This window comes from Quercus suber, unplaced genomic scaffold, assembly GCF_002906115.3.
Source record: "Quercus suber isolate HL8 unplaced genomic scaffold, Cork oak 2.0 scaffold_668, whole genome shotgun sequence".
NCBI classification, from domain to species: Eukaryota; Viridiplantae; Streptophyta; class Magnoliopsida; order Fagales; family Fagaceae; genus Quercus; species Quercus suber.
In genome coordinates this window covers 227,068-299,156 of record NW_027070109.1, presented here as the reverse complement: position 1 = coordinate 299,156, position 72,089 = coordinate 227,068, and the positions used below count along the sequence as shown (strand labels likewise).

The 72,089-nt window shown below is 34.3% G+C and overlaps 1 protein-coding gene across 1 annotated transcript; it reads left to right on the top strand.

The window, feature by feature from the left end:
- Positions 1-19,750: 19,750 nt before the first annotated feature.
- LOC112012074 (probable cyclic nucleotide-gated ion channel 20, chloroplastic) lies at positions 19,751-69,025 on the top strand. Its single transcript, XM_024044436.2, has 13 exons — positions 19,751-19,938; positions 21,585-22,107; positions 26,694-26,885; positions 29,907-30,005; positions 37,219-37,356; positions 38,184-38,426; positions 39,311-39,577; positions 53,843-53,988; positions 58,392-58,469; positions 60,347-60,476; positions 67,792-68,038; positions 68,130-68,292; positions 68,587-69,025. Exons 2-13 carry the CDS (start codon positions 21,601-21,603, stop codon positions 68,705-68,707), a joined length of 2,331 nt encoding a protein of 776 aa, XP_023900204.2. The 5' UTR covers positions 19,751-19,938; positions 21,585-21,600; the 3' UTR covers positions 68,708-69,025.
- The last annotated feature ends 3,064 nt before the right edge of the window (positions 69,026-72,089 follow it).

The window sequence follows — 72,089 nt, the reverse complement described above, 5'->3', positions numbered from 1 at the left end:
TGGTCAACCACCTCTTTACACAACCCACCACCACCGCCACTATCAACAACCTACTCTTACCACCACCACAACTACCAAAATCAACCCACAATTACTCAAGAAAATTAACCCACAACCACAAAAATAAAACTCACGGCACAACAAGCCACCACAGCTTTGATTTAAAAAAAAAAAAAAAAAAAAAAAAACCAGCAACAACCACCACCACCAAGCTTAGGTCTTTGGAAAGAAATTTCAGGCTCTTTCAGGCTCTGGTCAGCAGCGGCTTGGCTCTTCGCTTCAGTGAAGTGGTGATGAGAGGAGGAAGAGAGGGAGAGAGCTTGAATTGGTGAAGAAGAAAGGAAAAAAAAATTGAGAAAGAGAGAAGTGATCTGTGATACGGTGAAGAAGAAAGAAAAAAGAAACAGCAGGAAGTGAGGGAGACGACTTGAATCAGTGAAAAAGAAGGAAAAAAAATGGGATAGTTACAGTAAACCCACCTGTGATATGATCCGTTTTCACTTTGCCTATCTGTGGTTTAATCATTTACACTTTGCCCACCTTAACTTCAATTCGTTTGCTCGCCATTATCCACCTCACTCTCAGACGTTAGAAAAACACATTTTTATACAAATTAGAACATAACACGGATCAAAAACACAAACTATTGAAACTTTTCCTCACGAGCCCTAGAAACATGAAAACCCCCCTTCTTCTTCTCCAAATCCTAAGAAATTGAAATTCACGCTCAGTCCCCTCATCTGCATCTTATTCTTATTCCTTAACTTCCCACCGCCACACTAGTTCAGCAGAAGACAACTTTGGACTATTAGCTAATGTACTACACTATTTGCTTGTGCACACGTCCATTGGAAATTAATCCTTTGAAACAGCTGAAACAAGCTTGTATTTCTTCTACTATGTGGACTGGGTTAGATAGATCATAGATGAGGCCCTCTAGATATCTCCCAGCACTGACTGCAATGACATCATTTTCGAGCCCCCTTTATCCTCTAGCAATGTCCCTATCTCCCACTCCAACGATTTTCTCAGCTTCCAAGTCGCATTTTTCTCTGGCGGTGTCGGACTCTTCAACCGAACCACTAAGTCCAAGATATCTCTCTCCTTCGACCCTCATATATCAAAAACACCACCTCCCACGGCGTTCACAAGGTCAAAGCCACCTTGTACATTTGAGACCCATGGAAGTACTCTATTTTCGGTCGGCGACGTTTGGGAAGTATTAGTTATTGGAAAGACGATTCGGTGTTTTCGGTTAATGGGTATTGGTCAGAATCTTCTGGGAAGCTCTGTATGGTCGTATCAAGGAAGAGTTATGTTGGTTCGTTTAGTTCAAAATACCCAGATGTTGTTCTTAAGCTTAATTATTCAAAAAATAATAGCAGTTATGGTAGTTTGATCGGTGGAACATTAGAATGTTTGCATATGAAAAATGATTATAATTACTTTGAACCAATTGTGATATTGGGGTTGTCTCAAAATTTCTAGGGCTCATGAGGAAAAGTTTCAATAGTTTGTGTTTTTGACCCGTGTTATGTTCTGATTTGTATTAAAAATGTGTTTTTCTAACGTCTGAGGGTGAGGTGGGTAATGGAGAGCAAACAGATTGAAGTTCAGGTGGGCAAAATATAAATGATTAAACCACAGATAGGTAAGGTGAAAACGGGTCATACCACAGGTAGGTTTACTGTAATTATCTCAAAAAAAAAAAAATAGAGAAAGAGAGAAGATTATGTGATATGGTGAAGAAAAGGTGAAGATAAAAAAAATAATAATAATAATAAAAAAAAAAAAGAGAGAGAGAAAAAAGAGGGAGAGAGAAAATATTACAGTGCTACCAACATCACAGTGCTACCAACATTTGTTTTGATGCACACATCACCAATTTCCACAATTTTTTAGTAACTAGAATTACCCATCTTCATTGTACCAAATTCTACTGCTTTGTATGTGGTAAACAACCCCTTCGTAGGGATAACGTGGTGGGAGGCTGCAGAATCAACAACCCACTCAACATCATTATTAGCAATATGCTCACACTTTTGCTCTTCAATAGAGAGCACCACAACATCCTCAACAATCATAGCAGTTGTAGTATTTTTCTCACTATTATTCTTTTCATGTTTTCCTTTATTTTGTTCCTTATTCCAATGCCAACAATCTCTTTTTAAGTGACCCTTTTTTCCATAATGGAAATATTCTCTAGTTTCCTTGAACTAAGATCTATCTCTTGATTGTAACCTACTATTGAATTTTCAATCATTAGGTCCGCTGCTTCTACTTATGCTCTTATTCTCTATGATAAAAGCTTGATCTTGTGTATTGTCTATATTTGCATCTCTCCTGCGAACCTTTTCACTTAAAATCAAATTTCGAATATAATCATATTTGAGTTTGTTTTTCCCTGTAGAATTACTCACTACCATTCTCATAGCTTCCCAACTGTTTGATAAAGAAGCCAAAAGAATCAATGGACGAACCTCATCATCAAATTCAATTTTCACCGTGGATAATTGATTTGTGATTGTATTAAACTCATTCAGATGTTGTGCTACAGGAGTGCCTTCTACCTTCTTCAGATTAAATAACTTCTTCATTAGATACACCTTGTTGTTAGCTGACGGCTTTTCATACATGCTAGACAAAGCCTTCATTAAATCTACTATGGTCTTTTCTCTCATATTTTTCTTTGTTTTGTTCCTTATTCCAATGCCAACAATCTCTTCTTAAAGTGACCAATTTTTTCCATAATGGAAACATTCTCTAGTTTCCTTGAACTTAGATCTATCTCTTGATTGTGACCTATCATTGAAATTTCAATCATTAGGTCCTCTGCTTCTACTTATGCTCTTGTTCTCCATGATAAAAGCTTGATCTTATGTATTGTCTATATTTGCATCTCTCCTGCGAACCTCTTCACTTAAAATCAAATCTCGAATATCATCATATTTGAGTTTGCTTTTCCTTGGAAAATTACTCACCGCCATTCTCATAGCTTCCCAACTGTAAAGAAGCCAAAAGAATCAATGGATGAACCTCATCATCAAATTCAATTTTCACTATGGATAATTGATTTGTGATTATATTGAACTCATTCAGATGCTGCACTACAGGAGGCCTTCTGCCTTCTTTAGATTAAATAACTTCTTCATTAGATACATCTTGTTGTTAGTCGATAGCTTTTCATACATGCTAGACAAAGCCTTCATCAAATCTACTATGGTCTTTTCTTTCACAACATTGTGTGCAACTGATCTTGATAGAGTCAATCAAATAACTCCCAATACCCGTCTATCAAGAAGGTTCCAATCTTCATCCTTTATAGTATCAGGTTTCTTCCCCAAAAGAGGTAGATGCAATTTCTTCCTATAGAGATAATCTTCCATCTGCATCCTCCAATACCTGAAGTTTGTTTCACCAAACTTCTTAATTCCTAAAGCCTTGCCTTCTTCTCCAGCCACCGCTTCTACTCTAACCTTAGCTTGGATAACACTTGTTGAGTCCTAAATAATATTATCAACAATATTAGCAATCCAAAACAACAATCACACACAAGAACACAAAATTTAAGTGGAAAACCCCTTCTCTTTGAAGGGAAAAACCACGGGACAAACTCCGAATAATTTCACTATTATCAAATCAATTATAATAATTCTTGTGTATGTTTCATGGCTAAAGAAAAATCTCTCTTATTTTTCTTTACTCTCTCACACACTAATTATCGCTTTCAAAGGCGGAAACACTTTGCTCTCTCCTTTCTATTTTCTTCTCCACCACAGCTCTCTCTTAGTTGTCTTCTTTTCTCTAAGCGGCACCCTTTTGGCTGCTTTCTATTTTTTCTTGCACGACTTCCTCTTTCTTTGTTTTCTTCAATATGTGGCACTCCTTTTTGGCACACCTCTATGCGGCACCCACTCCTTGCTTTATATAATAAGTTTGCTGCCCCACATGAATCCTAGGAACACAAGGATTCCTAACACTACTCTAATTATAGTTCTTAAAAAGCACTACTATTACTATTTCCTAATTTTAATTGACAGCTTCACGTGACTTGAAAGTCACATAAACATAAGCTCATTAAATGAGCACTACTTTGGTGTGGGCTGGACAATGGAGTCCACTTGCACCCAACAGTTGTGGGTTAATTTTCTTGGGTAGTTGTAGATTGATTTTGGTGGTTGTGGTAGAGGTATGAGTAGGTTATGGGTAGTGGTGGTGGTGGTGGGCGGTATGTTTTGTATTTATTTATATTGTTGTAATTTTTTATGTTATTTTAATGTATAATATATGTTATTTTATTGTAGTGGATATATTATTTTATTGCATTGTTTACATTATTTTATTATGTTTGTAAAGTTGTGATTTACAACTATGTTTTTATATTGGCTTTAATTCTGTGTCAAATTTGATTATAATTTAGTTCAATCATTTCCTTATATTATTGTGGGATTTAATGTAAGGGTTGTGTGTAAGAGTTTGGTGAAGATTTGTGAAGAAGGGGATTTTGCGATTAGCTCGCAAGTGACAACCCGCAAAAGGCCATGTGAGAAGCACATGTTGGAATTTGAACAGTCTCATGCCAGGCTGGATTTCACGAGTCACTTTATGACTCATGCCAAGATGCGAGTGACCCGCGAAACTCACTACCTAGAGCTTTTTAAAGTGTGATTTTCTCATTCCTTTACCAACACTATATAAGCCCACATTACCCACAAAATTGTAAGGAGTTTTTCCAAGGAACTTTTAAAAGAGAAAAACTTAGCTATACACTTGAGAGTTAGAGATTGTAAACCCACAATCATCTACATCATTTCTCTAAAGTTTTGCTCTACTCCTATCTTTCCATTTACACATCATTGAGAAGTTCTTAGCCTAAACACTTACCTCACCCATTTTGAGTTTTCAAAGAAATTTCAGTGCGTATGGGAAGCATTAAAAGAAGTCATTGATTGACGGATGCAAGTTAGAACTAATTGCAGGATCCAGATAATTTTTGAAGACATGGCTCTGTGAAGCTCGTTGGTAGCTGGAACTTGAAGAGTTTAAGTACATTTGGTAGATTAGGTTTAGAGGGTCTTTTTGATATTCATGTACTCTAACTTTATTCACTAGTGGATCGATTTCGACTTGGAGGGCCGCACAGAGAGGTTTTTTGCCAAGTACTTCGGTTTCCTCTTCGATAACATGTCTCAGTGTTATCTTATGTTTGCATCTCTCTTCCTTTACTCTTTAAACTTTATATTTGTTATTGCTTTCTTACGGTTATGGCTTAGAGAGTAGTTCCAGTTATTGCGTATCATTTAATTTTGTTCTGCACTTAAATAAGTTAAAGTAAAAGCTATTTAGCCGTAAGTTTAAAATTGAGGGTCTAACACAAGTTATAGTGTTTTACACTATTTGAGTTTTCAATGTTGAAACCTGAAATAAGACCAGTGATGTTGCTAAATTTATGACTCTATCAGTGTGGATGCTCTAATTGGGGAGATTCATTTTTGGTGGGCCTAAAGAAAAAACTCATAGGCCCCACCAAAATCCACCCTCATTTTCACCTCTTATCAAACAAACCAAAAACATATTTTCTCTTACTTTTTCTCTTATTAGTTTTCCATCCTCCCAATAATCACCCCAACCAAACATACTCTTAAGTAGTACATTACATTCTAAATTGTTTTTTCATTCATGGATTAACCAATGTAGTTACTTTTGTGAGGTATTAACTAGTTGTTACTTCATATTGATTTTTCATTCGTGGCTTCTTCGATTTTTCATTCGTTTTGCATTCTAAACCAGACATCAACATTACGTTCTAAATTGTTTTTTCATTCATGGATTAACCAGTGTAGTTACTTTTGTGAGGTATTAACTAGTTGTTACTTCATATTGATTTTTCATTCGTGGCTTCTTCAATTTTTCATTCGTTTTGCATTCTAAACCAGACATCAGCTAGTTAATACTTAAAGCAATTACCTTCAAGCTTTTCTCTCTATTCTCTATCCAAGGCCAGCCCAAGGCCTAGGCAACTTACGCCTAGGCCTAAGGCCCCACAACCCAAAAAAAAGATTCCCTACTAAAAAAAGGCCCATCCCCCTCCTTAGAGGCCCAAAATTTTATAAAAATATAACATTTTTTAAATAATTGGTACTTTTTTTTATTTTTAAAGAGTGATTTTAAAGATACCACAAATTTTACTATAGATTTAAGTTAAAGTTTAATTGACATATCACCAATTACATAAAAAAGTAATTCAAACACAAATAAATTAAGCTGTTGAAATTCATCAATCACAATTATTATCACATTATATTGTGAACATTTTGTAACATCTTTAGTATTTTTCTTTTTCATTTGTAACAAGACTTCCAAAATAGGAGACCAATAGAAATTTAAACCAATTGAAACCCTAAAATGTTAAAAAAAAAAAAAAAAGCTGCAAAAGTAATAGATCATCAATCTTGACTAATCTCCTCTAATAGTTTGAGATCTTAATTTTTGTAAACTAATCTCCTACAAAGTCACACACCAAATAATATCTATCTATCTCTTTCTCTTAAAAAGAATATATAAAATTAAAATTTAGATTACAACTGTACTTAACTATGCATAGTGTTATATCCAAGTTAAAGTAAGTTTTTTTTTTTTTTTTTAAATAATATTTTTTTGTTTAAATTTATAGTTCAACTATGATATTCAATCCTTTGTATGAAATTAAACTTAATTTAATTAGTATTATTCATCAATTTCTGTATTTACACCAAATTAATCTTAATTTAATTAGTATTATATAAATTTTTTTAATTAATGTTTACATATAAAAATGCCCTATATAAAATTTTCGCCTTAGGCCCTAAATTTTGTTGGGCCGGCTCTGTCTCTATCCTTTGTAGTGTAGTAACTATTTAGTAGGCATGCCTTATTGTTATCTATGAAGCATTATTGTGGTGGTGGTGGTCATTAAGAAACTTAAATTATACAAAATCTAATAAAAAAATTCATATAATGACAAAAAAACACACAAATATACTAGTTATTTTTTGTAACAGTTTTTGTTTTCTATTTTCTATTTTCAATTTTTTGAAGGGGAACAAAGATTCATTGCTTCAAGAAATAGAAATACAACAAGAAAGACAAAAGAAGAAAAGAGACCTCTAGCTACTAACCTGCCAGCGCAGGAATAGCAAACCAAGAAGGACCCACCCAAACCTAAAAAGCTTATACACACCAGCCAGCTAAAAACTTATAAACTATCCTGTTGAACTCCCATTTCAAGAAGACAAAACTAACAACAGCAAGATAAGCCCAAGATCCCAAAAAGCACCGAAAAGTGCAAACAAGTTAAACTGTCCTAAAGACTGCGCCAGCTAGACCCAAGTTGACTAGTTCATAAAGGCGCTTAGGAGCCCGGTTGTTCTCTTCCTTTGAAGCTTCATTCGCTCTCAAGCGCTTTGCTCTAAACTTCAACATCTGGGCAAGAATTTGATCATCACTAACTTTTCCTTTCGCACAGGCAACTTTTTTCAGATTGCCTTTACCCAAAATCTGTTTTCCTTTTCCATGAGCTTTGGCCTAAAAAATTACACAAACTTAGACAGCATTGGCCGGATTCTTCATCTCTGGGTTGTCTTTCTCGTTTTTATCTAAAGGGGCTTTAGTACTCGGGCTCCCTTGAGAAATAAAGCCTTTTGGGCTTTGTGAAGCAGGGCTTTTTGGCCCATGGAGAAAGAGCCTCTATGCTCAATTAAAGAATCCTGCCTTAGATGATCACGTAACTTCTCACAGGAACCCAAAACACTCAAGTCTTGTCCTGTCGCTGCACTCATCAACTGCTCTGTAGGTCTACTGAAGGCTTGTACGTCACCAGCAAGTTATCCATTTGCACATGTGGTGTTATCGCTTCCCCAGGCATCACCTTTCTCCAAGCTTTGCTTCCCACCCACAAGACTTGAAGCCTCAAGCCATGTCGAAGCATAACCAGTCACCGGCCGGGTCATTTGCTACACTTCTAACTCATCGGAGCTCACTCGGATCGTGTCCTTACTCGAGTTCCTTTCTTTGGCTGCCACTTTTGCGGTCCACCCCACCCTTAAACAGTCTCCATATTGATGGCAAGTAGTTTGCCAGACCCCTGATGTTGGGCAATGTTTTTTATCATGCCCAAGCCTTCCACAGACAAAGCAAACACTAGGTAGCCTTTCATATTTGAACGTAAGCCATAGTCGTTCACCTTCAGAGCTTGCAATATAAGCTCCTCTTCTTAGTGGCTTATCAATCTCCAACTCCACACGGACTCTCATGAATTTTGCCTAATCAGATTGCCACGAACGCCTATCGGCTTCAATGAATTTACCTAACTTGCTGCCAATTTTTCCCCAACATCCTGAGACATATGCTCAAGAGGAAGACCCCAAATTTGGACCTAAAAGGGAGAATGGGTGAAAGAAATATTTGTGGAAGTCAGCCCTTTTTTCCATCTACAGAGCAAGAGGAGGTTGTTATCAAAGCTCCAAGGCCCACACCTCTCAACCCACTCCATTTGATATTTTGAGCTAAACTTGAATTGGAGTATATTATTTCCAACTTCCACAATTCTCATGTCTGGACCCATTTTTCATGCTGATCTAAGGGTGTTCTTCAGAGCACGTTGGTTCTATTGCTGATCAGAGAGAAGCCGCCCAAAAAGACTTAGGGAACATTCTTCCAAGAGGCCGGAGTAGTTTGTGACTGTGATAGGAATAGCTTCTTCTTCTTCTTTTGTGAGTTGCAGGTTCTGTAAGTTAGAGAGAATACTTGGATCCATGACTAGAGTTTATTGGCTCTTGCCTAAAGAGAACAAAAGAAAACTATACAACCCCTAAAATGGAAGATTAGGGATGGAAAGTCCTTCTATTTTCAAAAATTTGTTTTGGGGAATATAAATAAAAAATAATTTTCTTGTGTTTTTAAAATCAAAAACATGTTTGGTTAGTTGAAATTAAAAAAAAAAAAAAAAAGTTTTTTGCAGAAAAAATAGAAAATACTAAAGTATGTTGTTACTAAGATTTGAACTCTAATGCTAACTCATTAAATGAGACAGATTCATTAAATTAAATCTATATTTCCACTGACTTTTGAAAATTAAAAATTGAAAAAAAAAACCTTTTGTATATTTTCAATTTCTTTCACAAATTGTGTTTACAGAACAGTTTTTATTTTCTGTCCATTTTAGATTGCCAAACAAGTTTTTTAGTCTCAAAAATAGAAAATTGTTTTTGAAAACAAAAAATAAGGGGAAAAACAATTACCAAACATACCAATAAAGTCTTACAATTTCCTTTTACAAGTTTTCTAATTTTGAAATCATTGCATGAGAGTCTAATTATCAATTTTGCAAGTTATATCTCTTTCAAAGTTTTAGTTAAATAAAATCTTTCTTGGGGTTTTTTTTTAAGGGCTTGTTAAGGACAGAATTTAGCTACAAACTTAGTTGTCTCACTAAACAAATTAACATTACTAAGAGAAATAATAAGAGAGAGAGGAAATGCACTAAGCAATGAGTTGGTTTATTCTTCAATGATAGAAATTTAATTACAAGTAGGTATTTACAGAACCATAAAATTATTCTATTGGCCCACATGACCATATCCTAATAGTCCTATTATTCTCCATGTGCATTAATAATTCCTACATGTGTTAAATGCGATTAACATGTTTGGAATTGTAACTAACTAACTAATTAACTAAATGCATTCTATACCCAAATGTGTGTTCCTAACATAGCATCACTCAAATATTTTTAATTGAATGATTTTGACAAATCCACTATTGGATTAAATTACCTTCATATACCCTCTTTGTTTGTAAATTTTCAATATAATATTTTTAAACTATGCATAAAAGATAAGTTTATAAATAAATAGTAAGCAGTATTCCATTGGCAAGAAATTTGGTATGTGCATTAAGAACATATAGAATATGTAATCCAGATATTCAAATATTAATCCAATAAAAAGCTATTAGGTGGTTAAATACTTAAAGTTTCACCAATTATATATTGGGTTGAAGTTATACTACCCTTTTTTTTATTGTCATTTTTAAAGAATTATATATAAATTTACATCATAAAAGAAAATTTAATCATTAATTTTTATTTTTTAATTTAAGTGCAACCCCTCTCCTCACCCTTCAAATTTCCCAATAATAGGGAATATAAAATGAGAGGTTTGAAGGAGTAAGAATAATAAGATATCCACACCAATTAAGGATGAGTTTTATGTGGACCAATTAGTTTTTTTTTTTTTTGGGGGGGGGGGGGGGGAGTGGGGTGTTATAGAAAGAACTACATCAGTTGGTTGGAGGGACATTTTGCACCCTTGCACCAAATTAATTTGGGTTGATTTGGTGTAGTTCAATCAAGATTCTGGTTTTTGGTCTTTGTTGGTGAGAGAGAGAGAGGAAGAGAGGTATTACCAACGAGGTTGCGAATTGGGTTGCTAGCAACGAGACAACGAGAGAATTTTTTGCCAAATAACATAATTTTAGGAATAATTTAGGAAAAAAACACTAGGTCAAAGTTATTTAGTTATGTAGCATCTTTTTGGAACTCGAGTTTGACAAACTCGAGTTCCAAGTGTGAGAGGCCACAAGAGGTGCTTTCAAAAAGAGATTCGGGTGCTTTAAGGCACCTCTCTTTTTAGGTAAGTGGTGTGGAGTCACCACTTATTTTTTATACAAAAAAAAAAGAAAAAATAAATATAATTACATGTTCAAAAATACTTCGAGTGTCATTAATAAAAAAAAAAGAGTACAATTTGGTAGATTAACCTTACAAGACTTTGGTCCTAGTTACAATCTATGCAAAAGTTACAAAGTTTTGATCCTAGTTACATTCTACAAAAATGAAAGACAAAACACTAATCTACATATCCAAAATTCTAAGTTTGAGGGCTAGGTTATGGAATGGGAAGGTGTTAGACACCCATTCTGCCCAGACAAAATCTGGTCTTCTAGACTCTAATGACTATTATATACCCTTTTTATATGATGTTGAATGATATGTTGTAACACACTTGACAAAGTTAATTTATATAAATTTGTCTTATGGATACGTCCTATTTTAAAAGAAAAATTAGATCAATTTTTGAAAATTAAAAAAAAAAGATTTGATTTGTAAAAATCAGATCTATTTTTGTAAGTTAAAAAAAAATGGGATTTGATTGGTACAAATCAGATCTGCTTTTGTAAAGGGTAAAAAGAAAGATTTGATTGGTAAAAATCAGATTTGTTTTAAAAAATAAAAATTAAGATTTGATTTGTAAAAGAATCAGATATGTTTTTAAAAGTTAAAAAAAAAAAAAAAAAAAAAGAAGAAGAAGAAGAAGATTTGGTTTGTAAAAATCAGATGTGTTTTTGTAAAGTAAATAAAAAAGACTTTTAAAAGAGGATTCCCATTCATGAAACAAACTTACTATGCATGCATCACATATTAAAAAGAAAGACTTTAACCTAACTCTTAATTTTTTCTTTGAAATTCCAAAATTTTGCAATTTTATAAAAAATAAAACTTTTTCAGAAAAAAATTCAGATTAGTTTTATGACCAAAAAAATACAGATCTATATCTAAGAAAAATTCAGATCAGTTTTGTGTTTGAAAATAATTCATATCTGCATTTAAGGAAGATACAAACCAGTTTTATGTTAAAAAAAAAAAAGATCTACATCTAAGGAAGATACAAATCAGTTTTATATTTGAAAAAAATTCAGATCTGCATCTAAGGAAGATACATATCAGTCTTATGTTTGAAAAAAAAAATCAAATTTGCATCTGAGGAAGACACATATTAGTTTTATGTTTGAAAAAAAATTCAGATCTGCATATAAGGAAGACACAGATCTATTTTATATTTGAAAAAAAATAACTTCAAAAAATTCAGATCTGCATCTAAAGAAGATACAGATCTGTTTTATGTTTATTAACAGATTTTGAAATCAAAGAAAAAAAAAATTAAAACAGACAATCAACTAAAGAACATGTTAAAGAAAATTTCAACTAAATATATAGGCCTAGCAAATATGAATCAAGAAGAAGGCACAATAAAACATATAAACCATATCCATGCAACAAACAACAATATGCTAATTAGGAAAAGAAGAGAAAAACGGAAGACATAATTAAATTCCTCTTGCATGAGCATGCTCTTTGTTAGAAGAATATTTTAAAAATCAAAGAAGTTTTCACCTCTTTGAAGTCTAAAATACTTACAAAAAAAAAGTTCTTAAAGCAAAAGCCTCCAGAACGTCTTTAACGTAAGGGAAGCAAAGAAGTTAGAAAAGAAGAGCCCTTAATTCTGATTTTTTTCCCTCTATTTATAGAGATTGGGATGCTTAAAAAATAAGCTGAATGAGGTCAGATACGAATTGGAACACTTCCTTATCTCTAAAAAGTCAAAAAATATAGGTTTTATCTTAATCAAGAAGCACCAGGGCTAGGCCGAGTGTTTGGGCCAATCGGCACTTGCCATGTGTTGATTGGCACTCCAAGAGTGTCGACAAGCCCTTTTGGGTGCCAGGCTCGCGTCAGAGTTTTGGTCTAATTTGGACTCATTTTTTGAGGATTTTTGAGCTAGAAATTGCATATAGACGCATTTTTAATCCGTATTCTAAAAATTAATCTTTTTTCTTGATATTCAGGTCTTTATAGTGATAGTTATTTTGTAGATAAATATTCTAAAAAGATTTGATTATCCATAACTTCTTTGTTATCTGATTATTCACTTTATTCCTATGCAAGCAGGCCTATTTTTGACACTAACCGACAATTAATCACAAAATTATTTAATTAATTTTAATTATTTAATCAATCAGAATTAATTTAAATTAATCATGTGTGGTTGGTTCCAATCAAACAAAATGCATGCGGACCGTGAAAACTTGATCATGTGATATCTTTCAATCTAACGGTTCGATTCAAGAATCGGACATACCGTTGCGATCGTCAAAATCTCAAGATCATTTTTATGATATGCAATGAATGAATAAATGCATGTAATGCAACTCTAAATTTTGGGTATATGAATGGTCACTTTAGCCATCTTCCAAGATTAAATTATGGGTGCAAAATCGAGTGTCTACACCAAGCATTATTGCAATTTGATCAAACATAATACTTGAGTTTCACTTGAAATTCGAGTTTGACAAACACGATTTCCAAAAAAAATATTACATAACTAAATAACTTTGGTCAGATGGTCATCAAAATCACGATCTAGATCGTAGGATAGTACGATTTTACGATCCCACCTCACTAAAATGCTTAGAATCGCACAAGGATCGTAAAAATTGTAGGATCGCATGTAGGATTGTGTAGGATAGTATAGGATCGTAGGATCATATGGGATCCAACTGATCCTACCAAAACGTAAAAATCATTTTTTTTTTGTTTTTTTAAATTCATCTTTATAAGTTGTAATTTGTAATCTCAAGACTAAGATATTGTACTTCATAAATGTATCAACTAGGTGGTGGAACTCATATGGAGATGACTTTCTTGAATTGAAATTTTTTACTATAAGAATATTGAGCTTAACATATAGCTCTTCAGGTTGTGAAAGTAATTGGAGTATATTTGGAATAGTAAGACCAAATGACTCTGTATATTATCCACCATTTGAGAATTCTCTATTAAAATTGGTACAACTTTAAGTACACTAAAAAAGGAGAAAATTGTTTAAATCAAAAAAAAAAAAAAAAAAAAAGAGAAAAAGAATGACTTCGTATTTGTTATGTAAAACTTGAAAATAAAAGGGAAAATACCTAAACCGTCAAGTGCAAAAGAAGAAATTGGTTTCAAGAACTTGTTTTCGGATTATGAGTGGTTAGCATAGGGTGTCGACTAGAAGATAATGGTACAGATTTTGATGAAGATAATGAAGTAACAATTCTAATGCCTTTCTTCATAGATTTTTAAAAAAAATAAAAATAAAAGTTACATGTGTATAGTGTGAATGTGTGATCACTGTTATATTATTTGGTTATCAATAATAGGTGATAATAAGGGTTCAAGAGCTGCTGCTGAAGGAAAAAGTGTGCTAGTATTTTGGTACTTGATTGGTTTCTAATTAAACATTCACTAAACTTTTTAAATACATTGCGTTAAAACTTAAATATATTTGTTTCGTTAGTATAGATGTAGCGATGTAGAATATGCAAATTACATCATATGCTCAAAATCTTTATTTTTGTTTATGGAAGATTCATTATTTACATGATTATTCAATATACAAAGTCACTATCAATGTGTTTTTTGCTTCAAATCTGAAAATAGGTAGGATCTTACGATCTATGATTCAATCTTACGATTCATGATCCTACCTACCTCCTATGATCCTACTTAAAATCCCGATTTTGACAACCTTAGATGCAATTTAACAAAATTTTCTAACGACGAGGGGCTAACGAGGAATAACATTGATTGTGTTCAATGTGGGAGACTTGAGAGGAGTGGCGGTGGTTGTGCTCAGTGTGAGCAACTTGACAAGGATTAGCAGCAGTGACTATTTGGTGTAGATTTCAAAATAAAAGCGCAAGCGCAACCACTGCTTCTACAAAACTGGACTAGATTAGATCAATAAAATAATTGGTCAAACTGGTCTAGTTTAGGCAGTTTCGATAAACTCATTTGATCCACCAGTTTTTTCTATAGCCATATTAAAAATTATTTGAAACCCCTCCACCTCTTTTTTTTAAAAACAAACTGATTGGGCCTAGGCCACTTGTTTAGGCCTCCTACAAGAGAAAGACTGCTAAATGTAAGGGCAATTGTTTTATTTAAAAAAAATAAAAATAATTGTTATTTCTACCTTTTTTTTTTTTTTCCTTCAACTTTTAAAAAAGCTTCCAAAATAGAGTAAATGTTAGAGATAAAACAAATTTTACTACGTAGATTTTATAAAAGGTGTATCACCAATTTCAAAAAATGATTCAAATAAGAAAATGCATGAGGTACTACAACTCAACTTACATGGTCTTTTCAAATTGATGTGGCATTAGATACTGTGGAGAGTGGGACAAATAGAAGCCCATGGGCCCAAAAACCATGAGAACGAGAATAAGGAAAGGGAAATAATAGATCCAGCCCAAGGTGGTAGTAGAAGGAATGAGTCAGACACCAAGGAAGGAGAAACAAAGAGACTTGGGTAATAAGGCCCAACCGAACAAGGGGCCCCAGTCTTACTAGATACATATGCGAGGACAATCTTGTCCTTGCGTTGTGACTAAGGAGACGGCCGAACTGTGGAAGAGTCGAGAAGTACTTGAAAAATAACAAAGAAATGCTACAGATGAACTAGAGAAGGTAGTGCCTAAATCCAACAATTTTCACCTCCGCATTATAAATGAATGTACCTACCAATCAGACCACACTTAATACCGACTGACTCATCACAACAATGCTTTTCACCCATCTATCCACTTACTCTCTCCAAAAAATGGAGGATAACTTTGATGGAATAAGTATCTTCCTCCTTACCGCACAAATTATTAAAGAGAGAAAGAAATCGTCTGTATAAACAAAACCCACCCCCATTTTGAGAAGGGGATGAAAAAATATAGAGTAAGAGGTAGAAAGGAGAGCTAAGTGTTGATCATTTCTTGTAATATGCTTCATCGGTTAAAGAAATAAAAGTAAAGATCATTATGGTAATCTTTATCCCTTATGACTTGTTTTCTTTTCTAGTTCTCCCATCGTGAATCTCCTTCCCATAACTTATAAATTAATTGTGACGTTCATTTTACTTTTCTTTTGTATTTTGACCCATATAAATGGATTTTATCAGTGCTACTTAATGCATGTTTGATATTTATTATTTATTATTATTATTATTTCTTTTTTTTTTTGTGATTGGTGATACATAAATATTATGCTGTAAAATTTATAGTATTCTTAACATCATTCATTCAAATACTTCGAAATGTTGTTGATCGCATTCAAGCAACATTAAGTTATAATTTTTTTTAAGTAAAATTTAATATATATGTTTAGCATTTATATATATATAACCAAAGTTGAGAGAAAATCCAATTAGATCTCAAATTGAAGTCTAATTTTATGATTTGTGTTCCATTCAATTTTCTTAATTTTGGTGCAACTATTTACTACACTAAAAAAAATAGTGGAGTCCAATTTATTTTTTTCATTAATTTTTTTGTCCTAAATGAGTTATTAAGTGAGAAATCATAGTCTTCTATGAAATAAATGAAAAAGGTGAGAAACCGTAGAATCAAAATTAGTAAACCTTTAAAAAATCACCAACATTGATTCATTTTTCTTATATTATTATACCAATAGTGGTTGGACAAATTAAATTTTAGAATTTCATGAATAACAATTTACATGATATTTTTCATTTGTTTGAAATAAACTTATATTTATTTTATTAGTAGATATTTTATATTTTCAAATATACAAACTTTATAAATATTATATACAATCTTGGTAAAATTTTAATCCACATTTAGTTATGTTTATTTATAAATGTATCTAGTATATATGCATGAGGTTAAAAGCTACTATATATATAGAAATTTAACTCAATTACCATCACTTGAATTCGTCATATTAAAAAGTAAGAATAATAGAATTTTAAATAAAAATAATAATACAAAATACTAACTAAATATTACTTTAGTGATATTTAAATATAAAATACTAATTTAATCATGGGTCTTTGAAGTTCCAAACTAGGTTTAGGTTTCTCATGTCCTGATTTGTGCTTTTGAGGAGTTTTGACTAGGGTTGTGCATGATCCGGGTTGGGTTCTCACCCAACCCACAACACAATCGACTAGAAATTACCTGAAAGCCCTCTCACTCAAAACTCGCACATTTTGGTTGGGTCGGGTCTTGGGCAAGTGATTCGGGTATTGGGCCAGATCAACACTTTGTCTTGTATTATTTTTACTTTAAATTTTAGAGTGTAATTCATTATGCTTTCTTTCCTTCTTGAATGTAGTTGACATTACATATTTCTTTCCTTAGACATCTGTTTTGGGAATTTGAATTATAAAAAACCAATATGGAAAATATAGGGTTTTAATGAGTTGTTTGAAAAATGATACTATTTAATTTGCATTAGGAAAATTTCTTATTTCCTTAATTTATTTTCCCCCAAATCAGCAACCAAATTTCAAATTTAAAGACCCTTTGTAGGAGAAATTATTAGGTTCACCAGGAGGATTGCTTATGTAGTCCTCCTAACTACTGAAATAGTGCCATTTATGCAAATGTGTGAGTGAATTTCTTAATCAACACAAGGAATAAAAAATAAAAATTACCAGATAATGTCACATTTGCATAAATAAAAGCATTTTATTGGTTGGGAGGTCAAGGAAGACTACGTCAGCAGTCCTCTCGGTGGACCTAATAATTTCTCCCTCTATAGGAAGTACACTGATTATATCATTTTGTTTTTTTTTTTTTTTTTTTGAGGAAATGATTATATCATTTTGTTAATTTCCCAATCTAGCACATTTCATTTAGACTTTGCCTTTTTGAATTTGCAAACCACACGAGGTGGAATCAGCCTTAAATGAAAAAGTACACTATGAAAGTTCAAAACATTTAAGTCTACGATAGGATTATGTATGAGATTTTAAAACAATTTATATTATCACCTATTCATTTTGCCAAAGTTCAATTTCAGTTAAAAAAAAAAAAAGAGGAAATAATCGTATACAATTTTGGCAAGCTCATAATTATGCCATCATTTTCATTTTACGAAATAATTTTTATTTTGTTAAAAATTATTTTAGGTGATATTTGAAATTTAAGAGATTTAATTTAAGAGTCCGAATTTGATAAGGATATGATGTAAAACTCATGTTTTACAACATCCAATAAGAGATTGCTACGTTAACATTTTACTTAAAATTCAATACATCCTACCACACTTAATAACATATTAATAAACTTTCAATTTGTTGAATTTATATATGGATATTATAATTGATTGGGTGTGCTTTTACTTATTATTAAATATGTGATAAGATGATGTGGCATGTTGAGATTAGAGGGATAAAACATGGGTTTTACATCACATTCTTATAGAATTTAATCTCTTAATTTAAACTTTACCTCTACTTTTTTTTGAGTGGGAGCATATAATTGATGGGGTCATCAAAATCCAAGAAATTAATTTTTCATTGTACATTACATGAAGGATACTTATTTGATCCATATTATATGTGATGGACCGACAATTACCTTTTTTCATTTACTTGAATTCGTATAATCTATGCTACAACATTCACATCAGTGTGGCTATTTTAATATTTTAGCAAATATATCGCTAAAGACTTAAAATCGTACTTATGCATTAGTCTCAATATTTTATCCTACATCAGTGGATCTCATTCTATGTTCAACAAGTTCTCCTGAAGCTGAAGCTGCTATCTTTGATGGGCAGTTTGTGGGTAAATTGGTAAATTCATTTTATGTTTTCAAAATAGAATTGAGCTGTCAATGTTTGGATTTTAAATTTGAATCCTAAAAATCAAATTGGAAAATGTAGAGGCTTTAATGAGGTGACTAATGATAAGATTCTTCCATTAAAATTAAGCTCTCAAGTTCAAATTCCAATTCCGATCAACTCTGTTTTACTTCCCCTTTCTCTTTTCTCAATCCAAACAAGCCATAAAAGATTTCCTTTTAAGGTTCAATTCAATTTTGAATGAGAAATAAAAACATGGAAAGTATAAAAAATTTTGGGTCTTAAATAAGGAGATTTGGTCAAAGTTTTAGATTAGTAAAGGAAATGAGAGAGAAATCTATAGTATGATTTTTATTATTATTTATAATTAGAAATAAAAGTATATACTTTTCAAAAGACAATTTCTTTATTTTTATTTTTTGGGTTTTGAGAAGTGAGAATGCTAATATTTGGGAATATAACATAAAACCCAGCAAATGTGTAAAATTCAAAAGAAAAGAAAAAGAAAAAATAGAAAAAAGAAATTTCAAGAAGAAGCGGGTCGGGTTAAACCCGAGACCAACCCAAAACCCAAAAAGGTATGAGCAAGAGACCGCCCAAAGGATTGTCCCAAGGAAACTTGATGAGGCAGAGTCAGAACTTGACGTTTTGATTTCCATGGGAAACAACATATAGAGAATTGCTTGAGACAGAAGTTGTTGGGAAGACTTTAGAATGAGCGAAAGGATTATGACACTCAAAGTTGGGCACAAGACTCGGTAACATTCTTGCTTTGAATACTACTGTAACTATATCCTCAAGAGTTTGCATTGCATTGCATTGCATTGAAGAGTCATTAGTTTTTGGAGAGAAGTGCAGAAACGGTGTTAACAAGCTGCAGGAGCAGAGGCAGCGGGTTGTTTGTTAGCGCATAATAATAATAATTAATAAATAAGCATAACTTAAAAAAAGAAAAAGAATAAGAGTATATTTTTGCATGCATCGAAGATAATTGAGACACAAACATATCCCGTGCTCTATCTCTAATTTGGATATTCTCCTCAGTTTCTTATTTTGGAGGTTCCAGCTTTGTTTATAAATTATCCTATTGTTAATAATAAAAGTTTTCTTCCCAGCAAACAAAAAGAAAAAAGAAAAAAAAAAAGAAAAAGAAAAAACCACCGTCTTAAATTGTACCGTAGTGGTCCCACCACCAACTACTTTATGGAAAATTATGTGGCAAATCAAATGAATTATGAAATGAAATGGGCCAATGATGTAAACCCTTTGCCTTTTTTGTCAATCTCATTCTCACTCTCAGTCTCGGTTTCAGACAACGACTGACTTTTCAAACTCTTTAAAGTCACCTCTGTCTCTCTGTCTCTCTCTCAACCAAACTCAATTTTATTAGATGTCTGAGACTGAGAGAGCTTAATTGCTGTCTTTTTTCTTTTTGAGTTTGAAACTCCCTCCTAGCAATAGGAATTTAGCTCTTCAAACAGGTATGTAAAATAATTTCATTTCTTTTTTCTTAAAGATCTTTTATTTATTTTTTTAAAAACAGGTATGTAAAATTGTCTTCAACTTGTTTATTTTTTCCGGAATCGGACTACAGACTTTGTTATTGTACAACCACATACAAATATGAACAATATGCCAAAAGCACGGTTATTGCTAATGGAATTTGGTGAGGTTTTATTAGAATGCATACCCCCCAAAAAAAAAAATTCTTATTAATTATTACTTTACAATGGTAATCTTGTATTTGGAAGAATACCACATCCACATGACATACTCTTGCTAATGGTTGTTTCTGGGTCCTTTGCTCACTATCAGCGTGTGTTGTTAATCTTTTAGTATTTACAATTGGCCTAATATGTTGGGTGATGTTAGAACAGGTTTATTCTCGCACTTGATTGTGGTATTAATAGCAAATGATTTGCTTAAGTCAAATTGATCTCGTGGGTTAAAATCTCTAATGGTTGAATAAGAGATATATAGTTCAATTACGGTAAAAAATCATTTTTTTTTTTAATTTATTTTATTATTATTTTTTTGTACTGGGTTTTGAGCCCCAACCTCATCCTCCCTTTTACAAGGAGAGCAGGTGCGTTTGTTGAATCATAATCATGTATGAATTGTAATATTGTTAATCCTTGCATTTTCTAGAGAGAGAAAGAGAGGAAAATTACTAACAATCAATCTATCAATTACAATAGGATGTGTATAAATATTTGAGTGATAACATCATTCATAACTAATTCACATTTATCAGTTTCTCAAAAAAAAAAAAAAAAAAAACTCACATTTATCACATGCTAGATTTAATAAAGCACACAAACAACTTCCTTAAATCTAGCAGGTGGATTTGCCTTTAACTATTTTTCCCTCTAGTTTTCAAATACTACAACAAACTTGGCACAAGTGGATTTAGTAACAATAACCATTTGACACCTGAAATTCAGCTGTGCCATATCATTCCACCTTTCCCACATGGCACACGCTGCCGTGTCACCCCCATGCCACATAATTAGTTTCCATATATGCATCAACCACCCCTTGTTTGTGACTATAAGTTTTGTTCTCCAATTTTTTTATCTATGTTTTTCATTTCTTTAGTGTTATTTATTTATTTATTTTAAAAATATAATTAATTTATTTTTAATTATGACAAATGAAAAGTTAGGTCGCCAAAAAGAAAAAATAAATATACAAATTTGAGCTTTAATATGTGTTATCAGAATATGGGGGTTTCTACCTGATGCTTTGAAATATTGTTACACTTAGTGGGCTGAAGGGCAAAATATTTTATCCTGAATATCTTGCATATACAGCATTTGAGTGATATATTGTTGAAGAAGAGAAACACAAAATTTGAAAATTGCATTGCATTACTTGAGAGTAAACAAAGAAGATAGAATTTTATAATATCTTAAGTAAGAACTTAGATTGTGAGGATTGAATAAATAGCCTTCGAATATGGTTTTGTTTTCTTCTAGTTGGAAACGCATTGGTGCCAAGTTACTGAATATCTATATGAAAAGGACAAATACTTCTTGTGGTGGCATGACAATATTTTTCTAGCTATGCAATACTTGCAGAACTAGCATGTGCATGTATGCATTCTGACTTTTACATTCTTTTGTAGGTCTAGTTGATGAGAAATGGCTGGTTTTGAAAATGATGATATACCTATGCTTTTAGACACACATGCACAGTTCTTGGATGAACATCCGGATTCTCGATTTCAGAGATTTGTATCTACAAGGAGTGCATCGATTTCCATTCCTACGAACTCAATGGATTCCTATGATGGTGAAACTAACCTTGTGGGCTATACTGGTCCCTTACGGAGTGAAAGAAGGACTCCATTCACACAGATGAGTGGTCCATTATATATTGGCCGTAAACCCGAAAGCCTTTTTCCGGTAAATCAAGGTGTAACAGGTCATAAAAAAGTGGAATCTGTGCCAGAAAAGTTTCCTTCTTCCAGAGGAAAGGATCAGAATGATTGGCCGAATGACAACTATGGAGCCAAAAATGAACATTTACTGAGGTCTGGGCAGTTGGGAGTGTGCAATGATCCTTATTGCACAGTTTGCCCAACATATGACAATTTCAGAGCCGCTCAACAAAAGAACTCAAAAGCTTCATTTGTATTTGATCCTAAGGTGTTTTTCTTTCTTAACCTTAAGGTTGTTCTTCCTGTGTTATTCTTTGAGTTTGCTGAAATTTTATGTTGCCTTGTATTATATGCTTTGGTAGTCCACACTCTTAACCACATGCCTACATCATAGCAAAAAAGTTCACTCTGTGCTAACTTCTTGCGCAGATCTCAAGTTTGGTGGTCTTTAAAAAAAGAAGAAGAAAAAAAGGATTTCAAGTTTGATGGCTAATTCTGTATCATAGTAGCATGTAGTCTTTCTGTGGATTCTATGTTGATGTTTGTACCTAATTTCATTAGTTATGCAACAACTATTATTAGCATCTAGAAATTTCAGTTGGAGTTTGAGATGTCCAATGCTATCTCTGCAACTGACATTCAGCTCTTATGTGTTTTAAAATTTCTATAGATGATTGTTCAACTTACATTCTCCTAGGCATAGCTACAGCTTTCTTTTATTCTATGCTTGCATAATAAAGAACTTGAGGGCCCAAAAGAGATAAACCTTCTAGTAAGTCATTTGCACACATTAAGCACCGTCCAGGTCAAAATTTTGTTTTAATATATTATGATGAATTCTGGAGCTTAGTAATGCCAAAAGATTTATTTAGTACATGTAAATCAGAAAGCGTGTTATACTGGCTTTCCAATTTGGCATATCATAAATAGCTTCCATGTAGTGGAAGATCAAGGATTTTGGTCTGCAGGGGATAATGTAAGACAGATATAAGAAAGGGAAATATGATGATGAAAATTCATCTTCATCTGCCATGAGGAAACCAATATATGATGTAGGGAATTTAGCTCTAAAATTTGCAAGTACAAATCTCCTAATTCCGTCTGTAGTTTTTAGTAATGAGATTATTAAGTTCAATGCAGAAGTATCATTACATGATCTTTAGTTTTCACAAAAGAAATAATCAATGATCATCAAAACATACTAAAAAATTCCCATCAATTAGATTAGATTATGCATGAAAGAGATAATTGTTGAAACCTCTAATGGAAGAAGAAAACTTTTTCTGGATTATTAACATAACAAAGAATATGTTCTATTCATCATAACTAGATATAGGCCAATGTGATAATATACTGAAAGCCCCAGTGAATTTCAAATTTGATGATGCATTGGGTTTGTATGTTATGCATATATACAGGCTGACCAAGATTTGCTAAATTTTGATGGAGGAACTTCTTGCCAGCCACCTTGGCTCCATTGTTGGTTTTATAGTTTATTTTATTTTTATTTTAAATTATTATTATTAGTCAAAAAAAAAATCTTGGCCCCTTGAAAGCATATGTTGCTTCTAAATATTGGGAATCAAAGCCCCAACTTAACCTCTTGTGGAAAGCCTACGTCATTTGTAGTTGAAGAACAAAATGCTTGATGTTTGTTCAGTTCTGTAACAGTCTGGTTGAACCCTCTTCTTTATATATTTTTTTGTTATGAGTAATGTATGTGGGTAAGATTTTTAGAATGTATTTAAAATTAATTTGAAATATGTGGTGTGTTATGGTAATTAATTTTAACCCTACATGCTTCCTGAAGATTAATATGCTATCAAAGTCGAACACCACCCATTGCCAATAACTCCGGCATTTCATATCATCAACAACCACAACCAACAAAGCTTATGACACCAGTGATCACATTTAACCAAATTCCTCATGCTGACGACCACAACTACACTGTTCAATCACCAATCATAACTCCAATGACCGCGATTCACTCGCTCAGTGAGTCAGCTGGCTCTAACAAGTGACTTTGTGGTCATCTCGACACCAAAACAACACCAATTGTTGAGGTTCACTTGCTGGGTTTAGTTGGCTTCATTGGGCAATGCAAGGAGGTAGTTTTCTTGGTCAGAAACCCCATTTTCTTGGATCAATAGACTCTGATACCAAGCTCAGTTGTAAAATATGAGGTAGTAGGTTTGAAGGAGAGAAAGAAGAGTCGAAAGTGATATTTGAGAAAAGGTTTGGGGCTTTGTTAATCAGTTCCTCACCTTAGCACATATTTATATTAGGGAGGTATGGAAAGATTATAAGAATACTTATATGCTAATATAAAATAATAACATGCTAATAAAAAAATAATAATAATGGTAATTCTAACAAATAATATGTATTGTGTTAGATTAATTAATTTTAACCCTACACACTTCTCGAAGATTAACAGTTTTATCTTGAATTTTATTGTAGATATCAAATCAATTTACTTTCTTGCTCTATGGATATAAAATTGTTCTTCCTTTTGGAAATCTGGTTATCCCATTAAATTGTTAATTTTAATTTTGCATGCCATGTTTTCCTTCAGAGTTTTGTCCAAGCTGAGAGTGCGAATAGATCCCCAATTGCAAATTTTACTGCTAAATCACTTTTAACAAAACTAACCAATTAAGTTGAGTATATGTGATTAACCAAATTCGCAATTCATGGTTTGCAATAAACAATCTAAAGGAATAGAGGAATATAAAGTGCAGAAAATAAAAAGCAAACCATACAAAAGCACCGGCAAGTGTTTTTGAAGAGGAAACCAGAGCCCCCCGGGTGAAAAACCTGTTGATCCTCCAAGTCGGAACTCCACTATAGAATAGATGCAGGACAAGATTGACTATAGACCCTCCAAGCCTATATCTTCCTAAGTACTTGAGCCCTTCAAGCTCCTGCTAGCATCTAACTTTGCTGAGTCCTTTCTTCTATTGAGTCTTGTCGGTTTAACGACCAACCGCTAGTCACCAAGTGGAACTTGGATTTAAACATGGGCTCTCCAATGATTCCCAATACTGATCAGCTCTCTAACACTCAAATACGGTGTAGATAGTGATGGTAAAACCCCTTTCAAGGTGTAGGCATGGTGAGAGGGAAAGAGAAGAGAAAAGCTATGGGTTCACTCTATGTGTGAAGGTATTTCTCTCTAAGATTGAGCACAAGAAGCTCTGTAAAATCTCACTCTATCTCTGTTAGGATTTTTCGATTTCTGGATCTGTAGAGATATGAGAGGATGGGTGTGCATGTTCTTTTCTTAAGCTGGTTGTTGATTGGATCAAGTTGCTGGAATCTGTCCACGATGCAAAGTTGCGAGCTGCTCATGGGATGTCTAGGTCGTGAGCTTTTTGTGGCTCACATTGAGAAAGCTTTCTCCTTTATGCGACGTGGCGTTTTTGCGGGCAGCCATGATGTGGACAGGTTGTGAGCAAGTTGTGACACCACTCTCTCGGCAGCTTTGGCCTGACTTTGACTAGGTCCCCCCCCACCCCAGAAAATGTCAGAATATAGAGAATTACATGCAAATTTGGCATGGAATAAAGCCAACACAAATATAAGGAAAGGCATAACTTAACCCAAACTTTGGATGATCCTAGAATGATAACTGTGGTTATATTGTGAAATATCTGAATGTGTTTGTAAGGAAGCGTAGGCAGGTTTTGCTCTTGGTCTTTTACTTCCCATAAATATTTGTGGTGGTCCATAATTTTGAGCAAGGTGGTTCCTTTGATTGTCATCCTCTCTGGTGATCTGCTCAATTTGAGTATTGATTGCCGATTTTGCCATATTTGTTGCTAGATCTACTTTAGTACCGCTACTTCATGCATCCCATAGTACTACAACAATGTGGCCACCAAAGCTCTTATTGAACTTCTGCAAAGAGCTGATGTTAGGCTTTGCTTTTTTGTAGAGGCACCACTTCCTTTTCCTTACTTTTTTTTGGACTGACAAGGTTTCAAAGCATGGTTTGAAACTGGACTGGTTCGACTAGTTCAACCAAGGACTGGGACCTATGTTGGTCTGGTCCAATTCAAAAAACCAGAAAAGTCAGCTTTTGCATTTTTTTTTTTTTGCTTTGTTTTGTTCTGAATGCAAAAAGAATGTTTGCTAGATTGCTATGCTGTCTGTAGAAAGAAAATTGTTTAGGCTTGGTACTGACTGTAATAGTAATAGTCACGGTGGCAGTGGCAATACTTTCTGTGATAGCATTGACAGCTCCAGTGATAACATTGTTGCTGTTGCAGTGGCAGTGGTCAAATGCAATTGGTAGAGCTGGTGGTGATTTTGTTATGGAGGCAGTGGTAGCAATGGTTACGAGAGCAGGAGGTTGAGATTATAGTCCTTTTTAGTGAAGGTAGGTTTCAGAAAGGGCGGGGCTTGTGCAGATTTGGTGGTAACTAGTGTTACTGTCTAGTGGTGGTGTTGTTAGATGTCATGCATGTTGATTGTAGTTATTATGTTTTGATATGGTAATGTACAAGGAAAAGCAATTCTAATGTTATGTTTTCCTCTTAGTAGCAATAATAAGGGTTTTTAATTTTATATTTTGTTTAAATTTTACTGTTTTTCATTCTAGCTGCATTGTAGTTTATGTGTTTTCTTTTTTCCTCGCTTCTAAAAGAAAGAAAGTCCTCTAAATTGTGATCCAAACACTTTGTTATTGTTCTGTGAAAAACTTTCTCTAGGCTGCAAAGTCATTTTGTTGTACTATTATTTTCCTATGACTTTTTCATGTTGTTTATTTTAATAGTTTTTTTTTGAAGCAGAATAATGTTGTACAAATACACCAATGATCTTATGCTTTTTTGTTGTTGATTTTTTTAGTTCCATAATGTTCTCTATGGGGATGCTAAAGGCTGGGCTAGGAGAACTTTTTCCTTTCTCCAACAATATATTCCTGGAGTCATGAACCCTCATACTAAAGTTGTGCAAAGATGGAACAAATTTTTTGTCATTTCTTGCTTGGTGGCAATTTTTGTGGACCCATTATTTTTCTTCTTGCTGTATGTTCTAAAGGTATGGATCTTGTCTTTGAAGTATAAAGTTAAATTCATTTTGAAGAGTTTTGCATGTGCATGAGATAAGGCTATAATCACGTCTCTAAATTTTTAACATGTGTCCAACATCTATTATCGTGAAGTCAATATTTTTCAGTATTTTGGGATTATTCTCAAATCTCATTAAGTCTGACATATGTTTTCAATGCCAAAGCATTGCACTCAACCTTTTGAATATTTATCCTGTCACAATGGAAAGATAAAGAAAAGGTAAAGACTGGGTTTTGGCAAATTTTTGGGAAGGTGTCCTAAGCAGGCTTCAAGGAGGAGGGTATCAGATTGTTCATGGTAATCGAGAATGGTTGGAGGGCTACAATGTCACCAAGCTCACAGCAGAAAAGTCAAGAGGTTGAGGATGAGGAATGCTCTTAGAATGTGGAAGGGGGATATTATTTGCTTACAGGAGATAAAAATGGAGGGTAATTAACCGTTGTGTGGTTTGGAGTCTACTGGGGAGTCAATTTGTGGATTGGGATTGTTTGGAGGTGGAAGGGGCTTCCGGGGGCATTTTACTTCTTTGGGAAAGGAAAGTGGTGTAGAAGAATGATGTTGCGAAGGGGTTATTTTCCTTATTGTGTAAATTCAGGTGTCTAGAGGGGAATTTTGAATGGATGTTTTATGGGATGTATGGTCCCAATTTGGACCAAAAACAGGCTATGTTATGGGGGAGTTGGCTGGCATTCACAATTGTTGGCAACTTCCATGGTGTATCGGGGGAGATTTTAATGTAGTAAGATTTCCTAGTGAAAGGCTTACAAGGGGCAGAACCACTCTGGCCATGTGGGATTTCTATGAATTTGTCTCTGATTAGGGGATTTACTAGATTTACCACTTGAGGGAGGATCTTAACATGGTCTAATAATCAAGAAGTGCCGTCAATGTCGAGATTGGATCGTTTTCCCATTTCAGCAGATTGGGCAGAATAATTCTCTCGTGAATCAGAAGTGGATACTTTTTTTGTATATCTATTGTTAAATTCTCTATTCTTATTAATATCGGTCTGAGTGGATTTTTTGAGAGCTCTCAGGGATTGAGGTAAGAGATCTGTTGTTGCCATTATCATTTGCCCTTGTTATAGAGGCTTTGAGTAGACTGTTATCTAAAGCGGTTAATATTATTTGTCCTAGTTTAGAGGCTCTCAGTAGACTGTTATCTAAAGCGGTTGATATTATCTCTCCTAGTTGTAGAGGCTTTCAGTATATTGTTATCTAAAGCGGTTGACTGGGGGGGGGGGGGGTTACTTAACGTGATTTTGGTTGGTGGTAGGCAGAATGTTCCTTTGCTGGTGTTTCATCTTTTGTACATACTTTAATTTTTTGTGGTGATGAGAATGAACAGATTGGTTATTTGAGATGTGTATTGCTTTGCTTTGAAGCTGTTTCGGGATTAAATTTAAATTTTGGCAATTCAGAGATGGTTCTGGTAGGGGATGTGCATGAGATTGAACGTCTAGCTAGTTTGATGGGATGTAAGATCTCTACTTTGCCTTTAAAGTATTTGGGTCTCCTACTGTGGGAAAATGTCCAAGGCTATATGGGATCTGATATTAGAAAAGATGGAAAAAAATTGGCGGGGTGGAAGAACTTCTATCTATCCAAGGAAGGACAGCTTACTTTGATTAAGAGTATTCTTTCTAGCCTAACTACTTACTACCTCTCTTTGTGGGATGGGTGATTGTGTAAAATTCCATTTGGTGAAGTGGCAGACAGTTTGCAAGCCTGTCCAACAGGGGGGGTGCCTGGGCTTTCATAGTTTGGTATGATTTAATCAAGCTCTATTAGGGAAATGCCTTTGGAGATTTGCTTATGAAAAAGAGGCCTTTTGGCATACAATTAAAAAGTATGGAGTTCTTGGGGGTGGGTGGACTTTGGGGTTGCCTATGGGTGGTCTCACATATGTATCTTGGGGAAACATATCAGGAGTGGGTGGAATAGTTTTGCACAATTTTCAAAGTGGGTAGTTGTTCAGGGATTTGTTTTTGGTGTGAATGCTGGTGTGGTGATGATTTAAGTATACTTTTCCAGACTTGTATTGTGTAGCTCGAGACGAAGAGATTATAATGGTAGATTATTTACATATACAGTATGGGGGTGTTTTTTGGGATGTAGTGCTTAATCGTGCTTGCCAAGATTGGGCATTGGAGATTTTGCAATCCTTCATTACTTGTTATACTCGGTTAAAATTGGGGATTTTCTGAGGATCATGTCCAGTGGACCTTGACAAAAGTGGTAACTTGAGGTAAAATCTTTTTACAAAGCTCTCTATTCTAGGGAATTTCAGTTTTTCCGTGGAAGAGTATTTGGAAGGTGTAGGTTCCATCTATGATGGCTTTTTTTTTTTTTTTGGTGTGTGTGTGGGGGGGGGGGGGGGGGGGACTGCAGCTAATGGGTGAATCCTAACAATGGATAATTTGTGTAAGCGGAGGCTGTGTGTGATAGATTGGTGCTTTATGTTAGAGGAGTGGTGAGACTATTGATCACCTGTTACTACATTGTGCCATTGCCTATGATTTGTAGTCTATGGTGTTTGGTTTGGTTGGAATAGCATGGTTATGCCTATAGAGTTTTTGGCTTTGTTGGAGTGTTGGAAAGGGGGCTTTGGTTGGAATATTATGGCAGATGTTTGGGGTACTATTCCATTATGTTTTATGTGGATTATTTGGAGAGTGTAATAATCACATGTTTGAAGGGGTTGCAGTCTTGCAGATATGAAGATTTTTTTTTTTTTTCTTTTTCTGCACTCTGTATGACTGGATAGCAGTCTTAAGTTGTCATTCTTTCCCTAATATGCTATAATTTTTGGATTTATATACTTTCATTTGATTTTTAACAGCCCCTGTACGCTGCCTGTGTACTGTGGTTGTGCTGTACTTATTCTTCTCTAAATAAAATTTGCATTTACTGATCCAAATATATATATATATATATATTGGTTAACTATAGCAAAACTTTACTTGCTTTCCCCCATCCTTTGAGTGCAGGATAACAAGTGTATAATTATTAACTGGCCCATGACCACTACAATTGTGGTTTTCAGAAGTATGACTGATCTGGTATACTTATTTCACATGCTTCTTCAGGTGAGAAGTCAAATCGATGCTTATTAGCTCTTTATTCCATAGATTACCAGTAGATTAGAATTTTTAGATTCTTTGTATATTTGATACTTCTCAGGGGATAGTTGAGTGTGTTCAAAACTGTTCCCAAAAACTGTTTACTATATATATATATATATGAATACTTATTACTTATAAAAGTGTTTAGGGTTTGTTAACTTAAACCTAACACATAAAATATTATTTGTGTATAAAGAGAGTACAGTGGTATTATTATTGTGCCCCTAGCTTTGAACTTTGGAGAGTATATATCATACAATTCTAGCTTTTTACATAATAAATCCAAATGAGTTTTATATAAAACTTTGGTAAACATATCCGCAATTTGGATTCTTGTAGAAACATATAGAGTAGTAATTACACCATTTTCTACTCCCTCTCGAATAATGTGACAATCTACTTCTATATGCTTAGTTCGCTCATGAAACACAAAATTGGAAGCAATGTGAATTGTTGCTTAATTATCACAATGCATACTCATAGGCACCTTCAAAATAGATTTTAATTCCTCAAGTAAGGTTGATCTACATTAGTTCGCATGGCGTGTTCCATGGCTTTATACTCAGCCTTTGTACTAGACATATCTGCAAAAATTTGTTTCTTACTCTTCCAAGTAATCAAGTTTCCTCCCAGAAAAGTGCAATATATAGTAGTGGATTTCCTAGCTAACAGTGATCCTATGCAATTGGCATCAGTAAAGGCTTATACTTGCAGGCTAGGTTGCATAGACATAGACACGGGTGCGAGTACAATACGAGTATGGGAGTACGACAATTAATTAATTAATATTTATTTTAGGTATGTTTTATATATTTTTAGACATATTTATCTTTTTTTAGGTTTTAAAATTAAGTAATTGCAATAAAATGTTTTAAAAAAAATATCTACAATTAATTTAAAGACAAATCTAAAAATATTTAATATAAAATAAAATAATATAAATGCTTAGGAAAAGGCAATTTCTTTACCATTATTTATAATGCCATAGACTAGAAAGGGCAAAAAAATAAAAAGTAATACGTGGGCCACCCCCCCAAATATCTTGTCATCTTGCCACACCTATGTCTCGGAGTCGACACCCACAAGAAGATATAAGGGTCTGTTTGGTTGGATGAGTGAAAAAGTAGGAGGATAGAAAATAGAGAGGGGATAGAAAAGTGGGAGGATAGAAGAGATTTAGTTTTCTCTCATTTGTGTTTAATTGGGAGGATGGAAAAGTAGAGAGATGGAAAATTTATTTGTTTGGTTGAGAAGCAAAATGAGAGATGGAAAAGCAAAGTTAGTATAAATTTACAATTATGTCCCCATTAAATAAAACAAAAAAGTAACATTTTTTTAGCAAAAAATTGTGTCTGTGCAGGTTGACAAAAAAAAAGCAACTGGCTGAAAAAGTAGAAGATGATGATTGCTACTTGTTCCAGCCTATGCGAGAAGAAAAATAAAAAGAGGGGTGATGGTGGTGATACTATTGTGGTTCTAGACTGAAGGAAGTTGTGGGTTTAGAAAGAGAGGGCGTGAGGGAGTGAGATCTTTTTTTTTTTCCTTCTCCCGTGTCCAGGAAGTAACTAGCATGTCTTGGCCGTGTCCACCTGTACCTAGAATAATAAAGTAATTTTTTTTTTCTTTGGTACGCGCTGGGTACTTTTGTAGCCGTGTCTTTTTGGTACCTATGTCGAATACGTGTCCAACTCGGGTACTTGGCCATTTTTGGCATGTCCGAGCAACATAGCTTGCAGGTGACTGTTAGCTTTATTCAAAAGACCACAACCTAGATGTGCTTTAAGATACCTCATAATTTGAATAACTATTTACCAAAATCCCAATGTGGAAGATGTGGAGTTTTCATGTATTGGCTTATAACACCAACTGCAAATGATATATCAGGGAGAGTAATTGTGAGCTAATTTAGCTTACGAACTAGACGACGATATCTCTTAGGATTAGACAACAGCTCCCCCTGATCTTTATACAATTTGGCATTAGGATTCATAGGAGTCTCTATTGCTTTAGATCCTAACAAAGCTAGTTTCTTTCAAAATATCCCATCACATACTTTCTTTGTGATAAACTAATACTTTTTTAGATCGTGCTACCTCAATACCCAAGAAATAATGAAGTTTGCCCAGTCCATAGTTTGAAATGAGTTTTGAAGGAATGTCTTCAAATCATCACTGTCCTTGTCATCACCTGTGATTATAATATCATTTACACACACTATCAACATGACCTTTCCTCTTTTAATGGTTATATTTGGTTGATTGTTTCCCATTGCTTATTGTGGTGTCTATGGAGAAAGAGAAATAGAAGGTGCTTTGAAGATAGGGAGAGATCCATATCAGACTTGAAGCTATTTTTGTTTAGAACTTTAATGGATTGGTTGGCTGCTTTGCGGAACCAATCATTTTTTTTCTTTTCTTGATTTCTTAGATTCTTGTAATTTTTGTTCTTGATTGTTTAACCCCTTGTACACTCCTTGTATACTAGGGTGTTCCCCTTTTTGATATCAATAAACTTGTTACTTATAAAAAAAAACCTTTCCTCTTTTAGAGTGATTAGAAACCATAGAGTGATTAGATTGGCAATGTCGCAATCCAAACTATAACATTGTTGCACTAAGTTTACTAGGGAGATTGCTTAAGAGCATAGATGGCTTTATGCATTTTGCAAACCTTCCCAGACTCCCCTTGAGCAACAAACCGAAGTGGTTTCTCCATACACAACTCTTCCTTCTAATCACCATTAAAAAATGCATCTTTAACGTCTAACTGAAACAATGGCCAACCCAGATTAGCAGATAAGTAGATTAAAATCTTGATAGAAAATTTTAGCAACAGGAGAGAATATCTTTGCATAATCGACACCAAAAGTCTTGGTATACCCTTTGGCAACCAAGCGAGCCTTCAAATGTTCAATAGAACCATCAGGCAAGTACTTCATAGTATACACCCAACGATAGCCAATAGTAGTTTTCCCTAGAGGAGGAACTAAAGACCAAGTAGAATTTTGAAACAAGGCAGACATTTCTTCTTCCATGATAACCTTCCAACCAAGAATGGACATAGTTTCCTGTAGAGACTTAGAAGCAACAACGGAGGACAAGGATGAGGTATGATATTAGAGCAATGACGCGCGTATGAAAATATTCAAAAGCATATAAAAAAAATAAGAAGTGAAGCAATAAATTGATTCTTTATTTCCATAAAAAATGATTTGAAAATAGGGTGAAATTCAGACATTTCTTTCATAAGATAGGTGACCCTAGAATAATCATCAACAAAACTAACAAAATATTTAAATTACAACTATGAGGGAGTTTTTTTGGAACCCAAATATCAGAATGAAATAAATGAAAAGGACTACTGACATGACTTCACCCCTAGAGACAAAAGGCAATGGTGCTTACTCAATTGACATGCTTCACATTGCAAAAGCTCGACGACACGATGGACTAACCACTTCAAATTTTAGAGAGTGGGTTGACCAAGGCGACAATGATGTTGGAGAGGTGAGATACACAAGTAAGAAGCCACTAAACTCGATGAACAATGCTGATCCAGGTAGTAGAGTCGACTGGCTTCGTGCCCTCTGCCAAGAATCTTCCTTGTCTTGAGATCTTGAAAGATACAATGAGTGGATAAAAAAAGGGCAGCGTAATTCAGAAATTTAGTAAGCTTACTAATTGGCAAAAGATTAAAAGGAAAGTCAAGAATATGTAAGATTGAAGAGAGAGAAAGATTAGGACCTAGATTGGCAGTGCCTAAACCATAAACTTTAGTGGTTGAGCCATCTGCCAAGTGACATTGAGGAGACTACAAGAGTGCTCAAGTGCCTAAACCATAAACTTTAGTGGTTGAGCCACCTGCCAAAGTGACATTGAGAAGACTACAAGAGTGCTCAAGGTCAGAGAGTAAACTTGAAGTACCTGTCATATGATTAATAGGACCTAAGTCAATGACCCAAGGTTCCTGAATGGCAAGACAAGCAGTGGAAGTACCTTATTAAGCCAAAGTAGCTGTAGAGCTAGACCTAACAGAATTAGAATGTATAGACACAAGGTGAATATAGTCTTCCTCCGGAATTGATACTACTCTTGATGTTGGTGTGTTGGTGGAAGTGATTGTGAAGTTAGTTCTTTAGCTTGAAAACTAGCTTAATGAGCTGAGAGTTTGCCATGCTACTCCCAACAAAAGTCTAGTTTATAATTCTCAGTATGAGCCCTTGCTCAAGACCTCCACTCTAGTTTATAATTCTTAGTATGACCCCTTGCTTAAGACCTCAATGGCCTTACCATAGTTTTTAGACTTGGACCGTTCAAAGAACCGGAGAAGGGAGAGAGGTTCAAGGTTTTTAAGGTCGGACCAAGGTTCAACTGAGGTCGAACCGTGATGACGTCATAATTAATTTAATAATTATTTAAAAGATAAATAAATATATTAAATTAGTAAAAATGAAAAAATTAACTAAAATAATCCAAATAAATGTAAAGAACTATATTTCAAATACATTTTTTATATCATAACTTTCATAATGCAAATAAAAAATATTAAATTCTAAGCAAACATAATTCTGCAAATAAAAAGTATTACATTCTGAGCATAATTGACAATCCAATATTTTCTTTTTTATGCCCATTTGAATAGTCAACCATTTGTGAATTAAAAAAAAAAAAAGAAAGAGTGGGCGGACATTGGTTTGTCCCCCCATTAAAAAATGGGTTAAAAAAAGAACAAGTTCCCATAAAATTTAAGAAGTGCTTGACAACAAGAATAATTGGGTAACAATGCAGATACTAAAGAAGAATACTCTAGAGGCAAAAATGCTGATACAACATCTGCAAAAACGCAGAGAGAGAGAGAGAGAGAGAGAGGAACAACGAAGAAGATGGCGGTGTGGTCTCAAGTCTAATAGTCTCATGGTGGGTGGTTGAAGTTGAAGGCTTGAAGCTTCAACAATGGCTGTAAGTAACAAAAAAAAAAAAAAAAAAAAATCTCAAATGGTCTAACCTGTGAGAACTGCTTAAGGTTTTCAAAAATGGGAGGTTCAACCACAGTTCTCATGGTTCACGGACTTTCTTGTAATGGCTGGTTATTATGGTTAAAAGAACCGGCTTTAATGAACGGTTTTCGGTTAATCCAGTCGGACCATATGGTCTGGTTCAAATTTCAAAACCATGGACCTTACCACTCCCCATAGAAGTGGCAAAAGCAGATTTATAACTGGAAGGTAATGTAGCAGTATTAAAGTAAGATAATGTGGCTTGTCTAAGTCTACCAAAAGCTTCACTTAATGAAGGGAGGTCTTTACAAGCCAAAAGTTGTTAGTTGTGATTAAACTGGGGAAATGATGTCGCGATGCGGAAGCGTCAAGAAGCAAAACATGTCTACTTTTAGAAAACAAGAAATAAAATACATTTACTTCTAAAAATAACCTTGAATTCACAAGGAGAAAGGGTTTTGGAATCCACCAGAGAAACAATAGACAAAAGTTTGAATTTTTATTATTATCAATAATACCGAAAAACGTTTATAAACTTGGAGGCCTATTTAAGGGCTCCATAAGACTTGACTAACAAGAAAATATATTCTAGAATAAATCCTAATTAATATTTATCCATAGTAGGAACCAAATTTGATCTAAAAAGTATTAAAAACACCTAAAAACAAGAAAATAAAACCCTAAACTTAAAATTCAAAAATTACATATTGAATACCAAAATTAATAAATAACAAAAGTTTTCTTGTAGATTTTTTCCTACATCAGGAAATATACCGTACCAGCCATTAAACAGGTATCGGTACTCTTCGAAAATGTATTGGAAAAAATATCGGGTTGTACTGGCCTATATAGGGGATATTTTAGGCATTTTGGCCAAAATTAGTGTTTCGGTCAGTACAATTAAAAAAAATGTTAAAACATTGAAAAACAATATTAAAAAACATGTTATTTAAGTTAATATATTGATTAGTGTACTTAGGCTAGTATTTAGTCTTATAAAATATGTGGATTTTAAATTTTATGTTGATAAATGTAAAAATTAATAAATTTATACTTACATAAGTAAATACAAACATATATTTATATAAAGAAATATATAAATAGTGGTAATCCCGAAACAGTGCACCGTTATCAACCGCTACTGAAATATTTCGTTCTCTTGGCCAAACCGTAACAGCCTCTGATATGAAATTGACTCCCTTGGGTTGTTTGCTTTCCCATCCTGTTTTTCTTTTCTTATCTTTTTTTATTGGGAAGCTACACATTCATTTGGTGGGTTTGGAAACCACGACCTCATCCTCCATCCAATTGTTACAAAAGCTCCTAGTAGGGAAGATTAAATTAAGGGAAGTAGGGTTTGGAAAGTTTGAACTGGTTTAGTATAGCCATGAACTTGCTGCTAATTGTTTGCCATGTACAATATATATTTGAATTAAAACCCAATAACAAACCAATTCAGTCAGTAGTGTCAATGCAGAATCGAACTGACTCATTGCCCTCATAAAAACTGAATGGCTTGGGCAGCCATTTCACAGCCCTAATTTATAATTTCCTTGAGCCATTTATGATTATTTATCATTTATTAGTTATTATTATGATTATTATTGGTATATCACTCAAGTTTCTCACATTCAATGAATATAATCAAAAGGTAGTGGATAAAATGATTTGAAAATAATTTTTATTGTTTTGTGGATCTATTTAGTCACTAAACAGTGTTATGCTTTTTCATTCATATTCACATGAAAGCAAGCAATGATTGTTACACTTTTCTCCATTATCTAAAATGCTATTTAAAATCTTGGCATTGTACATATGTATGAATAGATGATTTTATTAAAGGGAGTGACTTAGGTGTACAAGTTCTATACAAAAGCTCCTGCGCTTGGTAACAATTACAAATACTAGGAATCCGAGAAAATCCATGAATATTTTTGTACATATGCATCTTCATATATTTATTTAAGTATACTGTATGCTTTTGAAAAAGAATATAGATACAAGAAAGTTAAATATTGTGATAAGAGAATTTTACAGGTTTCATCTATAATAATTCACGTCTTAATTTGAGAACGTGATTCATAATATCCAATGCCTCCAATCATTATCCCATCGTAATTTTCTTAGTTTTGATTGAAGCCTTTCCTCTAACCTTGGAATTATATAATTTGCTTTTGTGCAGTTTAGGTTGGCTTATGTGGCCCCAGAGTCGCGAGTGGTTGGTGCTGGAGAGCTGGTTGACCATCCAAAGAAAATTGCTCTTAATTACATTTGTGGATACTTTTTTATTGACTTGTTTGTTGTATTACCTCTTCCTCAAGTAAGAACCATCTCTCAATCATTCTCTTCCCTTTATCAACTTTGTTTACAATCTACATATGACACGTCCATACACTTAATGTGTTACAATCTTCTTATTGATTATTCAAATTTCAAGCTTGTTGTTTTGGGATGTAATTAGGGTTAAAAACTTAATTTAACACTTAAAAATTCTAATTTATATACGTGGGTGATTATGATGATATTGTTTAATATTTTTCCCCTGACTTAATACAAACTTATAACACTTACCCTCAAGTTGGGACGTATATGTCATGCAATCCTAGCTTGTTACATAATAAATCCAAACAAGTCTTACATAAAACTTTGATTCAAACATATCAGCGAATTGGGCTCTGATAGAGATATATGGAGTAGCTATTACACCAGTTTCTACCCTTTCTTGAACAAGATGACAATCCAGCTCTATATGCTTGGTTTGCTCATGAAGCACAAGAATAGAGGCAGTATGAATTGCTGCTTGCTTCTTACAATCATATTCTTAGGCAACTTCATGTCAAACCTTAATTCCTCAATTAGATGCTTAATCCACGTAAGTTTGCATGATGTATGTGTCATGGCCTTGTAATCATCCTCTAATCTAGATCTGGATATTATAGCCAACTTCTTACTTTTCCAAATAATTGAGTTGCCTCCTAGAAAAGTGCAATACATGTGATCAAGTTGCCTTCTATAAGATTGTTGCATGTATCGATCAATCGGTTTAAATACCTTTATGATAGTATATGTTTTATTTAAATGATAAGTGTATTTCGAATTTCTGTCCTTTGTCATTAATTATTTTTATTATTACTTTTTAAAATGCAGATCATAATATTGTTAATTCTACCAAAATCTTTGGGAGGAGCAAATTATGCCAAAAATCTTTTACGGGCAGCTGTTCTTGTTCAGTACATTCCTAGATTGTATAGGTTTCTACCTCTACTTGCTGGTCAGTCTCCAAGTGGCTTCGTATTTGAGTCAGCCTGGGCTAATTTCATTATAAATCTTCTCACTTTCATGTTGTCCGGCCATGTTGTTGGGTCATGTTGGTATCTGTTTGGGTTGCAGGTAGGTGGAGGTTTTTATATCACTAAAGATGCTTGTTGACCTTGCCTTCTTTTTGACAAGTTTCTTCTTCTTTCTGTTTTTTGAAGTTTCTTTGAACTTTACACTTCCTCTTGTACATGCAATTATATTTAGTTGTTGAAATGTTCATAATAGTGAAGCATCTTCTTGTTCAAATTACCTTTTGTGAAACACAAATTGCAGACATAATGCAACCTTGGCCAACAATTTCCTGAAGCAATATTAAGTCAAACATTCCTTTGCCTGCCAAGAAAAGAAAAGAAAAAAAAAAAAAAAAAGAACCCAAACATTGCATCATTCATGTTGTCAGTTTAGTTTGTAATGTTTTGATTTATTGTTGACATGGTAAAAATATTTGTGACATGAAAAAAGAAACACCATGAAGAAAATAATTTGTTTCATCATTGAACTAGTCATTCAATAATTTTTATTTTTATTTTTTATTTTATATATATTTATATTTTAAAAGAAGAGAAGCTTTTGACATTATGGTCTTATCTTGGCCAGAACCCAAACATTGTATCATTCATGTACTCAGTTTAGTTTGTAATGTTAGTAAAATATTTGTGATAGGAAAAAAAAAATCCACTACCAAGAAAATAATTTGTTTCATTAATGAAGTAGGAATTTCAATATTCTTTATTTATTTATTTATTTGTTATTTGTTTTAAAATAAGAGAAGATTTTGACTTTATTGTCTTATTGGAAGTCATTATATTGGCTGTGATGCTTCAAACATGAGAAGGTTGATTATGCCAACTGCTTCTTATTTCTACTTTCCCAAGTATTTTGTTTACTACGTGCATGAAGTCTTTTGTTCAATGATTTACTAATTTTCTCATTTTACCTCCTCTTTATTTTCCCAGAGGGTTAATCAATGTCTTCGAGTTGCCTGTGGAAACTCTGGACTTCCGTCATGTACGAGTTTTATAGATTGTGGGGTAGGAAAAAATTCTAAACATTTTTCCAATGATCCCAATTCAACATGGAATAGCTGGAAAGATAATGTGAATGCCAGTGCTTGTTTAACTGAAGATGGCTTTTCGTATGGGATTTACAAGACAGCTGTCTCTCTTAGTATGGAACATAGCATCATAACCAGATATATATTTTCATTATTTTGGGGATTCCAGGTATTCCTTTTATGTATTTCTTCATTTTTGCCTTATCTTTTATATGAAGTGTCTTGAACTTTATCCTACAACTTGAATTTCAGTCAGAATTTTGTTTTACATATTTTTAAAATTAACTAGGGATGTGCTATAGGAAAATACATTACAAATTTTGTCAAGCCCTTTTGGTGGGAGGCAAACCTGAGGCACACACTTGCCATTGCTTTTGGTTTCTTCCACTTGATTTCTTATCTTGCATTTAAAAAAAAAATCTGATTTGGGTTTGTTTATTACTTCATATTCCTACTTTTAAAAAAGATAAAATTTATTTATTTTATGCCTGGCAAAGATATCTGGCAAATGGTACAAAACAGTCGTCAAAAACAATATATGGATATTGAGTTGCAGCCTGGATGGCCACTTTTCTAGCTTCAGGTAATATTACATTTGAAACACCTTTAATAACAAGTCTAATCTGAGCTTGGGTTCCGATATATTATATATCTTCAATGAGGTTGCGGCATTGCCTGTGCCAGTGATCTTTCTTCTTCCAAAACTGTGGTATGTCCTTCTTGCTGATCAGGACCACCATGTTGGAAAAACCAATGTCTTTCATAGTATTGCTTCTCTGTTTATATAAAGACTAGCTACTTGCAGCTCCTGTATGCCAATGCTGTGTCCCTTGGCCAGAATGATGTGCCCTTCTCTGTTCTTAGCTATTATAGCCTATCCTCTTCTGCCCTTGTGCATTTTCTTTGTGACCTCCACCTGAATTAATATCTTCCACTGCTCATGGAAGGGCCATGCAGGTTGATTGTGCTCCTTGTGCATTGAAAACCCCTTACTAGCAGCACCTGCATCCACATTGTGAAAAGCCTCTCCATACCTTCTGACCAGAGCTTGAGAAGTCAGTAGTGTATCTGCGGTATTGGGTTGCTTCCCCTCAAACTGAACTTGATTTTTATGGTACCAAATGCAGTAGAGGGTTCTGAGTACAGTGATTAAATAAGGTTGAGTGGGGGAAAAACTTGGCTGTTAAGAATGCAAGGGCTAATCTAATTTTTAAGGGACGGGAATTGGAGGTAAATCAATGTTTATAGTCAGGTTACTGCCCTGGAAATTCCTATTCAACAAATTTCTCCAAATCCAGGAATGATGTTTGTTTGTTTGTGAGTAAAGTGGCTCTCTTGGGCAGTATTTGGAACTATTGGTGTTGAATTTGTCTAGTTGTAGTTAGTTGACTCATTGTTGAGGTTTCTTTCCACCGGTCCACTAGTTTATTTGCTTATTGTGAGTGTGTTGATAAGATTGCTGCTGTGGACCAAAAATAGTGTTCAACCCACTAATTATTTATTGGCTCCAGACTTGTTATCTATTACCTCTTTTGTCTTAATGGAAGTAATTATGCTAAGTGGCCCAAGTAGTTGAAAGAAGTTCAATTACATGATTAATGAACCCTCAGCTTCTATGGACTATAAATATGCTGATTGGAGAGTTGAAGATGCACAAATTAGGAGTTTCCTATGGAATAGTATGGAGTCTAAGAATTGTTGTAGTTTGGTTTTCTTACTGACTGCAAAACTTGTTTGGGAACAGGCCAAGGAACTGTACTTTGGTGTTAGCAATTTGAAGCAAATTTATGATCTTCATCAAGCTTATTTTTCCTTGACTCTTAGTGATTTGTCTTTGGAAGACTATTATAACAAGTTTAAGAGTATATGTGAAGAATGCAATATTTACCAACTCATCTCCTTTGATATGAAAGCTATGAAGAAACAAAGAGATTATATGTATGTTGCTTGCTTCCTCACTGGCTTACCTACAACATTGTACCTAGTAAAATAACAATTGTTGGCTACTTAGGACATCCTTTCATTGAGTGAAGTTTTTGGTAAACTTAGACAGGCCACATTATCTAGCTCTAAAACAACTAAATTACCTTATCCTAGTACTGCTACATTACCTTCTGGTGATAAATCTACTTTTGCGACTTCCATGGGGAGTGGTAGAGGTGGTTGTGGAGGTTGAGGCCGTGGATATTGTGAGCAAGGGGGAAAAGTGGTAGAGGATGTGGCCTCCACAAATGCACTTATTGTCATGGTGAGAATCATTCATTAGACTTCTGTTGAGAGTTGTATGGTAAACCCTCAGCTCATCAAGCTAGTTTTCAGGCTGAACAACTGACTTTACAGTCACTTCCACCTTCATCCAGAGTAGTCTCCATCTTTGAGGAAGAGTACAATCGCATATTGTCTATGCATTCTAATTTTGTTGGGTTTGGCTCTATAGCTACTTTGACTTAACAAGGTACTTACATTGCTTATCTTGCCACTCAAGAACCTTAGGTCATTGACTTAGGCGCTACTAATCATATGACAAGTACCTCAAGTTTACTCTCTGACCTTGAGCACTCTAGCAGTCTTCTGAATGTTACTTTGTTAGATTGCTTAACCACTATAGTTTCTGGTTTGGGCACTGCCAATCTTAGTCCTAATCTCTCTCTCTTTTGTCTTATATATTCTTGACTTTCTTTTTAATCTTTTGTCAACCTAATCTCTCTCTCTTTTGTCTTATATATTCTTGACTTTCTTTTTAATCTTTTGTCAATTAGTAAGCTTACTAAACTTTTGAATTGCATTGCCTTTTTTTTATCCATTCATTGTATCTTTCAAGATCTCTAGACGGGGAATATTCTTGGTGGAGGGAATGCAGTTGGTGGACTCTTCTACCTGGATTAGCATGGTTCTTCTAGTTTAGTGGCTTCTCACTTGTCTACCTTACCTCACTAGTATCATTGTTATCTTGGTCATCCCTCTCCAGGATTTGATTAGTCCCGTCATGTTGTCGTGTCCTTACAATGTGGAGCATGTCAGTTGAGTAAGCACCATGGTTTTTAAACCCGTACTATTCAAAGAATTGGACAAGGCAGATGTTTTAGGTTTTTGAGATTGGACTGAGGTCAAACCAAGGTCAAACTGTGACGATGTCATAATTAATTTATTAATTATTTAAAATATAAATAAATATATTAAATTAGTAAAAATTGAAAATTTGACTATTATTAATTATTTAAAATTAATTATTTAACATATTTATTTTATTTTTATGCAAGCTTATATGATATCTAAATTATTTAAGCCATGCCAAAGCCCATTTGACTACCCAATAAACTTTTTGAATGAAACCCAATAAAAATGTTAAGAAAAATATTTCCCATTAAATTAATTAAAAAAAGCCTGAACAGTGGCAGACATTGATTTTTCTGCCATTTAATTTTTTTTGTGAGACTGAGACCCATTCCCCATGAAATTTAAAAAATAATTAAATAAACAAAAACAAAACAAAAGCTAGCTAGAAAGCCTAGAACAGTAGGACAGTGGATAGCGTAAAGCTAGCTAGAAAGCCAAGAAGAGAGTGACAGTGAGTAAAATTCAGTTGTCTTGTCCGCCCCATTTAAAAGCATAGTCCAAGAAAATAGGTTGAGTCTAAGCAAAGCAGTGGGCGAAACCACATAAAGAACAAAAGAGAGTGCGAGACATTTACAGTCAGGCATTGAACAAACCAGAGGGCAAAACCACAGAAAGAACAAGAGAGAGAGAAGAAGAATATGAAGAAAAACTGAAACAAAGAAGGAACGAGAAAGAGAGTGAGACAGAAGAAACTATGACGCAATCTTAACGTTTGACAACATCTCCTGGTGATTGAAACTTCAACAATGGCAATAAGGTGATGTAAGCTTGTAAATACCATTTTTTTAAAGCTTTGACCTAAACCATGAGAACCATCCACGATTTTCAAACTTGGGCAGTTTGACGGCGGTTAGAGTTAAAAGAACCGTATTAGTGAGAGGTTCCCTATTAATCGGGTCATACCATACTGTAATACCCGGAATTTAATTAAAAAAAAAAAAAAGAGATTTAAAAGGAGGAGGTATTTAAGTAAATCTTTTTGTGGGGTCAATTTTATAATTAATATTACTAAGGGGGTTTTTAGAAAATAAGGTTGAAACCCTAGCTATATATAAGCTAATTAAGTCAGCATATAATGACAGATATTTTGAGAGAGGAGACTACCTAAAATATCTACGCTTTATTTGGAATTAGAGTGTTTTTGGCCAGTAGTGAAACTATTTAAATATTCAAAGAGTTTTAATGATGCAAAGGAAGAAAGGTTTAGATTTATATTTTCGGCAAACTAGACGCTAGGTACCTGCAGATTTTTCTATGCTCAGTAATTCAATCTTTTTCTATACCTTTGTGTGCTAAGCTTAGATAGAAGCTGCAAATTTTTTTAGGCTTAATGGGTTAGGTTTCTGCACAGATTTTCTTTAAGGAGCAGTGCCCGAAGTATGGGACTTGATGAAAAAAAAAGCCTATTGCGCCTAGGCTTTGAGTTCTGACATGCTATCACCCAAAAAAAAAAAAAAAAAAAAAAAATAAATAAAAGAAGAAGAAGAAGAAGAAGAAAAAAAAAAAGAAAAAGGAAAGAATGGTTGTATTTCCATAAGGCCATGTGCCTAACTCGAACTTGGAGTTTTCATCATCTCAAAAGATGATAATGGTGGCAGGTGGCATGAGATTTTGAGATGATAATGGTGGCAGGTGGCAGAGATAAAAAAAGAAAAAGAAAAAAAAAGGGAAATAAAGGTGTTAACGCAATAGTGTCCAGGTGTCTTTGTTTTTCTTCTAGTATGATATAGTACTAAGAGTTTTAGCCTTATCTCTAGGGCATTAATGGTGGCAGAAAAATAAAGAAGATTGTTAAGAATATGAGGATTTTTGGGTATGATATTAGTGGAACATTATTGGATATTTTTAGTAGTTTCTCTTTTGGCCGGGTACTGTTATAAGTTTTTCTTGAATTATTTGATTATTGAGTAAATGGTGGCTGAAAATTGTTTAGGTGATATCTAAGGATTTTAGAGAAAGTGTTAGGGAGAAGTTCTTTTGTGGTGAGCTCGCTGAGTTAAATTACCTTATCCTAATTGGTTTTATTTTGCTTATACTATTGTATGTTAACTACTGAAATTTGTTTATAATTGTTACAATTTTATTTAATTATTTTAGCTACATTGATATAAAGTAAAGAATAGAAAATTATCACAAACATATTTGATTACTGAATATATAATTTTATATATATGTATTTGAATGAGATATATTTTTGTTTGAACTATGATTTGATATATATAATTTTGGACAATCTAACTATGTTTTGACTCTGATATCCAGCCAATGGAGGTTATTCATTGGTATTGAAACTAGTTTTATTTAGGGCATCACGAGTCTATCGTGTTTTTGGACCCAGCTAATGGGGAATATATATTAACAAGGAACTAGTTTCATTTGAATTTGATGCCCACTTACAGGGATATAATGTGACCATAGTCATAAAGATTGTTAAGAATATGAATTATGTTTGATTATTTGAACTGTTTTAAGTCCTTGAAATTACTTATGTGTTTTTGGAACCTATTGTAAATTATAGCTTTGATATATGGAAAACTGATTATGTTCTAATCCATCTATGATATATTTGTAAGATTAAGATATTCGATCTATGTACAACTTATTATTTTATGGATCTATTTGCTTGATAGAACTTATTAGGACTTTGGTTATTTATTGAGTAGCATATGTTTGGGCTTCCGTTGGGATGTGCGTATGAGTGAAGTTTAGGAAATCATTGGAATAAGATTTGGAATTTTGTGTTTAATAATGTCTTTTGTTTAGACTTTAGTCTTAAAAGATTTAGTTTATTTTTTCTTTGTAATGTTGGAAGATTATTATTTTGGAGATACTTTGAGAATTGCATTATTGAAGATATTTTTGGATTTATTGATGAAATTTTCTTTGAGGACAAATTCTTAGTGATTAAGAAGACCTTTCACACTTGTAGGGTGTAAACCTTATAAGTGTGTGGTTGTTGTCACGTGCCTAGCTCTTACTTGGGTTTGGGGCGTGACACATATAGTCTGGCCCAGGTCTAAAAACCATGGCAAGCACCATAGGGTGCCTTTTGTCTCTAGGTGTGAAATCATATTAGTATTTTCATTTAGTTCATTCTGATATTTAGGATCCAATAAACACTCCTTCATTGTTGGGATTTAGATATTTTGTTATTTTTGTTGATAATTTTTCTAGGATCACCTCTTTTTATCTTATGAAAGAAAGGTCTAAATTGTTCTTCATTTTCAAATCTTTTTATATGGAAATAAAGACTCAATTTAGTGTTTCACTTCATATTTTTGATATGATAATGCTCGTGAATATTTTCATACATCGTTGTCTTGTCTCATTTTTTTGATGATCATAGTATAATTCACCAATCTTCATGCCCTCGTACTCCACAACTAAATGGAGTTGCTAAATGCGAATAGCATCATTTGTTAGAGGTTACCCGTGCTCTTTATTCCATATGAGTGTCCTCAAATCCTATTGAAGTGATGATGTGCTTGTTTCCTGTCACCAAATCAATCGCATGCCTTCTACTATTTTGGGTGGTTAGATCCTTTATACTGTGCTATCTCCTATTGTACCTTAATTTTTCTTACCTCCTAAATTCTTTGGTTGTGTGCACTATGTTCATCTCTTAGGTCTAAGGGGTGATAAACTTGATCCTACATCAATTAAATGTGTTTTTCTTGGGTATTCTTGTAATCAGAAGAGATACTAGTGTTACTCACCTACTCTTTGTCTTTCATTAGTGCCCCATGTCCTACTATAACTCCTAAAAAACCACTCCAAGTGTATCATCGTCGGCAACAAGAAGAAATGCATGCCTTGTCTCAAAATGCCACTTGGTCTTTAGTTCCTCTTATAGGGAAACTATTGTTGGCTGTCGTTGGGTGTACACTGTGAAGTACTTGCCTGATGGTTCTATTGAGCATTTTGAGGCTTGCTTGGTTGCCAAAGAGCATATATAACATATAGTGTTGATTATGCAGAGACATTCTCTCCGGTTGCTAAAATTTCTTTAATTAGAATTTTAATTTCCTTAGCTGCTAATTTGAGTAGGCCACTGTTTCAGTTAGATGTTAAAAGTGCAATTTAAAGAGCGATCTGAAGGAAGAGGTGTAGATGGAGCAACCACCTTGTTTGTTGATTACGGGCAATTTGGGACGGTATGAGGGCTTCATAAAGCCATTTATGGTCTTAAGCAACCTCCTAAAGCTTGGTTTGGTTATTTTAGTGTAGTAGTGTTAAAGTTTGGATTGCAACGTTGTCAATCTGATCACTCTGTATTTTCTCATACCTCTAAAAGAGGAAAGATTATGTTGATAGTGTATGTTGATGATATCATAATCACTAGTGATGACAAGAAGGACGTTGATGATTTGAAGACACTCCTTTAATACTCCTTTCAAACTAAGGATTTGGGCAAACTTCATTGTTTCTTGGGTATTGAGGTAGCACGATCTAAATAAGGCATCTGATTATCACAAAGAAAGTGTGTGCTGGATATTTTGGAAGAAAATGGCTTGCTAGGATCTAAACAAGTGGAGACCCCTATGGATCTTAATGTCAAATTTTATGAAGATCAGATCTATTATCTAATCCTGAGAAATATCGTTGTCTAGTTGGTAAACTAAATTATCTCACAGTTGCTCGCCTAGATATAAATTGGGGGGAGAGGGAGGGTTCCCCTGTCTAATACCTCTAGGAGGTATAATGTCCATTTGAATACCGCTGAAAACTAAAAACTGAAAACACTGTAATAAAATAATTTTTAAAAGTGTGAATAGTATCGTGGGACTCATTTTTAATGAAAGTTGTGGTGGAAAAAGAGGTTTGTGGGTCCCATGAACAGTGCACAGGACCCATTGGAAACACCACAGCCACATAAAGTTACAGAAAGTCAAATGCACTTCAAAAAAAAAAAAAAAAAAAGGAGGCAGATGCAGACGTGGGAAGCGCAAAACGCGCTTCCCAAATGCACACAATGGTCTAGGAAGGTCCACCATTAATTAACACACGATAAGATACAGTGGTAACACACTGCAAGAGCCACTGGATCCATTTATCCCCGAATCCTTTGGTAGATAGGACAACTTTGAGAAAACCCCACTCCAGCCTACCATTGGCTTTGTGCATGTCAAGTTTAAGGGAACCAAACTCTCCTTTAATATTCTTCTTTCTTCTTAATAATGACATAAAATTCATGTGCAAGGATGATATTATCAGAGATATGCCTACCGTGTATGAATGTATTTTAGAAAGGGGAGATAAAGGAGTCAAAGCAGGCACCTGAGTTGATTGACAAGAATTTTATAAATGATCTCATAGACTAGACTACATTACAAAGCCAGAAAGGGCAAAACTGGGAGACATCTTCTGGACTAGCAGATTTAGGAGTCAGTGTAAGGAAAGAGTGGTGTAGGGATTTCAGAATCAGATCTGAGTGGAAGAAGGAAAGTACAGTTGCAAGCATGTCTGGTTGAACCACCCTCCAGTACCTCTGGTAGAATGCAGCTGGTAACCCATCTGGTCCAAGGGCTTTGAACGGTCCAATTTGAAAGAGCGCTTGAATGATTTCTTCATTCTGAACAGGCTCCTCCAGCTTCATTTTTTTTTTTTTCCATTGACACAGCGGGCAGAGGAACTATGCTTAGTTGTTCTTGGATCTGGTTGGCCTCATATGTCTGTTGTGATGTATAGAGTCGCTGGAAGTAATTCTGGTAACACTGGAAGATACCTTCTTGTGAATCCGCCCAACAACCCTGATCATCCTTTATCTGCTGAATTCAGTTTCATAGCCTATGGTTTCTAGCTACCATTTGGAAGTACCTAGAATTCCTGTCCATCTTGATTATCCAGTCTCATAGCACTTTTTGTGTCCACACAGTTTCCTCTCGTTGGTATAATTTTTTCCAACTGAAAGTGCTAGTCTTCAACTTTTCTAACATCTTTATGGGACCTTATGTTACTTCGTATTTCCTGCAATTCCATCATTTTGTTTTCAATGTCCACTTCCACTCGCCCAAACACATTCTTGATCCTCTCCCACAAATTGCCTCTCACTTCTTTGATCCCCTGTACCTACTGGTAGGCATGAAAACCGGCCTTGTTACTGTTCCATGCTTCACTTATAATCTAGGAAGCACGGACACGGTGCCAGAGGAGCCGCACCTGCGTCCGATGTGGGAGGGACGCCGCTGACTGCGCGTCGGGCCACGTCCTGCCACGTGTTTTTTTTTCATGACTCGCGCTGACTCGCGCCGACACGGCTCAGACTTGGGCAGATTTGCGCCGACTCGGGCCATATCGGACATATCGGGCGAAACCGCCGAAACACACCGTGCCGGCGCCGAACAAGAAAATGAAAACAAACAAAAAAAATGGATAAAAACTTGTGACTGACTGTCTCTTGAGCCAGCGAAGATGGAGAGGAAAGAGGTTAGATTGTAATACCGGTGGCCTTAACCCCTTTCTTCTTCTTTGCTTCTTCGTTTTCTTCTTCCTTTTTTTTTCGCCAGAGCCCCTGCCTTCTGTAACTCTGTTCTGTTTCTTTTTTTGAAAAGTTCTGTTTTTTCTTTTGTTTTTTTTTTACCGTAAAACGATAGGACTTTGTTAACTTTATTTTGTTTTTTTGTGCCTCTCTGACCAAACACGTGAGCCAGCCACAACTTTCCTCTTTTATTTTATTTTATTATTATTATTATTATTTTTTCGTAATGGGAAGAAGCTACACCTATTTTAATATCTGCCACCTATATCATTTAATTTGTTTTTGGGTTGGCCAAATTCGTGAGCCACTAAGCCACATTTATTTATTTATTTATGGGATGTTTCATCTATTTTGATACATTTGTCTATAATTCAAGTGTCAAAAACTTTAGTGTACTTATGCACACAATGGTCTAGGAAGGTCCACCATTAATTAACACACGATAAGATACAGTGGTAACACACTGCAAGAGCCACTGGATCCATTTATCCCCGAATCCTTTGGTAGATAGGACAACTTTGAGAAAACCCCACTCCAGCCTACCATTGGCTTTGTGCATGTCAAGTTTAAGGGAACCAAACTCTCCTTTAATATTCTTCTTTCTTCTTAATAATGACATAAAATTCATGTGCAAGGATGATATTATCAGAGATATGCCTACCGTGTATGAATGTATTTTAGAAAGGGGAGATAAAGGAGTCAAAGCAGGCACCTGAGTTGATTGACAAGAATTTTATAAATGATCTCATAGACTAGACTACATTACAAAGCCAGAAAGGGCAAAACTGGGAGACATCTTCTGGACTAGCAGATTTAGGAGTCAGTGTAAGGAAAGAGTGGTTTAGGGATTTCAGAATCAGATCTGAGTGGAAGAAGGAAAGTACAGTTGCAAGCATGTCTGGTTGAACCACCCTCCAGTACCTCTGGTAGAATGCAGCTGGTAACCCATCTGGTCCAAGGGCTTTGAACGGTCCAATTTGAAAGAGCGCTTGAATGATTTCTTCATTCTGAACAGGCTCCTCCAGCTTCATTTTTTTTTTCCATTGACACAGCGGGCAGAGGAACTATGCTTAGTTTTTCTTGGATCTGGTTGGCCTCATATGTCTGTTGTGATGTATAGAGTCGCTGGAAGTAATTCTGGTAACACTGGAAGATACCTTCTTGTGAATCCGCCCAACAACCCTGATCATCCTTTATCTGCTGAATTCAGTTTCATAGCCTATGGTTTCTAGCTACCATTTGGAAGTACCTAGAATTCCTGTCCATCTTGATTATCCAGTCTCATAGCACTTTTTGTGTCCACACAGTTTCCTCTCGTTGGTATAATTTTTTCCAACTGAAAGTGCTAGTCTTCAACTTTTCTAACATCTTCATGGGACCTTATGTTACTTCGTATTTCCTGCAATTCCATCATTTTGTTTTCAATGTCCACTTCCACTCGCCCAAACACATTCTTGATCCTCTCCCACAAATTGCCTCTCACTTCTTTGATCCCCTGTACCTACTGGTAGGCATGAAAACCGGCCTTGTTACTGTTCCATGCTTCACTTATAATCTAGGAAGCACGGACGCGGTGCCAGAGGAGCTGCACCCGCGTCCGATGCGGGAGGGACGCCGCTGACTGCGCGTCGGGCCGCGTCTTGCCACGTGTTTTTTTTTTCTTTTTTTCAATGACTCGCGCTGACTTGCGCCGACACGGCTCTTGGGCAGATTTGCGCCGACTCGGGCCATATCGGACATATCGGGCGAAACCGCCGAAACACACCGTGCCGGCGCCGAACAAGAAAATGAAAACAAACAAAAAAAATGGATAAAAACTTGTGACTGACTGTCTCTTGAGCCAGCGAAGATGGAGAGGAAAGAGGTTAGATTGTAATACCGGTGGCCTTAACCCCTTTCTTCTTCTTTGCTTCTTCGTTTTCTTCTTCCTTTTTTTTCGCCAGAGCCCCTGCCTTCTGTAACTCTGTTCTGTTTCTTTTTTTGAAAAGTTCTGTTTTTTCTTTTGTTTTTTTTTTACCGTAAAACGATAGGACTTTGTTAACTTTATTTTGTTTTTTTGTGCCTCTCTGACCAAACACGTGAGCCAGCCACAACTTTCCTCTTTTATTTTATTTTATTATTATTATTATTATTTTTTCGTAATGGGAAGAAGCTACACCTATTTTAATATCTGCCACCTATATCATTTAATTTGTTTTTGGGTTGGCCAAATTCGTGAGCCACTAAGCCACATTTATTTATTTATTTATGGGATGTTTCATCTATTTTGATACATTTGTCTATAATTCAAGTGTCAAAAACTTTAGTGTACTTATTATTATTTATCTATTTATTTTATTACTATTATTATTATTATATGAGTATTCTATTATTATTATATAAAAAAGTATGCTTAGCAATATATTAAAAATATAAATAAAAATATTTTTAATAATTTTTTAATTGCTGAGTCCCGTTGCATCCGCATCCATCTTTTTCAAAAATTGCCGAGTCCCGCACCCGCACCCGAGTCCCGAAACGCACCCGTGCTTCATAGCTTATAATGCTCTGGCAGTCGGGCTGATTGGTCCACATCCACTCAAAATGGAATGGTTTCCCTTTGAAGATTGGGCTCAGTCCATGTCCAGTGGAATGGACCCATGATTTGAATGCAGGATGGGGAAATTCCTTACCACATTGTGGGGAAAGCCATGCATTTAGTCCATTGTGACAAAGACACAATCAAGCTTTCCATAACAAAATCTTCCCCTAGTCTACCATTCTTCCAAGTGTATGCAAGTCCCTCAGAGTTGAGTAGAAGAAATCCTTCTTCTTAAGCACAAAAAATAATAATCTCAAAATACACTCTGATTTATTCAATCCAGCCAAATAGCTTTTATAGAAGCTTAGAATAGCCCTCAAAGCATGGGAGAACGAAAATAGCAATTAGCACATTACATTTTCAAGACCATAGTCAAATAAGACTCATAGAGACTAGAAACAAAATAAATGATTGGTCTGCTTAGGAGTACTGAAACATAAAGGCTGATTATTTCCTTGGGAATACTAAGTAATGCTACTTGACTTCTTTGAGAAAATAATCATTAATGATCTAATTTGGAGGGAAAATTCGTTCAAAATAATGGGCTTTATTGTTGGACTTCAAAAACATTTGGGCCAGGCTTTTTAGCATCAGATTGGGTTGGCTGGAACTTGGGACACTCTGGTGTCATCTTCTACCCTAGGGACTATGATATGATTGTGTCCCAGTTGTGTCCAAAAGAAAATAAAAAAAATTAAGCATTGTAATTTAGGCACTTAGTAAATTAGTATTCCCTCATTCTTATTGTTAACTTGTGCATTTCATAAAAAGTCTGATTAATTTAGGTGTTTCCCCGACCCTAGACCCAAATTCTCGAAGTCAGATATTTGCTTCGAGCCAAGTGAACATCTCCTGATCTACTTTGAGTAATCTGAAAACATAGTTAAGAGAACAAGGTTAATATAAAAATTGGTTTCTCCTCCATCAAAGATGAGAGACTTTGTTAGAGTTGGGTTCGATGATTAACTTTCTGTTTGCGAGTTCTGGCCTTCTAGGTGGTCATTGATGGTTGACTTTGCTGGTTTCAGGCAGCAGCAGTTGATTGTGGGTTCTGGTTGGTTGACAATAGTCGACTATGCTGGTTAGGGTTAGTGGCGGTTGGATTGTGGGTTTTGGAGGTCCACAGTAGTCAACTAGGCACGACGGTTACCGGTGGTCGGATTGTGGGTTTATGGAGGTCCATGGTAGTCAACTAGACATGACAAGCTGGGATTGTTTACATTGGCACTCTGATACAACATAGAAGCTAATTGAACAATTTTTATTGAGAAGAAAAATTACATTAGCCCTAATATACATGTATTATTTATAGGTTAATCCCAAAATGCAAAATTACTGGTTTTCCCTCACAACTTAAACAATATTACTCAGTACAGTACATATGCTAACATCAGTACATCCTCTCATTTGAAAAAAAAAAAAGAAGAGAAATCTGTAGATTGTTATAACTAATAAAAAAGAGTAACACATTCATATAAAAAAGAGTAACACATTCATATAAAAATTCTAATTTTTTTTAGAGGTAGATGTCCCACGCTTGAGAGCTGACATTAAAGTTGGATAAGACAAATAAAAAGTGTAATGAAATTTCTGTATTTAAATAGTTTAAAAAATGCATGTAATAAATAAGTAGGATGTCTCTGTTAGAGACACCAATGTGTGCCATTTGAGCTACAAGGCTCATGAAAATTTCCGATTATAACTAAATAGACATCAATCTTTTCCCTCTATCACTGCTCATTTTGGGTGGACGCAATGATGTGGGCCAAGATGGATTTCCCATCTCTCTGTGTCATCACCATCTCATTTCCTTCCCTTGAACCAGATGGGAAACAAATTCCTTTCCTTACAGAGTTTTCCATTCCCTTTTATTTCCAATAAACCAAACAAAATGTAAATGTTATGTCACATATGTTGCCTCGTGATGTTGTACACTTAATTGAGTGAGTTTTGCATTTTTGATGCTGGAATACAAGCTCAAATTAACTACATGAGTATCTTATGATTATAATAGTATAATGAACTTATGTCTTATAGTGCCCTGCCAATGAAAAACTTTATTGACTTTATAATAATATCATAATTAAATTATTTGTCTCAAATGATTTTCTTTCTTGATTGAATTCCATACTGACCTGACACGTTTCCTTTGGTAAAATGATAGGAAGTGTGTTCATATGTGATTCAATAAATTTTGTAATGAAATGTATAAATTAATTAACCCATTGCTGACATTGTTTTTGTACGATTCTATGAAGCAAATCAGTACACTCGCTGGAAATCAAAATCCAAGCTATTTTGTTTGGGAAGTCCTTTTTACCATGGCCATTATTGGGCTGGGCCTCTTGCTCTTTGCTCTTCTCATTGGAAATATGCAAAACTTTCTTCAGGCTCTTGGGCGGAGGTACAATTATTTTTACTATGGTGATATGATATCTTGTTCTTAAATCTTTGTGCCTGCAAAAGCCACTTAAGATTCTTGACAGTATATAGAGTGTCTTATCAGTGTTGATCAATATAAATAATATTCTTGTTTGAACCCTCTGTTAATTATATTTCTTTGAAGAATTGAGTGATGGACTAGGTTGAAGAATCAAGTGTGGGTGGAACTATTGAGAGAGAGAGAGAGAGAGAGAGTATTGAACTAAATTGGTTTACCCTTTCTCTTTGGCAATTCAATGGACTGTCATCACTCTCAGAGAGAAAAGTATGAATAAGGAAGCTCCTCTGCCATTCGGATCAAAGAATGTATGGGGGACAGAGGATTTAAAATTTCAGAAACCACGTGATTATATAGCCAGAGTGAGTATGTGTCTCTTCAATGGCATGAATGCCTTTCTTCTTGGAGCAACCCAAACGTTAGCCCTTTCTCTAGTCAGAGACTCTTATAACTTAGGCAAAACCTGAAGTACACCCTTTAAGTTTGGGCGTTGTCATGGCTTCAAAAAATTACAAAACAATCACCACAATAATTAGGAGAGAGGAGAGTCAATCCATGTAATCGTTGGACTTTGGTGACCATATGTCAGCACCCTCTTTCATTTGACAATGAGCTCCAAAAGTTTTTTATAGGGAATTCTAGGTTGGATTGGTTGCTCTAATGCCAAGTTTAGTAGTAAACTTTGAAATATTAGGGTTAGGTGAGAAGAGAGAGAAGAATGAAAGGAAAGAAAGATTAGAAAATAGGTTTAGGGCTTATTGGCTTATTCTCCAGATATGAAATATATATATATATATATATAAAAGCTGAAGTATAGTATTTATTGTTGTTAAGCTTCTATTGAGCCACATTAGCATCCATGTCATTATTTTCTTTCCATTAATAAACAAAATTATTTTACTTCCATTCTTTTTCTATTAGTGTTTTAACATTTTCACAGTTTTCACTTCAGCTTTTATAACACCTATGACTCTCTATCTTCATTGTTTTCAACTTTCCATGTAAGCTCTTTAATGCCTCAGACTCTCCCTCCCCTCCTTGCCTCTTCCTCTTCTCATTGAACCCAACTAGTTCATACCTGTTTAGTTGCCACCACCCCTCCACCCCTATAAAATCAAAGAGATGATATATAAACCATTAGACGTCCTCTGTCTCTGTTAACCAGAAGGGGAATAGTTTTGGATTTAACTCTTGCCAGAAACGAGCTCCTTTTAGAGCAGCAAGCCTATATTCTTGAATGGGGATATTGCTCTGTTTCTTAAAACCATATGGTATGTCAAGCGTGTTTTATATATTGGAGTATTATGTGTTTTTTTTTGTTTTGTTTTTATGTCTCTTTACAATGAATTGTTGCCAAGCAAAGTGGTTTGCTCTTTGTTTTGATGCTGAAGGTAATCCCTATATTTGCAGTTCTATGTTTTCATGTTTTTGATAAAATGACTATAAGAAGGTTAAAAAAAAAATGGTCATGTTCGTGTAGAAGAACAAATAGGAAGAACAACTATTAAAAAATACTATTATATTAGTAAACTTCATTCATAAATGGGTTTTCAACACTCAGAATAAAAATCATAAGATGTGTTTCATTGGATTTATTGCAGCAATGAAGGCAGTAAAAAGAATATTTGGCAACGATAATTTTGATTTCCCATCCTTTTCTCCATTAACATGTTGGTACCTCACTTTTGCAACCATTGACATCCTAAACATCCGGTTCCATAAAAAGATTACATTATCTCCAAAACTGAGCCCAAATTCTTCTCCAATTAGCTCCAATGAAAAGAAAGCAAAGAACCAATCTTTGATCGAAAATTCAAATGTTCTATCAATTTTGGTTTTTTTTTTTTTTTTTTTTTTTCTTTTCTTCTTTCTTCCTTTACCACTTGGATTTCAAAAGTTGATATAAAGAGCAAAGATTTGCATAATGTATACTTCATATTGGGATGCATTGCACCAAAAATTGACAAGACATATAATATACTTAGAGCATCAGTATCAACTGTTGCAAAAAAAATTCTATTGTAACACATCAAAAATTAGTTTTGCTACTTTAATATAGCATTTGACAACACACATTACATCACATGTTCTAATTTCATGTCCTATTTCTAAGATGAAGATAGTGGGATAGAAGAATTGGTAGCAAGTGTATTTGGGATTTGAGATTTTGAGACTTTAGAAAGAGAGAAAAAATGTTTGAGAGTTTGGTTTGAGAAAGAGAGGAGGGAAAAAAAAGGTTTTTAGTTTTAGCATTTGGGATGCTAAAAATTTTGGCGTTTAAAACATCTGATATAGCTTGTTTTTTGGTGTTTGGTATGCTAAATGCTAAAAAGTTAGCATTTAGCACACTTGGTTCTAGTACTCTTATATTATAAATAATCTTTATTTTCATTATCCATGTCATCTTTGCCAAAATAGAATAAATTATCTAAAAATTATGACTCTAATACGTAATAATCAAAGTCCTTTCTAAAATTGTTCACTGAATATATAAGTCATCAAACACTATAAGAATGACTATTTGATTTTTGTTTGCCTATAGGTAATAGAAATATATGACTATATGAATAGGTTCTCTATTGTTTTAATTACTTTTGTTAGACTTATGGTTAAATGATTAAATTTATCATTTCTTAATAGTTTAAACTTTTGGGACAATTGGTAATTTAACATGGTATCAGAGCAGGAGATCCTAAGTTCAATCCCTGATTTTACTCTATCTCCCATTAAAAATGTTAAATTCCCACTTGTTGGATCTCTACTTATTAAAGGGAAGTTTAGGCCCACAAGTGAGATGGAGTGTTAGACTTATGGTTAAATGATTAAATTCATTATTTCTTAATAGTTTAAGTTTTTGGGACAATGGTAATTTAACAACTTTAAATGACAATCAATTTCCTCCTCCATTTCCTATCAAATAAAAAAAAAAAAAAGTCCTCCATTGTATTAGAAAAAAGACTCTTTAGGTTTTTATCATTTTTTATTAATTATTATCAATAGATCATGTTAATCATTCAAATAATAGTTACATTCAACCGCACAAAAATTTACATTTAGGTTTGTCTTCTTTTCATTTTTCTACTTTATTATTATCAATTTGAATTCATTATTTTTGTAAAAACCATATTTACTCTACACTATATTTAATTATGAAGTTTCTAGGGTATGTCATTTATTTGATGGTTGATTTAAATTATGTGGTAGTTTATTCACAAAATGATCCTGAACGAATTATTGTTATAAAATTTTACTTTCAAATGAGTTTAACCATAAAATGATCATTAATAATATTCCCACACATTGCGTGGGTTTGTGAATGGTTATTACAATAATATTTTTAAGCTAAAAAAAGTTAAAACCTTGTTCTCCCAATTTTCAGTAAGTTTGCTAGTATAACTAATGCTAGAGTTTAATGGGTAGTACTTTAGCCGTTGCAGCAATATCCAAAGATCATGACTTTGTGTGCACAAGTTTGATCATTTTTATGATTATGTTTCTTTCACTTTTTGGGTCTATGAGGATACCTATCTTAAGGTGTGAAGACCTCCAAAGGGAATAAAATTGTACTTAGGTTTCGATTCTGATTAATTTCTTCATTTCCTTCTTTTGATTACCGGCAACCTTTTCTCTACCCTGCTGGTTATGAATATACTATGAATTGGTAAATTCCTTAAATCCATCGGTAAATTATTGTTAGTGATAAATTATCGATTGTCTCAAAAGTTTAAGCTATTAGGAAATGGTGAATTTATCATTTAACCATAATTCTAACATTTTCACTCACGTGTGGGCCCAAACTCCTCTCAATAAGTGACGCCTAACACGTGAGGTTTTTAGCATTTTAAATGGAAGGTAGAGTGGAGACATGGATCAAATTCAAGACCTCTTGCTCTAATACCATCATAAATTACCTATTGTCCCAAAAGCTTAAACTGTTGGAAAATTGTGAATTTAATCATTTAACCATAATTCTAACCGTTAGAAACAATCAGTTTTATATTTCTATAATGTCCTGACTGCTGGACTATCCATCTCATTGCATCAGGTTTATAGTTTTGCAAGTGATTAAAGCACACAATACACTTTCTCAGATGCTCAAACAGGACATACATTCTTCCATTTGTTTCTATGTTCTAGAGTTGAATTTACATGTAATAAACGGATAATAGCTGTCACCCAGTAAATAATCCAAATTCTTTCAATTATAGACGTCTATGTTTAGGATCTCATTTATAATTTTCAATAAATCCAACTGAAATTAAAAAATAGATAATAATTCATTGATTTACTTTTGGAATTTATCAAAAAAGTTTTGAACTTTTTTGATTGGTTTCATTTATTTATTTCATTTGGTGGTTTTCCCCTAGGAGGTTAGAAATGTCTTTGAGACGTCGTGATGTTGAGCAGTGGATGAGCCATCGACGCTTGCCAGAAGAACTAAGAAGGTATTCCATTCCCGTCATTTGTTTACATTCTTGTTGGCATTTTGTATAGGTTTATTTATTTATTTTTTTTAATACTAAGTGAAGAAGGAGATAAGTGAATGAAGCTTATGGTGTTAGTCCAAGCTCATGTCAAATGGAATACAATTATTTGAGGTTTTTGTTTTCTCATTGTTAAATTATATATTTGAGTGCCCTATGACTTGGACTAATTCTGTCAGACATATCTTGATTCTTGACAGTATGGATCTCTGAAACTTTTAATTACCTTTCAAAAGTTTTTGTGGTAGGCCATTGCCAGAGATTTACATAAATACTCTTTGTACAGAGTAATCTTTCTAGTAGTTTTCAATCTCAAATTTTGTCAAAAATTTCTCATGCCTTAGTCTTGCTCCAAAACTTCACATTTTAAGAGAAGACGAGAAAGTGATTTAGGTTTAAAATGACCAAGGATGTCATTAGCATAGCCATTTCACTGGCTTCATTCTTTTCTTTCCTGTTGTCCAGTCTTCTCTCTTTTATTCATACTCTCTCTCTCTCTCTCTCTCTCTCTCTAATTTATGATCTATATCAAGAGAGCTTGTGATACATGTTAGGTGCGTGCCAAGAGGGTAGTATATGTATCATAAGAATACTTATATTGGATCAGAAACACCCATGTTTTCTCTAAAACTAAAGGCATTTTAGTATTTTTGTAATGATAAGCAAGTGTTAAAAAGGGCCATTTCTTCCCCTTCTTTCTCTTGATCTCTGTTATAGTACATCCATGGAAACCATTAAAATAGTGATAAATATTGCAAGATGAGTATCTCAAGTTTACTTAATAGGAACATAAGCAAATTAAATTGAGAAAGAGACCTAACTTATTTGATAATTTTTTGCTAAACCAGGCTGACTTGGAAAATATATTATGAGGAAAAACTGAAGGAAAATGGCCATCATTTGCACAAGCCCAACTCTCATCACAGCCCTTCCCTTGGATCTTCTTATATTAAGGATTCACTATAGTCAAAGAAAACTAAATGTTTTTTATACTTTTTCTTCTGTTAGTCACCTCTCAAACAGCTCAAATCTGTAGGCCAAGAATCATCCAGTTACCAAATTAAAATCTGGATACCATGCATTTGAAGTTGATGCACACCAGTTCGCACCAAAAGCATATATGAAATTTTTATTGCCTAGCGTAGCACCTTCATTGAAGATGAGATGCTCAAATAATAAATCATGAAGGAGAGATAGTGAGAATTCAAGCTTTGTATCAGTCAAAGGTTGCTTACTGTTACAAGCATGAATGATGTTGGCAATTTGGTTTTTGTATCAGTCAAAAGCTTACTCACCATTAAGGTTACTCATTTTTTATTTTTCTTTTTTGAGGGAGATGGATAGGTAGGATAGATTTTTCAGGGTGATGGGTGGATAGGTTCAGGCATCAAAAGATATTATTACCCTTATTTTGATCAGGTATTTTCTGAGAGCTGGAAAAGGAAAATTATGTGAATTTCTTTTGTCTGTACTCTGTTCATTGTGGGTTCTCTGTCTCTTCAGTTTGGTAAGTTACACGCCCACTCAAGTGAATTTAGAACTCTTGACTTCATCTCCATCTTGTTCTTACAAGGAAAGGAAATGCTATTTGAGCTTGAGCTTATTAGCTTCCTTCCTTTTGGATAATAAAATAGTTTTGATTGATTGAGATGCTAGTTTGAATGCTTAAAGTGTGTATTGAACCACTCCTAAGCGTTTGTGTGTGTCTATACATATAGGTATGTTCAAATATTTGAAGCCAATGCAGATAACATGTGCATGAAGGATTTCACATTCCCAAATTGCCTTTTGATGCAGGATTTATTGGCAATCTTACCCATATAATTGGCTTAATGTAGGCAAGTACGACATGCTGAACGGTATAATTGGGCTGCTACTAGAGGTGTAAATGAAGAAATGCTTTTGGAGAATTTGCCCGAAGACCTTCAGAGAGATATAAGACGCCATCTCTGCAAATTTGTTAAGAAAGTAAGCTTCAAAATGTCTGAGCTTCATTACATGAATTTTCTAATATTGTATGTTTATTAATCTTAGAATAAATCTTGTAGCTTTGATCCTTAATCCTATGTTTGATTATTAAAAAGTAGTTTCCTTGGAGGATCTTCTGGAAAAATTGATTATTATGTTCTTTATGTGGACAAAAAAAAAAATCACGAGACCATAACAACAAAACCCTCATCTCAAAATCTCCCCAAAACATCAAATTCCTCAACAACCACTGGACAAACCCATTTCTCTAACCTTACTACCTTTAAACATTTTAATCAGACCTTGTCAAAGATTCCAAAGCAATGGAAACTTAAAATGTTCAACCTGATCTCCAAGCTATACACTTAATTTCGCCCACGCCATGATTCTGATAATCTTGAACAACAAAGTAAGCATGCTTGAAAGATAAAAAAAATCCATCCACAAATATCCAAACTGATCCATGCTGCAAAAGCTGCATTAAACTGAGGTTGAAAATGCAAGAGCACAGAATCATCTCTCAAAAACTTTCAAGCCTTGATAATTTCATTGGAGAATTGCAAGGGAAAATTCAAATGATCAATGGGGAATCGGGAACGATTGCTATCATAGTCAAAGACATTTGTCTATTCTCCCAGCTATTAGAAAAAAGGAGAAAGAATAGGAGCAAATAGAGTCCCAGATAAAGTTTCTAGAAGATTTTAAATTTTAGAAGAAAAAAAAAAAACTGTGTTTAAGTTAATATGGTTTACCCTAACGTTGGTTTTATTATACTTAGATAATAATATGCAAGTTAAAATTATACATTCAAAAGGGAAAATTTTGACGATTGATAATTTACATAAGAAGAAAGTGTGGTTTCTATATTGGTGTTACATGTGTAAAAGTAGTGGGGAAATAGTAGACCATCTTTTTACTGTCATATTGCATTTGAGCTATGATCTATGGGGATCACCTTGTTTGTTATCTATCGGGTAATGCCAAAGACTGTGGTTGAGATTCTAGCATGCTGTCAAGAAGATTTTGGTCGTCATTGCAATGGTGTCATCTATATGGCTGTCCCTCATTGCTTGATGTGGTGCATTTGGTGAGAGAAAAACAATCAGTGCTTTGAGGATTATGGAAGGACAGTAGTTGATCTAAAACTGTTCTTTTTTAGAACACTATCCGATTGGATGTCTATCATAGGAAGCTACTCTATTTATTTAATTTATGATTTGATGAATGTTTGTAATTGTTAATGGGTATAAAGCACAGGGTAAAACAGTAATATCATTGTGCTCCCTTTATATATAAATAATATTTTATGTCTTAGAGTTAACTAATCAACCCTAAACACTTTTACTCAGATAACATGGTATCACCCAACCCCTTGCTGTTAACCCCACCGACCCCAACCCATCACTATTCCACATCACTATTCCACAGCCTGCGACCAGAATCGTTGCCTTCCTTCACTGATTTGAGCTCTGACAACCCTAACAAGCCAAGATTTGCTGGCCGGAGGCATTGCCTAGCGTTGGTGACTGAATTTTGGGCCTCACTACACTAGATTGACATTGTTTGACTACAATTCCGTAATGATTCTAGTCTTCCTCCTCCTGAGACCCATCGTAGCCCTTGAGCCAACACACCTACTCTTGCGTCGTTGCCGGATTTTCAGTCTAGGGTTTCATCCACTCCTTGTTATGGTTTGAATTGTTATGATTTTCTTAGTTTAGTTTGTTTCTATTTTCTGATTGGGCAGCCTTGAGTTGATTTGTTGTGCTGGAACTGTGTTTGGTTGATATCTAGTGGTGGATTGGGTAAATTGGTGTTGGTATGGATTGTTTGAGTGGCTGTGGTGAATGGTAGGGTTGATATTTGAATGGTATCTTGTTCTTCAACATAAATTCTCCCTTGATGTAACACACCATTTCTCTGCTACCACATGTGATGTACAGTAGACCATAAGGCTAAGCGGAATACTTTGAATCTAAGGCTCTTACCTTTGGCATGTATTTCACCCCAAGCCATGATCTCATCCCAACAAAAGCTTGGATGCTTCACCAATCTCCAACTCATGAGAGTCCTCCATAATCTCCTAGAGAAAGAGAATTCAAAGAAGAGGTGCTCCCTATTTTCAATTTTATTTCTTCATGGTACCCATTTAGTATCTCCATTAAAGCCTTGTTTAAGCATTCTTTCCTTGGTTGACAATCTATTCAACATGTCCAACCAACCAATAAAGGCATGCTTGGGTATGGCTCTTGAATTTTCAATCTCCACCAGCTAACCTCAGCTTTTTTCTCTCTAATGGCCTCCAAAGATTCTGCACAAGAGTAAGAGCCGGATTTGGAAGGGATCCAAATTGGTCTATCTTCCACAACAAAATCAACAAGTCTCAGTTTGCTTTGGATTGAGACTAGGTTATAGGATCTAGCTGGTGACCAAATCCAATTACCCTTTTGCTTTGGATAGAGAATAGGTTATAGGATCTAGCTGGTGACCAAATCCAGTTACCCTCTTGCAACACACTGTACAAAAGAGCATTAGAAGAGCTGACTGCATCATACATTATTTTGTGGCCATATTTCAAGGACCAGACACCATCTGGATGCCACCAATCATGCCAAAAATGGATATTCCTACTTGAACACACATCAAATCTAATGAAGGGCCTAGCAATCTACTTGAGCTTCTAGATTTCCTCAAGTATAGCTTATGCCCTTCTTTCAATTCAACTCACATATTCCCTCGCTCCCTATTGTCATTTGGTTGATAGACCCCTAGAGAACGTTCATTCGAAATGTTCTTCTAAGCTTCAAATGAGACATGATACTGAATAAAACCTAATGTAACAATCTACTTTTCCACTACTCTCTTGTCTCACATCAACTATATCCCCTTGCCAATTGCACAACTTGAAGAACCTCCCACTACACATAGGGACCTTGCCGAATGCTCTTAAAAATTCCACGAATCATAGATTCAACCTTTGAATACACACAACCTTCCAACCATGCAAACAATTTTGATAACTTCCCTTATTTATGGGGTTTGTTAGCAGCCCTACAAGCTACAACAATCTTTTATTTCAGTTGCTTACTAGCCTCTTTTCTCGTTGCATCATAATTAATTGAAGATTATGTTCTTAATCTCCGTCACACCTTTTACTGAAGAGCTTGAGCACTTCTCACCATATGTTCTCAATAGTTACTCACGAACAAATGTATAACTTTTGATCCTTAAAGTCCTTTGTCAAAACTCTCTACGATTCTTTGGACCCTTGAATTTAACATATCTTTCTTGCTGAAACCTCCCATATCTTCCCTCTCTTGCATTGTCAATTATTGTGATGTGCTTGCTTACAATGTGACTACAATCATAATCCCTTTCTTTCTGAAAATTGGCTCCTCGTCACTATTAGCATAGCTATCACCTTGGTCTTTCCCAAGCACCAATTGGAGTTCAATTTCATCCAAGAGTGTCATTAGCTCTCAATGGACTAGAAGCTGGCCAGTTTGTCCATCGGGCTAGACTGCCTCTTTTCTTACACTTCGCTTGGTATTGCGCAAGTTTGTACTCCTGTTGAGTTCAACCTTTGACGCCCATTGCATCATATAACTGGCCATGCATCATTAGGGAATATGTTTGGGCATGCATATTGAATTTCCAGCACTTTCAGTATAGATTTGCATTAGTAGTTTCATCTGGTTCCTCTTAGTCTTGGAGTACTATCATTTGTCTTTGCTCAAGCTCAATCCAATCTCTAGAGTTTGCCGAATTGAGTCTTATGTAATCTTATGCATTCAAAAATAATAATATTGGGTATACATACGTAAGACAACGTTGTTTGTCTCATGTCATGAGAGCTTTAGTTTGGTCACTTAACTGGAGTTCCATTTGATTATGCCCATTAGAGTTATGGGCTTTCTGCTCTGGGTCCTCTTGTGTCAACTAGAATCCACCATATTATGATTTTGGGCTTATTTGACTTGTACCAATTGTTGTATGCATCATTTTAAATTGAAGTCCAGCTCATAATTAGTTTCTCCTAAAATTATTAAATTACATTGAACTCTCTTCAGACAAAGTTTGGCTTTAAACTTGTTTGAAACTATTTTTTCTAGCCCATTATGTGTCGAATTATAAGATTGTCCATGTGTACTATTTAAATAAGTCACATGACTCATTAAAAAAGACGTGACAAAAATTACACATGGATGATCTCTTCAGTTGTCACATAATAGATTAAAGCAAGATAGCTCCAAATTGGTTTGGAGCCAAACTTTTTCCTCATTCTGCCATTCTCTTGGTCTAGAAAACATCTCAATCAACTTTTTTTTTTTTTTTTTTTTGAGAATCGCATCTCAATCAACTTAAGTTGCTTGATTGGTTTTCACTTCTTTTATGTGATCATTAACAATACAATTCAATACCACCAACCCAGTCCATAATGACCCAGTGATTCTATTTCCCATTATCTTGAATATTTTGAAAGGGCCCGCTCTACCAACTTCATAGCACGAAGTCCAAATGTCTTTTGGTCAATTCTAAGAAGTACTTGACCCCACATCATCAATCAAAACTTCCCTCTCTATTATTGGAATCTTTTCATATGATAAACTATTAAAGTTAATGTGAACTGCACCCAGTTCTTGCCAAAAGTCAAAACCATATCTCCATTAAAACACAACCACAACCTAAAAAAAAAAAAAAAAAACACACACACACACACACACACGGGGTCCTCTAGCTTTAACCATTGATTCATGCTTGTCGTGAAATCCAATATTCTCAGAGATCTCTTGACAATCCAAAGAAAAGTAAGGTTAACCATGAGAAAATCTATACTAGAAAATCAAAAAATTTTAATGGCTTCCTCGTTTTGTTCAATTCATATATTATATATATTTTTCTTTTTGGTATTCCTTTTCTTTCAAATTATCAGTTTTCAAGATGAATTATAAGTGGTCAGTCCAAATGACAGTATTAAAACTTTTTTTTGATAAGTAATAAGTTTATTGATATCAAAAAGGGGAGCACCCTAGTACACAGGGAGTGTACAAGGGGTCAAACAATCAAGAACAAAAGTAATAAGAATCTAGGAAATCAAGAAAAGATAAAAATGATTGGTCCCGCAATGCAGCAAACCAATCCATTAAAGTTCTAAAGAAAAATAGCTTCAAGTTTGATATTGATCTCTCCTTATCTTCAAAGCACCTACTATTTCTCTCTCTCCAAAGAAACCACAATAAGCAATGGGGAACAATCAACCATATATACCCATTTCAATGACAACCAAATTTGCCTTGCCAACATGCTAAAAGCTGCACTACAGATTGCGGCATAACCCAGCTCACTCTAAACAATCCGAACACTGTAGCCCACATATCCATTGCAACAGGAAAATGAAGAAAAAGATGATCAACTGATTCACCATTACACTTGCACATTTAGCACCAATCTAATATCCAAACCTTCCTTTTTCGTAAATTGTCAATCGTTAAGCACTTTCCCAAAGCAAAGCAGCAGTCCAAATAAAGAAAGCTACTCGAGAAGGAATCTTCTGTTTCCAAATACTTTTCCAAAGAAAGCAATAGTCATTAGAGCCCACTAAGAGACTATAATAGCCTTTAACCAGGAAGCCCTTCTCTTTATCAAGTTTCCAGCACATCTTATCCTCACCAAACCCTTTCACTGAAGCACCATAAATGGTATCCATGAAACCAGCCACTGCCTCTAATTCCTGAGCATGCCCACCCTTAAAGAAACTTACATCCCAAAAAAGGACTCCATTATCAAGCTTCATAAGTTCAGCCACACTAACCTTCTTGTCTGACCACACCAATGGTCTTGCCAAAATTTCAACCTGGACTCATCCCCAATATCATATAGAATGTGGCGAGAAAAAGGCCATCTCCTACTAATATATTTCCACAAGCCAACACCATATGGACCATTAGGAGCAGTTTGTTTGTATGCTTCTTGCTACATACCTGTTGTGTGACCACTACTTGAAGTCTCCTTGGGATTGAATTTTATGGCTCCACTAACCAATTGTCCCCTTTTAGTTTAGTTGTTATTCTGAAAATCATTTCTCATCCTTTGTACTCAAGAGTAAGTCTACTACTACAACAATTTCCACAACTTGCCTACGTGTTGAGTTGTTAGACGTGGAAAAATAATAGTGGGTCTATAATTCCACTACTCATAAATCGCCACGTGAATAAGTTGTGGCAAAGTTGTGGAAATGATTGTGGTACCAGACTTACTCTTCTACTCAATCCAGGAAAGATTTGTCTTGCATGTTCAAGCTTCAAAAAGTTCGAAGCTTTAGAAAGAGGAAAACCTACAAAAATACTTAAAGATTTAGAGAAACCCTCAATTTTGTGCTTTCTAATATTAAACCCTAAAACTTTGACCTTATTAGAATTGTCATGTGGACAGAATTAAAATAACCACAACCCTAAAGAGAAATGACCAAAAAATCTATTAACATAAGAAGAGGCAAGAGGGTTCTCGCATAAGTACCCTAATTTCCCACTTCTAATTTGTTACTTTCTAGGGGTGGTAATTTATGTTCGCGTGTCGAGTTCGTGCCGTGTTAATTCATAAGTATCTGACTATATAGGTCAACACTAACCCGACATGTTTATTAAATAGGTCAAGATTCCTCAACCTTAACACATATTAAACGGGTTAATTATGTCAACCTGTTTATCAGATTTTATCAAAATGAAAAAAAAAAAAATTTATGAAAAAACAAGCAAATAAATATTTTTAATATAAAATTTAAAACTAACGAGTAATTGCTTCACAAATAATCATTCAAAACTAAAGCATATCTCAATATCACAAATAATCAATCACAATATGTCAAAGAAAATAAATTACAACAACTAATAAGTTTATATACTTAGGGTATGAAAGGTATATTAGTAAAATGTCATTTAATTAAACAGGTCAAACGGGTTCTATATGTTGAACACTAACCCAACTTATTTATTAAATGGGTTAGTCACGTTAATCTGAATATGACACGAACCTATTAAGGCTCAACCCGTAATCTATAAATTTCGTGTCGTGTGGAGTCGGGTTTGCGGGTCGTGTTCAATTTTGCCACCTTTATTACTTCCTAGTTCTTTTTTGGTTATTTTTGGCTTTTAGGGCTCATGTATTGATATTTATTTTTATTTTTTTCCTTGATTTGCTGCTTAGAGAAAATCTGTCTTCACAGACTAACATGTTTAAGTTGAGCCCATCAAACTAATACATGCTTAAGTTAAACCTGTTTCTATGCACGTTGTGAGGATTTAAAAATATACTGCAGGTTCGGATATTTGCCCTGATGGATGATCCTATCCTAGATGCCATTTGTGAGAGACTAAGACAAAAGATATACATCAAAGGAAGCAGAATTTTGTATCATGGTGGCCTGGTTGAGAAGATGGTTTTCATTGTACGCGGAAAAGCAGAGAGCAAAGGAGAAGATGGTATTGTAGTTCCCTTGTCTGAAGGGGATGTTTGTGGTGAGGAACTTCTAACATGGTGTCTCGAGCATTCTTCAATAAGCAAAGGTATAAGGTTCATCATTAACTGACTGTATAATTTTCAAATAACTGTATCTAAAAGATAGCACCATATTTTGCCAACATGTTTCTATTGCAGATGGAAGAAAAATAAGGATTCCTGGACAGAGATTGCTTAGCAATAGGACGGTAACATGCTTAACAAATATTGAAGCATTTTCACTCCGAGCTGCAGACCTTGAGGAAGTCACCAGTCTTTTTGCAAGATTCTTGCGGAATCCACGTGTTAATGGGGCCATAAGGTTTTTTTGCTGTCAACTTTTATCTGAAAGCTTGATTCAGAAGAGTACTTTGATAAATACAGCTTCTCATATATTAAAAAACTGCTGTCCTCCCAAACTGACTGAGCCTAAATAATTCACATTGTATTTGGAAACATGATTTCTTAGATAGAACGTCTTTTCTTTTGGATTTCTAGGATGAATAACACAGATATTGTAAAAGCAAGTGATTTTCTTAGTCATGTAGATAAGAAAGTTCGTTTGGGTTTCTTTTTAAATGCCTCCTATAATAATGTGAAATTTGCTTTATTGTAGGTATGAATCACCCTACTGGAGATCCCTTGCAGCAATCCGCATACAGGTAGCATGGAGATACAGAAAGAAACGTCTAAATCGTGCATATACTGCTCATTCTAATAATTCATCAAGAGTTTGATTCCAACTATTATATCATGTATATGCACGGTTTTATGTGACTCCTTGTAGATCCTGACCATCATGTGAAGCTATAAATTTTGATTTACTATTGCAGTCTTGTAATGACTTGGTCATGGTGTATGTGTGTAGTAATGTTGCCAATTAAGCATGTCCCACTTTGGAAAGTAGATATTTGGCTACTAATGCTAAGAAGGTGATCTTTGCAACAATTCATTATTTGTTGGGAAGGGATTGGTCTTCTGGAATATGCAAATCGACACATTTGGTGGGTCATAGGCATTTTGTTTTATTGGTAAGGTTGCACGTTGTTTGGATATGCGTGATCTATGGTTTGAGTTTTTGCATTCTACCCTTTCAGTCCTTGTGCTTATTTACATCGCTTCTTTTTGTTTTCCTGCAAAATCCTCAAGTGCTGTGCTACATCAGTTTTAGTGAGCGTGTCTGTCAGCACAAGATTTGATCTTTAAGACTTTTCCATGACAAGATTTTACTGGTTGGGATGGTTGATATCTTACCGCTTTGTATTGTCAATGGTCTATTCCTTCAATCTTCATCCTCCCATCGTGAATTCGAATTGCTATAGTTTATAGTTCAACTTCAACACCCTAACAACTAGAAATAATCACAAATAATTCAGCAGAAAAAAAAGAAAAATGAAAAAACCATCTGTACCACTAAATCAAACCTCGTCTTCCATCCCAAGACTTTTTCCTAAATTGTTCACTTTTTCCTAAATTGTTCACTTGTGATAGTTTGTTATTGATTTGTCACTAGAACTATTTCATACTCTTGTACGAACTCCTATATATTCTCTCATAACAAATCATTGAAATATACCAAAATTCTAAAAGGCCTTCTTTATTTATTTATTATAAACAGATCATTCTGTCTTCAAATCCAGAACCTCTACTAACCACAAGAAAGCCTTTAAATGCTTCTCTATATGCTTAACAATTTCCATTAGACAAATGGGAATGTTAGTCCTGTAAACTTGTATCTCGCTTATTACAGATTAAATTACATTACATGCAAAATAAAGCTTCTTATGATTCCAAGAGTTGATTCTTGAGGCCTAACAACAACTTGAATTCATTTAATACTTTAATATAAAAGTGACTGAAGAACTATATGGGCCACTGAAAACCCCATCAAGTCGTGTAGCTCGATTCATCAACTTTTGTAAAGACATCTATTTGCAATGACAAAAAAGTGGGAAATAAGAATCTTTCTGAAACCCAGAATTTATTAAATGTTCTTTTCTTTTTTGGTCTACACCCAAAAACAAAAAATAAAAATCAAGTATTCATGGTTAAATTCAAGTATATGAAATGAAAATCTCATCCCCACTTGTCAATGTGGCCAGTCCATCAAAATCCCTCGCCATTTTTCTTTTCTACGAGTACATATATTCTGTCTCCTTTATTGGAATTTACTCTCACATTATTAAAATGCGTTATTGGTCCAATTAAGTATAGGAGATGAAATTATTTAAGTTCATTCAATAACATTTTCAATTATAGGACTCAATCTTTTCTTTCAGTATTGGATAATGCATTTTTCTCAACCAAAAAAAGAAAAAAAAGAAAGAAAAAAGTATTGGATAATGCATGATAACTAAGCAATTAGTTAGTGAAAATCACTTAATATATTCAGTCATCAACAACAACATTCTCGTGAATGCTAAATGGGTTGTTTTTGAGATCACTGTACTATGAACTCTCTTATCCTTCTTTCCTCCTCCTTTGACATGAACACAACAAGCAATATCATTGTAAATCAACTGCCACTGTGTTATCGTTCTCATTACCAACTCCATAATTATCGCCAATGTTTCGGTCATTTCCACAGTTACTATTAGAATGGTCAATGATTTAATGTTACCACAGCCAAAGTATCTAGCTATTTTTTTTTTTTTGTCATAAAGTATCTAGCTATTGACTATTACTTTAATGAACTGTGAAATTATTTAATGCACCTGGTAACTACACAAGAGCGTTATATCAATGTTTTTTAGGGTTCAAACGTTATAAAAAGAAAGGGAAAAAAGAAAAAAAAAAGTTTTTTTTTTAGAGATAATTACAAAATGTTGTTAACCCTGCAGTTCAATTCTTTCTCTCCTAAACCCTCAAACACTTTGTGCATGGGAAAATGCCAATTCAGCTACAAAAAGTATTGTTATTTTTCAAAACTGTTAAGACTTTAAATTCTTATGTATTAACATATTATTTTTCATAAATTTTATATAAATAGTAAAATTTGGAAATAAATATATAATAAATTTATTTTTTCTTCCAATTAAACTCTATGATTTCATACGCCCAAATGAGCACTATATGATTTAAAACTGTTATAAAATTGTTATAGTTTAATTATTTTATAAGTTTAACAAAATTCAATATAGTTTAATTATTGTTATGGTTTAATTATTTTATAGTATTGTTATATTTATTAGTTATATGAATCTTGCTCTTCTATATTAATTTGTTTTATAATTTTCAAAATTATGATTTATGAATTACCAAAAAAAAAAAAAAAAATTTAATCTTGCTCCTTATATTCATCTTATGGGAAGTTAAATGTTTTTTTCTTAGGTTGTCCTTTCAAATTATTACTATTAAGTCATAAAAACTTACTCTAATTAAAAGAATTTGTAAAAAAAAAAAATGAAAAACCCATTAATTTCATATTTCAACATTGTTTCTAATTAAACTACTTTTTTTTTTTTTAATATTTCCAATTCGTAATTCATTTTCTTTCATCACCAATAATTCAATAATAATAAAACAAGCAACACGCAAAATGATCCTTCCTTTTAACATATTCCTCCAGCTAAAAGCTACAGAGGTAGCCAGCCGAGCATGTAGTACTATACAAACTTTGCAAAATGGTCCTACTCCTACCTATAACCTAAAGAAACGCTCAAAATTGTACTAGCACTTCTACTTCTTCTATGTGTAATAACTCAATGAGTTAGTATTCTCTCAATTCACATACGCCATTGTTAAAAATTGAATTCACTTGGTGTGAATATTCATATCCCTAGCTAACTAAATTATTATTATATATATGTATGTAGGTTCACCTGGTGGGTAAGAAGTAATATGCAACTTCACATAAGTGCATGCTAAACGTGACTGCCAAAGAGGTAGCAAGAGAATTAATATTTTTGTACTTAGGTAAGGCAATGTTGGCAGAATTAATCTAAGTCAACCGCCAAAATATATATGGTCACCAACTGAGGCATTTAAAACTGCTATACCATATAGTTGGACCATCAAAACTTGTTTTGGTTTTTAAGTAACCTTATTAAAACCACACGGTTACCGCCACCTGCCTCATCCTCCTTTTCCTACTTAGGTTGATATGGCTAGCTAGGTTAA

What these genes read in the sequence shown, in the direction of transcription:
- LOC112012074 (XM_024044436.2), top strand. Translation starts at nt 21,601, where the DNA reads ATGGCTGGTTTTGAAAATGATGATATACCTATGCTTTTAGACACACAT. An exon ending in GGTATCTGTTTGGGTTGCAG is followed by an intron (nt 38,427 to 39,310) that starts GTAGGTGGAGGT and finishes TTATTTTCCCAG; the next exon opens with AGGGTTAATCAATGTCTTCG. An exon ending in GCATTCTTCAATAAGCAAAG is followed by an intron (nt 68,039 to 68,129) that starts GTATAAGGTTCA and finishes TTTCTATTGCAG; the next exon opens with ATGGAAGAAAAATAAGGATT.